Below are 60,948 nucleotides of genomic sequence, written 5' to 3'. Positions count from 1 at the left end.
CAGTGGAGGCTGAGGGCCTCCAGTGCACTGTAGAAGCCTGTGGTGAACAAGCCGGGTGCAGGACTGGAGCAGGGCTCTGGCCACTGCCTCCCAGGCCTGGAGCTGTGAGGCCTCCACTGGGCAAGCTCAGCTCCCCGAGTCCTGGGAGCTCCAGGGCTGGATGTGTGGGCCCCTGGCAGTTGGATGGCTCTCATCAAGGTGCCTCTTCAGAGCGAGGGCCCTTCCAGACGCAGTGAAGGGCGCCGGGCAGATGAACAGAGTGTGTGAGTGGGTGGTGCTGTGTGCCGGGGGCCCAGTGTTGCCTCCAGCCTGTCCCTCCGCCCGCCTTCCTTCTGGGAGTGTCTCCAGGCCTGGTCGAGGTTTCACTGCCGCCTTCCCAGACCCCAGCGTCTCGGGAGGCGAGAGCCCGGCTGTGTGCACAGGTGTGGCGCACAGGGATGAGGAGGGGAGGCCCGGCCCCAGGGCACCTCCTTCCGCTGCTCCTTCTGACGTCAGTCATGCAGGAAGCAAGGATCCTCCAACCCGCCGTGGCCCAGGCACTGGTGTGGGCGTATGTCCACTGCTGTCCTCTGCCTGTCTTCTCTGCCTCCTGTGGAGGACGTGGGATTGTACGGAGGGCGCCTGGGTGGCGTGGGGGCTCCAGCCACATTTGCTTTTATTTTGGAATTTCCTTTTCCATATCCTCGGCCAACTTGTGGCCAACCCAGCACCACCCTGGCCCGGGTCATCCCAGGATGGGTCGGGTGGGCGTGACTTCAGCTCCTCCCAGAGCGGTGTGCCCGTAGACGCTCTCAAAGTGCACAGCGGCAGGAGGATCAGGTGGCAGAAATGTGCTCTGGGCCTGAGTCTCCCCTCTGCCACCCGCTGCCTGGCGAGGACAGCGTCCAGCCTGCCTCGGGGAGCACGGATCTCAGCCCCCCTCTCCTACTGCGGACAGGATGACAACGTGGGCCTGGCCCTGGTCTGCGGCCTCCCCCATCCACTCATGCCCACATGTCTCTCTGAGCCACACTCTCTCGCCAGCCCGAGCGCTTCCCCTGAGGTCTCGGAGCTGAGTGGCCTCAGGAAAGCAGGAAACCAGGGGAGGCTGCCAGCTCCACGGCCACACCCTGGCCTCTGCCCCGGTTAGCAGGGCAGCCTCCCTTCTCTGACCGCTGCTCTGACCTCAGGGAGCAGGGGCTTTCCAAGGAAGCCGCTTTCCTATCCTGCCCCATTGCCAGCCCTGAGCAATGACCTGGGTCTGCAGGTCACGGGGGCACCTGTTGGGCCCCACACAGCCTTGCCCGCCCTTGGCAACTCCCTCCACCTGCGAATTTGTGTTTTGGAGACGTGGGGCCATCTGTCCTTAAATGCACGACTTCACTCATTGTTTCAGGAAATGCCCACCCAGCGTCCACCCCTGCACAGTGCTGCTGGGCTGGGAGGAAGAGCCCAGCTGTGTCCTGTGAAAGCCGCCAGCCTGGGGGAGGTGGTCCTGGACCACAGGCGTCTGGCAGGTGGAGGGTGTTGGAGCCAGTGTGGGCGGCCCTGGAGGGGTGTTCTGCCCTTGGCCAGCTCTGGTCCTCAGCGGGGGTCAGGAGATGCTCTTTTGACCAGAAGGAAGAGGGGACAGTGTCCTAGGAGCAGAGTTGTCTGCACACACGAAGATGCAGGAAACAGTGGCAGGATAGAAACAGAGGGTGGGGATCGAGGGAACAGAGTGGAGGGCACGCACGGGAGACGGACACTAGGAGAAGCTGGAGCTGCAGGCTCAGGCCTGCAACGGTGGGCAGCTCCCCTTGGGCACAGCCCACTGGATGGCCCAGGACGTGTTTGCAGCTGCTTCTTGACCGGGCGCTGGTTTTCAGGGTCCCTGCCTCTTGGATCTCTTTGCCCAGCTTAGGGACTGTGGCCGTGGGCTCAGCTGAGCCACGTTATAGCTGGGCAGTCCGGAGCCTCTTTGGCTGAGCCCCGGCTGGTGCGGATGCCGTTGAGACCCCTGTGATCTCCCTGTGGGCGCTCTCAGTCCTGGGGAAACAGTGCTGACGGGACAGGTGGGCCTCGGGGATCCATGGGGACAGCGGACGGAAAAGCAGACCCGAAAAGGGCACGACCCGGATTTGTAGCAGGAGGTTGGGCCTGGAGCCCCCCACAGTCCCCGCAGAGCCCAGAGCTCCACAGAGCCACGGGGCCTGGTCTGGCCCTGCCCTGCCCGTGGCATGGGCCCGGTGTCCGGGCCTGTCCTCTGCTGGTGCTCAGGACAGCTCCAGAGAAAGACTTTCATTCAGACGCTTCTCGTATTAAACGCTGTCTGAGATATTGGTGGTGCCGAGGGGAAGGCAGCCCGGGCCAAGGGGCACCGTTTGGTCTGTCCCTGAATCCTGGAGTTCGGGGCCTTGGTGGCAAACTTGGCCTTAGCTGGAAATACCGCCTGTCCAGTCGCTGCTGCTGGGAGGGCGCTGCCACGACACCCCGCATGGCCCGTCCACAGGGAGCATCTGCCAAGGGTGCATTTTCCAGGTTCTTTATCTGATTTGTTTTTCCAAAGGAAAAAAAAGCAAAAAAGGCCAGGGAGGCGGGGTTAGGAGGAAATGGGAGGTAGGTGTAGGCCACCAGGCGTGACCCCGCAGCCCGGCTCCAGTAAGGTGATCGGTTGTCAGGGAAGAAAGCAGGCGAGTCTGCAAATCACAGGTGGTGCCGACACGACAGCCCGGGAAGTGGCACCCTGAGCTCTGCCCGGAATGGGCGGAGGTGGCCGGGCAGGTGATTTACAGCCTGGAGGGCTCCCCAGCACCGCTTCCCCCAGCATGGCACCAAGATGGCACGGGGAGGGACGCTCTGGGGGCGGCGCGGGGAGGACGCTGCGGGCTGTGGGCTGGCGGCTGGCTGGTGAGATGGAGGCCGGGCAGAGGAAGGTGAGCGGTGCCGCCACCTGCGCCTGTTCTCCGGGTAGAAGGGCCCAGGTTGGAGGCAAGATGTCAAAACGGCACTTGAAGGACTTGTGACCCCGATTCTGTGAGAGTCGCTTCCTTTGGAGATGTGGAGCCAGAACAGCAGCAAGAAAGGCAGAGTGAGGTCCTCCAGAGGCACAGAGAGAGGGGGTGACATGGGGGCAGGGCAGCCGGTAGGCTTCCGGCAGCTGAAGGGAGCGGGGTGCCTGCTGCCTCGACTGCGCCGCCTTTCAGAGAGGGGACAACTTGTTTCTGGAAGCCACCTGCCTTCCCCGGGGCCTCCGCTTAGCAGACGCACGCCTGGCCCAGCACAGCCCATCTGCATGCACCTCTGTGGGGGCCACACTGTCACACCCAGCAGGTGTGGGACTGCACAGTCGTGGGAGCCGTGCCCATGGTTCCAAACGAAGACTGGCTGAGGGAACGATTCTGGAAACAGACCCCGACAGCTGGCGTGAGGAGCCAGGCGCGCCCGAGCTAACTCACGGCGGGCCGAAACCAGAGGGTCTCGGCTGTCCCGGTGGCTGGTTGAGGAGACCGATGTCCTCGGGTGTCTGGGGTCTGGAACAGCTCCTGGGGGCGTATTGCAGCTGTGGCTCACAGCTGTGGCCTCTAGACAATGCCTCTGATTGCTGGTTCACAAAGCGTGTTCCCGGAACTCTTGTGTTTGGAGATGTCCCTGCCATCCTGAGAGAAGGGTGTCCCAGAGAAGCGGGAGGCACTGGGCATCACCAGCCTCTCTCGGAGACTCACGGCGCCAGCAGCTTACATCCGAAGGAGCTCAGGTGCTTCGCCTTCTGGTGACCTGACTGCTTTAGTCCAGCATTTATGTCGCTATTTGGACCATAGAATCACTCCTCCCTCCACTTTTCTCAAAAGACTTACCACGAGCATCTCATGAACTAGTTCAGGATCACCTGCTCTAGGGCTAATGTACTCTGCTACTGCTTAAAATGAGAAATTTCTACTTAGTTTTTTAAACATTTTTTTCCAATTTGAAAGTCAAAATTGAAAAATAATTTAATTTACATTTTGGGGATAGAATTTACATATTATATTAGTTTCTGGTGTACAACATAATTTAATTCTCATTTCAAATTAAATTTTTAAATAAAATTTAAAATTAACTCAATATTAATTTAATCTTTAAGCAAGTTAAAAAGCACAGAATGGTGTATAATGCAAAGTCCTTCTTCCTAGCTGGTATCAAGGTTCTCCAGAGAAGCCAATAGGAGGGACTGTGTGTGTGTATCTACAGGTAGATGGGGGTGCAGACAGAAACAGAGAGACAGAGAGAGAGAGACACACAGGAACTATTTAAGAAATAATGGCTTCAAAAAAAAAAAAAGGAAAAAGAAAGAAAGAATGGTACAAATTTTCCAAATATGATGAAGCCACTCGACAAACCCACAATAAACTAAATGAAAAGAAAAGTATGTCATAATCACGTTACTGAGAACCAGTGATGAAGTGACAGCCTTACCAGCCTCTGTCTAGAGAAGACACAACACGTACAGGAAACGGGCAGGGAGGACAGCATGCTTGCCATAAAGACAGCAGAAGCCGGAAAACAGTGAAGACGCACCTTCAGGAATAAGGCAGGGGTGAGCGAGACACTAGTGAGCTAGGATTCTTTATCCAGAAAAAATACTTCCTGGAAAATAAAGTGAAATTTATTTTAGTTGAGAGAACTCCCAGACCTGCACTGAAAGCTCTTCAAGGTATTGTTCCGTTACAGGAGTGTGCTCAGGTGAGCATTTGGGTCTATGCAAACGAAGAATGCCAGATGTGGCACACCTGTGGGTGAGCAGGGACACTATTTCTCTTAGTTTAAGCCTCTTAAGAAGTTAACTGGTGTTAATATGGTTGTGGTAGTTCTCTTGCAGTGTCAACAGTAAACATAAAGTTAAAAATAAGATTTAAAAGATAATTACGTGAAGCAATAATGCTAACAGTGTATCATGGGATTTACAGGATTTACGGAGGTAAAATGTCCAACAGCAAGGACTGAAAGGGCAGGCAGTGTGAATGGGAAGCGTGCTTTTATGAGTTTATTGCCCCGGATGAAGAGTTTTATTATTACTGGAAAGGAGACTTGGATACATTAAAATGAACATTGTCAACCTTGGGGCCACCCTAAAAAGCAAAACAAGACATGTAGCTAATAAGCAAATTGTGGATAGAAATGAGTATTTTTTTGAAGCTCGAAGACAAGACAGGGAAGGGAGAATTAACCGAGAACAGATGGAACAATTAGGAAGCAAATAGCAAGGGGGTAGATTTAACCAACCATGGCTGGCACTCCCGTTAACTGGGACGCCTCTGACACACCAAATCAAAGTCAGACATCTTCACGTTTCACAGGAAAACAGGCTCCTACAATTTGCATGGAGCTGAAAATAACCTAGAACAGCCAAAACAACTCTGAGACAGCACAAAGCTGGCGGCCTTACGCCGCCCGATTTCAAACCTTTCTGTAAAGCTGCCGGGATCAAGACAGCACTGGTGTGAGGGCAAGCATGGAGGCCCCCCGGGCGGAACTGCACGTCCTGAATTAGCCCACACGTTTATGGTCGGCTGGCTCTAGACAATGACACGAACGCCGTCCAACGGGGGCGGGCGGGCTTCTCGGCTAACGGTGCTGGATGGTTGGACAGCCACGTGCAGGAGGCTGAACACAGGCCTCTACGCCGTGCGCAGCAGGCAGCTCGAAACGTCTGAGACCTGAGGTGTGAGAGCTAAGGCTGCAAAACCCTCTAGGAGAGAACAAGAGAAAATCTTTGTGACCTTGGTTTAGGCAAAGATTTCTGGTATGCCACAAAAGCATGATCCATGAAAAAGAAAAAAAAAATTAATTTGGCTTCATTATAATTAAAAACCACTGTTCTTTGAAACACACTGTTAAGAAAATACAATTTAAAAAAAGTTGTAAGTTGGTAGAGAACATTTGAAAAACACACATTTATAAAAACAAGAGTTGTATCCACAATCTATAAAGACCCTCGCTGGACGGGAGGGTCCAGCTCGAGGGCAGAGCACCTAAAGCAAGTAGACAAAGAAGGAAGTAAACAGACGTAATTACCTCCCCCCAATTTTTTTAAAAGCAAGGAATAAAGAACCTTTTTACTTACTAATAAGATAAACAACCTAGTTCTTAAAAAGTGAGCAAAATATTTTAGCAGACACCACTGAAAGGGCTAAACCGATGGAAATAAACATTTAAGACGCTTAACATCATTAAGGATCAGGAAAATTCGAATTAAAGCCACAGGCGACTACCCCATGCTCACTAGGAACGGGCAAACTAAACCCTGAAAATCTGACAATGCCAAGCGTTGTTGAGGACGTGGAGTCACTGGAATTTTCACATATTGTGGATAGAGATGCAAAATGGCACAGACGCTTTGGGAAGCGGTTGGTGTTTTTTATAAAGTTAAACATACACTCACCGCGCAACTCAGCAATCTCATCCCCAAATATTTCTGTAAGGGAATGAACACTTACGCTCAAACAGGTCTTGGCCTCCGACGTTGGCAGCAGCTCTGTCCGTCCTGCCCAGAGCCTGGCCGTCGTGCCGCTGGCCGTCGACTGCCGAGAGGCCTGCGCACATAGTGCATCCATAAGACGGAACACTGCTCTGCCAAACGCAAAGGAAGCAGGAAATGAGCTGCTAACCCTCGCAACAATGCTAACACAACTTAAAACATTCCTCTAAGTAGCATAAGCTGGACACAAACGACTGTGCGGAGCGATTCCATTTTCAGAGGATTTTGGACGAGGGAGCAGAAGTGACCAAAGGATAGTCGTGGGGGCCAGGGCCGGGGGGGGACCCGCAGTCGGGGCGGGAGGGGACATGAAGTGAGAAGAGTGCCCCGCAGACCGGCTGCAGTGCTGATTTCACGACGACAGCGAAGCTGCATTTTCTGAAACTCTTTGAGTGTGGCAGTGAAGACAGCTGAGCTTCCTCACATGCAAACTACCCCTGACAAAGCTGAGTTTTAAAGCAGGAAACCCCGCAGGAATATGGCTTAGTCACAGGTTCACCATTAATTTACACCACTCTCTCCTTCTGGGAACTGCGATTCTTTCTGAATGAACCCAGGGACAGCCTTCCAGCCTGAGTTCAAGCTGAACCCTTCACTCCCTTCACTCCTTCCACACGTGACCCGGCTAACGAACTTAGAGGTGATGGTTGAAACACTTAACAACCACTGTGATCAAACAAACTCTCTGCAGTTCTGTCTCACAGAGCCTCTCTGTCTGGCCTCCACCAATAGAATCTGTGGAACAAATGTTACACGTTGTAGCACAAATTATTCATCCAATCACTCCAAAATTTTTCAATCCTTCTGATTTTCAGAATTCACTGGTGGCAAGTGTGATGTTGCTTGTTTGTTTGACAAGGTCCCCATCAGAGGCTGACTTTATCCCAGGAGCTGCATCAAACTCTCCCCGGCAGCTTGTGAGGCAAACGGCCGTGGGGGCTGCGGCCCAGCGTGCCACCAGCACTGCCCCTGCGTTGCCGCCTCACGGTGGCCACGCCAGCCCGGCCTGGCCCCCTCCACAGCGGCTGCCAGGTGGCCCCACTGGTGACTTGTCTTCAGGAGCAGTTTTCCCCCTTACCGTCTGGTGTGGAAACATCTTAACTTTTCGACAACCAGAGCGCCCAGGCTGGTGAAGAGCCGCCTTGGGCGCCCTCCCGCGGAGCCCTCAGCTGGGTGAGCTGCAGGGACGCTGACTCTCCATGTCTTCCTTCCACCTTCTCTCCGCGCGTGGCCTGGGGGTGCCGCATCACCATCGTCCGAATCCAGTTGGTCAGGTGTCTTCTTGGTCTGCACGGGGGACTGTCGCTATGCCTTGTGTCAGAAAACACAAGATGCATGAGAACTACCCCGGGAACAGGATAAAAGCAACAAGGAAAAGGAAGACACAGATTGCTGAGTCTGTCATGGGGCAGACCTAGACAGAGGCGTCCTGGTTACCAAAGATTTATAGACCAAGGATAGACAAAACAATCTTGAGAAAGAAGAACAAAGTTGGAAGGCTCCCAGTTCCTGATGTCAACTTACCACAAAGCTGCAGCTCCAGGTACTTGTACTCAGTGCAAGCACGAGGCACAGGTACAGACACAGAGACCAGCAGAGCAGAGCGGAGCCCAGAAACCCGCCCACACAGCCGTGGTCCACTGCTGTGTGACAAGGGCACCAAGATAAGGTAAGGGGAAAAAGACGATCTTTCCAAAAAATGGTGCTGTGACAACTGGACATCCACATGCAAAAAGATGGAACTAGACCTGTACCTTGTATCATAGACAAAAATTAACTAAAAAGTGAATTGACAATCCAAAGTAAGGTCTAAAACTGTAAAAACCCTTAGAAGAAAACATAGGAGTAAATTTTCATAACCTTACATTAAGAAATGAAATCTTAGATACACAAAAGAATGGAAAACAAAAGAAAAATAGATAAATTGTACTTCACAAAAGTAAAAAACTTCTTTGTTTGAAAGGACACTCTCAAAGTGAAAAGACAACCCACAGAATGAGAGAAACTATTTGCAAATCATACATCTTATAAAGAACAGAATTTATAGAATATACGTGGCTTACCTCACTTAGAATGACAATCTCCAGGTCCATCCATGTTACTGTAAATGGCATTATTTCATTCTTTTTTATGGCTGAGTAGTATTCCATTGTATAAATATACCACAACTTCTTTATCCAGTCATCTGTCGATGGACATCTAGGTTGCTTCCATGTCTTGGCTATTGTAAATAATGCTGCTATGAACACTGGGGTGCAGGTGTCTTTTCAAATTAGAGTTCCCTCTGGATATATGCCCAGGAGTGGGATTGCTGGACCATATGGTAAGTTTATTTTTAGGTTTTTGAGGAATCTCCATCCTGTCCTCCATAGTGGCTGCACCAAAATGACTTTTCACCAGCAGTGTAGGAGGGTTCCCTTTCTCCACACCGTCTCCAGCATTTATTGTTCATGGACTTATGAATGATGGCCATTCTGACTGGTGTGAGGTGATACCTCGTTGTGGTTTTGATTTGCATTTCTCTGATAATCAGTGATGTTGAACATTTTTTTTTTCATTTGTCTATTGGCCATTTTTATGTGTTCATTGGAGAAATGTTTATGTTGTCTGTGCATTTTTGGATTGTTTTTGTTGTTGATATTGTTGTTAATTTGTATGAGTTGTTTATATATTCTGGCAATTAAGCCCTTGTCAGTCTCATCTTTTGCAGATATTTTCTCCCATCCCATAGGCTGTCTTTTTTGTTCTGTTTATGGTTTCCTTTGCTGTGCAAAGCTTATAAGTTTAATTAGATCTCATTTATTTATTTTTCCTTTTATTTCAATTGCCAGGGTAGACTACTCTAGGAGAACATTGCTGAGATGTATGTCAGATAATGTTTTGCCCATGTTTTCTTTTAGGAGGTTTACAGTGTCTTGTCTTATGTTCAAGTTTTAAAGCCATTTTGAGTTTATTTTTGTGTAGGGAGTAAGGCAGTGTTCTAACTTCACTAATTTACATGTGACTGTCCAGTTTTCCCAGCACCACTTGCTGAAGAGGCTGTCTTTACTCCATTGTATATTCTTTCCTCCTTTGTTGAAGATTAGTTGACCATAGGTGTGTGGATTTATTTCTGGGCTCTCTGTTCTGTTCCATTGGTCCATATGTCTGTTTTTGTGCCATTACCATGCTGTTTTGATTACTTTAGCTCTGTAGTATTGCCTGAAGTCTGGAAGAGTTATTCCCCCAGCTTCATTTTTTTTCTTCAGTATTGCTTTGGCAATTCTGGGTTTTTTTTGTGATTCCACATAAATTTGAGGATTATTTGTTCTAGTTCTTTGAAAAATGTCCTGGGTAATTTGATAGAGATTGCATTAAATCTGTGGATTGTCTTTGGCAGTATGGCCATTTTAATGATATTGATTCTTCCAATCCAAGAGCATGGGATATCTTTCCGTTTCTTTAAGTCATCTTTAATTTACTTAATCAATGTCTTGTAGTTCTCTGCATATAAGTCTTTCACCTCCTTGGTCAGATTTATCCCCAAGTATTTAATTTTTTTGGATGTGATTTTAAAAGGGATTATTTCTTTACTTTCCTTTTCTGATATTTAATTATTAGTGTAAAGAAATGCAACTGATTTCTGTATGTTAATTTAATATACTGCCACCTTGTTGAATTTTTTATCTGCTCAAGTAGTTTTTGTGTGGAGTTCTTAGAATTTTCTATTTATAGTATCATGTCATCCACATATAGTGACAATTTTACCTCTTCTCTTCCAGTTTGGACCCCTTTTACTTCTTTTTCTTGTCTAATTGCTATGGCTAGAACTTCCAATACTATGTTGAATAGAAGTGGTGAGAGTGGGCATCCCTGTCTTTTTCCAGATTTTAGAGGGAAGGTTTTCAACTTTTCACTGTTGAGTATTTTGTTAGCTGTGGATTTCTGAATTGTACACTTTAAATGGGTGAATTATATGGCGAGTAAATCAGATCTCAAGAAAGTTGTTTAAAAAAAAACTGTCGAATAACACTTGTTAAATTAAAACATATTTATAGACAGGAATTTTTACAATTGTTTTTAAAAGAATACAAGTGTTCCACCAAATGTTAATGTGTCTTTTGCAAAAAAGGAAAAGAACTCCATGCAAGTAAGATGAGGAAGTGCTGGTTAAAAATGCTAAAAAGATGTTTGGCGAGTTGTAAGTGAGTGTTTGCTGTGCTGGTGTGGGGTTCCCCAGGGAAAGCCAGGTTTTTCTACAGAACGTGGTTTGGGTGATTTTGCATAAAGACTTGTAAGGTCCTGGGACCTGGAAGATGGAAGGGCTGCTTTGGTCCTCACTCTCTGTGAAGTTGGTTCTTGAAGCCAGGTGGGTTCCAGCCAGGTCAGAAATGGGTAGAGGGGCTGAGGACACTGTCGGTGCAGGATGGAGCCGGGCCTCCACTGTCCTGAGGGTCTTGAGGTCTGGACCCTGTTCTGCAGTGGCCCTGGGGCCTCTGAGAAGCTCCAAGATCAGCGTTCTATGGGTGGAACTTGTGAGGTGTCCGTTTTGGGGAAACGTACTCCTGAAACCCAAGGGAAACTAACCAATGTCCCATCCCCCACTGAGCCCCCCTTGCTTGGCTGAGGCCACCTCACCTGGTCCAGGGCTTCAGGTGGGAGGTGACACTAGGGCCCACATCTGTTGGTCGTGCTGTGGAATTCAAACTTGATCAGTGTGTCTTCTCTTGGTTTGAAGCCAGGGTGGTGAGTTCCTCAATGTGCATTCCCTCTTTGAGAAAAGTCGAAGCAAGTACACAGAACCCGGACATCCCAAGCAGAAGGCCTGGGGGGTGATGATTCATCGGATTACAAATCCCTTTTCTTTTTTTCATTTTGTCAAAGGTTCCTCTGAAATTCTGTTAAATGGAATTTCTAGGGCATGCTAAATGCTGTGGGGCCCCCAAGGGCAGCGTAATGGGAAGGTGTCTGGAGTGGGCTCGGGGAGCCCTTGGGCAGATTCTGAACCAGCGGCTGCTGAACCACACCCTTCCTCTGCAGACATCACCACAGCTAGTCCCATGTCTGCTCTCCACCTGCGGTTGGAGGAACCCAGGCAGCTTGAGCTCCTTTAGGTCAGGTCTGGGGGGACAGATGCCCCTTTCTGGACACAAGCCCTCTAGAGGGGGAGGCATGCACAGTGGGATCATCTTGCTGCCCTTGGAGTGCCACATCCGTGTGGTTACTCTTTCCGCCTCCCTGCCCTGTTCCTGAGCCCCCATGATGTACGAGCCTCCCCTCACCGCCCTCCTGCCCTTCAGAGCCTGTCTCGCTGCACTCGAAGTGCTTACGGGGCCGCATGACCCTCCCCAAGGGTCTCACCAGGAGGGTGAGTGGGGAGCTGTGTAGACAGGCATGCGGCAAAAAGGGGCAGAGTGAGTCTGGTCTCCGTTGCAGCCATGAAGATGGGTGGACTAGGCCTGCCAGGGCCAGGCCCCCGTGTCCCCGAGTCCAAGCAAGCCTCCGGGCTCGGGGGTGTCCATGCCAGCTCCACCCAACAAAGGTGGTTCCATCTCCAGTGGGTCAGCCAGTCTCCGAATCCATTGCTGACTGACCTCTCTGCTCTGGAGGGAAAACCCAAGACCCGAGGCTGGTGGGATCATTGGTCCAGGGGAGGGAGATCCATCTCGGATTCCAGGTGGACCACCAATAAAAGCAGGGAGTGCAGACCCAGAAACAGACACTCGGAACACAAGCCTCACCCACGTCCGCCGTGCGAGCTGGCTGCAAACTGTGGGGGCCCTGGTGGCCTCCGAGGACGTCTGCTAAATGGAGGTGTTTCAGAGTTTAACAGGATACGTCTCGAGTGTGTCCTAAACCACTATTAATGGAGTTCAGTTAAAGGGAATTCAATTTAAATCAATTTGGCAAAATTTTACTGAGTCCCCACTCCAAATAAAGTTCTGGAAAGCCCAGGACCAACAGCTCTTGGAGAAACGTGTGTGTGTTTGAATTTCAAATGGTTGGTTTGGTATTAGGAGCAATGGAAATCCTGTTACCACTCATCCAAATAATCAGAATTAATTTAGGATTTGATGGCAAACAGAGTCAACGGGCAAGCAGGAAACATGGAGAAATCATTAACTATCACGAGAAAAGCAGTTGCAGTTAATGCATGCTAAATTAAAAAAAAATGAAGAAAGGAACAGCTTTGTCTAGGAGGCTCAGTAATTCTGAAATGTCAGTTAAAAGGTGTTTCCCGTGGTTCTGAAGACCCTTCACGCCCCTCCCCCGCCGTCGTTCTTCTGCGGGGCCTGGTGTCCGAGGGAGGAGAGCAGGGGCTGCCGTGACCGTGACCATGACCACGGAGGGAGGGATGGGGGTGCTGAGACCTCGTCAGGAGGCAGGAGGACCTCACCACTCACTTTCTGAAATTCATTTTTAAAAATAAGCTTGCATAAAAAATCTCATTGTCCATTTTAGATCCTGAACCCGAGGTGTTCTCCCCACGGAAGGTCAAGGTGGAGAGCCCTCAAGGTCCATCTGCTCCGTCTGACAGACGACGGCGGGCCCAGCCTCCATCACCACCTTCCCGGCCTCCATCAGCACCTTCCCGGCGGCACCCGGACTCCCTTCGAGAGCTGCCTGGCCCGCCGTGGATGGTCAAGCAGGGCACCCGGCACCCTCCCAGCCTACTGTCAGTGGGCCAGCCCTCCAGGACTTGCTCTCCCGGGACACAGCAGCACCGTCAGGGTCTCATCGAGGCAAGACCGCCAGCAGCTGTGCGGGCGGGACGCTGAGACGCCCTCCTCCTGTCCTCCGAGCCCGTCCTTCCCAGACACCGGGCCCGCCTGGAAGCAGATTTTCCACCCATTTGGGCCTTGAGGGGCAGAAAGACCCCCTTGGGATGTTGGAAACCCTTCTGTGCTGACTGATGGTTTCCCAGGTGCGTGTGCACCTCACGCTGGTCAAGCTGCCCTCTCACTGGTCTTACTGTGTCATTTAAATGGGTTCATTTTCCGGCACTTGTGCCTTGAGCCCGTGAATGCTGGGGCCGTGGAGTTAGCAGGGATGAGAGGCTGGTTCAGCAAATCAGAGGTTCGGGTCTGGGGCCTCGGGCACTGTGCGGGTGAAGTGACCGTGAGGCAGACCCTGCAGGGACCGAGCCTCTCCCTTTCCCTCCAGGCTGGGACGGGCGGCAGACCGCAGACTGTGCTCGTTTCAGATCCGCTCCTGTGTCCCTGGTCTCCACGCCAGGCTCTTGACAGCAGCCCTAATCCTTTTGCTTCTTTTTTCCAGCCTTTGGGAAATTCTCTCCATAAACCACATCCCTGCCAACCGTCAGTTGAAAGGAGAGGCGGTAGCCGGCCTCACTCCTGTGAACTGACTCCCTGACGAGTCGCCTCATCTGAGCTGGCCAGAGCCTGGTGTGGTCCCCACAGGCCACCCGCCCGTGGACAGCATGCCGGCCCCCTCGGGTTGCCCCCCATCTGGCCCCTTGTCTGCCTCCTTCTGCACCACCTGTCTGGCGCATCCTGAACTCAGGTGTGGGGGGAGGGGAACTGGCAGGGAGGGCAGGGCCCCAGGAGCAAAGGAGAACAACCCGCACACAGGCTCCACTGGCTCGCCAGCCTCACGGTCTCGGGGAGTGTCTGCGAGGGAGCTTGGTGAGGCCGGGGTGGAGGGCCGGGTGGGCACTCCCTGTCCCCCGTTTTCTCCATGGAGGACGTGAGCAGAGCTGGTGGGTAAATCTTTGTTTACATACCCCCCAGGCCCCCCAGGAGCCGCTGTAGTTTCTCATAAATCAGGACACAGTGCGGCGTAAATTAGAATAAGGCCAGCTTTGCATGTGGACGGTGGCCAGCGCTGCTTGGTGGGCAGGGTGATTAATCACGTGCTGGTGGGAACAGGGGTCTCACTGAGACCTGGGCCCTCCCCCTGGCTCAGCTGGTGTCTTTGAAGGTTTCTGTCAGGCTGAGGGGGACGGCTCGTCTGCAAACACTGCAGATCTGCTGCCTGACTGTCCAGCACCCATGTGGGACCCAGGCCCCGCACAGCCCGGCGGGGACCCCACTGTCTAGTGGCCTTGGCAGGTGCTGCCGTGTGGGCCCCGGGGGCTCGGAGACACGGAGAGGCTCCGTCCCCTCCTTCGCTGCATGGAGCACAGGGGGCCAGGTCCACGGACCCCACTGCCGCCCTCAGTCCTGCGGCCACACACGCTCACTTCACTGCGCTGCTCTGACGCGCTGTCCTGTGTCCGGTTATGAGAATGGTCCTGGGACTTGGGAGAACTGCATCTTGAACCTGTCTTTCTCTGGCGCTCCACTGTGCCTGCCTCTAAGTGAGGTGGCTTCTGGATGGAAGCCTCTTGGCCTCCCTCAGGGACAGGCCCTCCCGGGGGGCAAGGAGTCTCTCTCATTCATGGGGTTTTGCTGTTGAATGCCATCTGCCTGCTACCTGGGTGGCTGTGGTCTGTGACTGACGGCTGCCCACGGCCTGGGCCCCACACCCTGTGCTGTACCTGGAGGCTCAGGGGGCTCCCGTGGCCCTCGGCCTGGGGCTCCCGCCCCCTCCCTCTTTGCAGCCTCCTGGGCCCTGCTTTTCCGTCCTTGTCCTGGTGCTCTCAGGTGCCTGTTGAGTGTGCCCCAGCACAAGGCCGGCCAGCCCCACCCCATCTCCAACAGAGGGTAAGGGCTTGCTGTCCCGCTCTGATGGGGACCGTGGGCCAGGCAGTCTAGCCGGGCGTGGCCAGCTCCTCTGCGCTGGGTCTGGGTGGGAAGGCTCGGCTGCCCGACTGGCCAGGACTTGACCAGGTTGTTCTGAGCTGGCCCTTCCTTCAGTGACACTTCCTGCTGCCCCGCCCCCCCATCCGCCACCCTCCCCAGCCACCGGGACAGGGCTCCGGGGAGAAGGGCTCTCTCACGGGGGATGCAGGGAGCACCAAGAACAGAGGAGGCAGGGCTGAGTGGAGGGGAAGCTCGTCTTCAAAGGCACGGCTGGGCTTTACAGGACCTGCGGGTGAACATGACTGGACACACACATGACGGCCACAGAGGATGGAAGGTGGGTCCCAAGAGACTGGAGAGTAGGACCCTCCTGCAAAGTGTGAGGCCAAGCGGAGCAGGCAGTGGCTCTGGGGCTCGTGTGTGTGGGAGGGGCAGCCACATGGGAGCAGGGAGAGGGTGCGGCAGACACGCCTCGCTGGCGACGTCCTTCCTCTGGGCTCTGTCGGTGGGCACATGGGTGCCCCTATGCCACTAACACACGCGCAGTGTCGGGAAGCAAGGGCCGCCGGGGAGCGGCGGTGCCCTCACCTGCTGGTCAGGGTCCTGCCCAGGCTTCCTGTCCCAAGGAGACCTGTTCACTGCTAGGAACGAATCTGAGATCTACCCCCAGGTGGGTGGCCGTGGCAGGAAGCTAGTGAAAAGTTGCAGCTGGAACCCGCAAACCCCTCAGCCCACGAATCACCTGCTTAGCTCCTGGGTGGGCGGGTGGCAGCAGGTGTGATGGGGCTGGAAGGATCTCGCTGGATGCTGGACGAGGTGGGAGGGCTCGGCTGCTGGCCCTGTGCAGTGTCCAGCCAGCGAGCCCACAGGGAGTCCCAGGTGTCTGTGGGGGGCAGTGGGACACAGCCCAAGGTGTGGCCCCAAACCCGAGCCCGGGTGGGCAGCGCCTTCCAGGACATGCTGGAGCGTGTGTCTGGGACAGACCGTGAGAGGAGCTCCGTGTCTGCGGAGCCGAGGGCGGAGCGGGCTGTGTGTGGTGGGCCTGGGGCTGGGGCCTGGGGCTGGGACCTGGGATCTCCCATGCGAGGCCCCATCTCCACTGGGACCTGAATCAGGGCCTGTGGGACCCAGCCACCAAGCGTGCAGGTACTGGGCATTCCCATGACGCAGGGCCCCGAGGAGGTGACAGAGGAATCGTGGGGGCAGGGAAACCGCTCATTTCAGAGTGAGCCCCACACTGCTCACTTTCCAGTGTCGTGTTCCTTCTCCAGGAGCCGAGGCCGTGGGCACGGAGGTCGGGGTCCCTCAGGCCTGGCCTCTGGAAGGGGCTGCCCAGGGGACAGGTGGCTACGCTCAGCCCACACGCAGGCCACACCGCAACGGCTTCAGGATGGGGGAGGAGCAGAAATACAGTCAGGGCCTGGGCGTGGGGGCCTCAGACCCTCTGCCAAGTCTGCGGCTCACCCGCCCAGTCCTCCCAGAGGGTGCCGCCGCCCGGCCACCCCTTGGGCCCCAAGGGAGTGCGAAGCCACTGCCGTGTGCCCCCTCCACCTTCACCCAGTCCCTCCAGGCCGGGGTCCAGGCCGGGGGACCCAGTCACCTTGGGGGGCTTCCTGAGCTGCACTGGCCTCTGCAGCCTGTTTTCTGTTCGTATCATCTGTTAGTGACTCACCAGTCTGCTGGCCACCACCTGCCTGCGGGAGGCAGGTGGGGAACCAGTGCCCGTCTGGGGCAGACGCTGCCAGTGGTCAAGACCTCACAGCCAGCGGAGCCAAGAGGCCGTGCTGGAGGAGACCAGCAGGGGGAAGGCCAGCTGCGCTCGTGGAGCGGGGGACGCTGGGCCAACGGCAGCCGACAGCATCCCGTGGGTGGTTGGGGGGCTCCCGTGAGCTCCGTGCTGGGTAGGGCACCCCTAGTCCCTGGATCTGGGAGCAGTCGGCTGACCCCACATCTGACGTGACTGCCTGGGCTTGTCATTTGCCGTAGATTTGGCTCCTTGACGGGTCACGGTTTCCTTTAATCTGTTTTACCTTTTCATCCTCTGGGACGAGGATGACGCAGCAGCCGCACGGGGATGTCAGGTAACAGACAATAGTAAATTAACGACGACAGGGGCAGGGTCTGCCAGAGGCCAGGCATCGCGCCGGGTGCCTGCAGGTCAGCTCGCCCCGTCCCAGAGCAGCCCTGGGAGGCCACGACCCCATGGCTCACCGGTCGCTGTGTGAGGCGGCCTGGGGTCCCCGTGTGCAAAGTGCCTCCCACGTGCTCCACCCTCAGACCTGGGGTGCTCTCCCCGGTCAGTCAGGTCCCTGAATCGCAGGGACCACTGGGCCATGTCTGCTCAGCAACCACACCCACTCCCTCTTTCCTCACACCCCTCCCTGCAGCAAGGCCTGGGCTGACTGTAGTCTGGCCCACAAGCACCCGGGCTGGGCAAGGGGGCCGGTGTCCTGTCCAGGCGGGGCCAGGTGGTGGGGCATTGGTGCCCAGCCAGCCCTCCCTGCCCCCCTCCCAGAGCCTGTGACCTAAGATAGCATGCCTTGGCCACTCCACTCACTGTCTTTGTCACATAACTTGCTTCATGCTGAAGGCAGAGCTGGACCACGTGGGCCCCGGGCCACCCTGCAGGAGGTCATCCAGCTGCCCAGCGGAGAGGCCACCAGGACGGCCGACTCCCCACCTGCCTCCATGGCCTCTGTCTTCAAAGAAAAGGATATTTTAAGAAGAAAAAGAGATGAATCTGGGTGTCTGCTGGAAAGAAGTAGATGTTTTTAATTATGAGACAATAGTAGGAAGATTATCTTTGGAGAAGAAGTGGACTTGAAGCAGCCTTCTGAGGGGGAGTGGGGATTCGGTCACTTCGCTAGGCCCTGGCCCCAGGGCTTGGAGCCGCCCTCAGGCTCAGCGGCGCCCACCCTGCCAGTGGGTGTCCAGGTGGCACGCTGGACGAGGGGGTCTGGACGCAGCCTGTGTGGGAGACAGAGGCGGGGCCCTTGTTCCTGAAGGCAGAGCAATCCCAGGAAGCCAGCAGCCAACAGGGGCGGGGGGCCAGGAGGACACCAGACCCACGCGTCCCCTAACTACAAGCCCAACGTAGGACTCACGAGCTCGAATCAGCGGCAAGCAGCTGGCGGGACCCAGCCCGGGAGCCCCAGGCGCTGCCGGCCATGAGAGCACAGGCCATCCCTCGTCTACCTGGACTGCTCCACCAGCAAAGACCGCACGACAGCTTCTGGGGGAGGCAGGAGGGTTGGCCCCAGGTGACCGTGTAGACGGGGTTTCTCCCACGTGACCATGTAGACGGGGGGCATCTGACACGTGTGACCGTGTAGATGGGTTTTCTCCCACGTGACCGTGTAGACGGGGCGTCTGTCCCGTGTGACTGTGTAGACAGGTGTGGGTGTCGTCTATGTGACTGCGCAGTTGTGCTGTGAACTCACGCTATCTTCATGCTTCACCTGTAGTTTGCCATCTCCATCGGGTGCCCAGTCCTTCCAGCACAAGGACAACCACGCCACTGGGCACACTTGGAGCAGGGCAGGAGAAGTGGGACCTGGAGACTAAGCGGGTTGAGTGAGGGTGTGATGCCTGCACAAAGCTGCACGCTGTTGGTCCCGGGGCGTCCTTCCTCCTGGCTGTGTTCATGATCAGCTTCTCACTGTGAGGACACTGCTCCCCATGGTGCTTGAGACACTTCGAGCTGGTCCCTGACCCGGTGGCCCAGACCGTCCTCCCAAGTTCAGCATGGCCACCGAGAGGTAAGTCACAGGGACTCAGATATGAGCACGGCCTACAGCCCCTGGATTTACACCTGTGCACGTGCGTGTGTGCAGACACACACTCAGAGGAGGGGAGGGGATAACACGTCTATACGCACACATATGCAGACACACGCACAGACACATGCACACAGACACACACACGGACACAAGGACACCAGCCTGCAGGGGAATCCGGGCTTCCTGCTGTGTCTGGGCACCTTTACGTCAGGTCCTTTCCTGGGTGGGCCAGTCTGATGACCTGCAGGGCGAAGGGATCCCCTTTCTCAGGGTCCCAGGGTCTTTCTGTAGCATCTGCCCAACAAGCCTCCTGTCCCCATGCATGTCCCTCTCGTAGCATGTCCAGGGTCAGCGGAGGAAATCGTCGTGAGCGTGTGAGTAACGGGACCCAGTGAGGAACTGCCCCGGGGACTCTGGGACTGGGCACCCTGGACGGCAGGTGGGAGGGTCAGCGGGCACAGGGAGTCTGTTTGCAGGGCTGCTCGCCACCCTCACCCCTCCTGACTCTGCGCACAGGCTGCAGAGGAGCCAGGCTCGCAGATGAAATGCGCGGTCCCGGGGTAGGGGCGGGGGCGGTTCCCGCCAGTCGTGCTGCACACCCTGCAGCAGGTGGATCGGAAACGCGGGATTTGTGCGCGGTCTGACCTCCTCCCTCTTCCTGTCACTCAGGGGACACTTTAAAACCTCCCACTGTGTAAGCGGCACTGATCCTGGGCTCAGCATACAGAGGAGATGAGCAGGAGTGGTCTCAGAGCAGCGGGAACTGCCCGGTCGCTGCGCAAAAGGCTGCAGGGAGGAGACGCAGAAGGAACAGAGCGAGCAGCGTGTTCCATGGGGCAGGGCGGCAGGTGAGCAGACGGCCAGGACCTGCTGCGTCTGGATGGGACCCTGGGCTGCAGGAGGCCCTGGGCTGGTTCCCACAGAGAAATCTGCTCTTCGGTGAGTTGAGTGTCAGGACGGGGCCAGTGGGACAGCAGATGGGGGAGAACATGGTCCCAGCTGCCGGCCAGAGGCCACCGCTCGGTCCTGGGTCTCCTGCGTTGGTGGGGGCAGTGCCCAGGGTCCCCAGCAGGGACCCACCTTCAGAGAAGCTTCAGCCCCACCCTGAGGACTGGGCTCTTCCCTGCAGCCCCCAAAGGCTCTGATGCCCAATTTCTGTCAAAAAAGTGCCTTTTAAAAAAGTGGGAAGTCGGCAAATATTGAGTGAATGAATGGGATGCCTGACACCCTTGTTTCTAGTGTCCTTTAGGTCAAGGACAGCATCGAAAAGACGTCTCAAAAATTTAGCAGGAAGTAAGTACAGGTGAAGGTACAAAGTCTTGCCTTGTTTGTCCTCCTGCTATTAAAGGATTAACGAATTCCTACGTATTTAAAACGCTTTTTGAGAGATAGCAGTTACCTGACTTCGTGCAAATTTAAACTTGCGAAGAATCAGTGGGGTCTCGCTGAGCTGCGCTCCCACCTCACGGCCGCAGGCCGTTTAACTAAAACATCACGGAGCCTTTCCCGCAAGGCAGCACTTGCGCCCGCCCGGAGCAGGCGGAGCGCGCAGGGCGGGGCCCGGAGGCTCACCTGTGGCCCCGGGACGGGACGGGGAGGAGGCCCGCCGGCTGACGGCACACCTCACGGAAGGGGCGGTGCGTGAGGCGTGGGGCCTGCCGTGCGGCTCCCCGGAGCCCCTGCAGGTCCTGCTAGCCATCGGCTCTAAACGTGGTTCCAGTTTCTCTTACCCACAAAGACGTGATGGACACATTTTCCGGTTGCAAATAACCTGTGTTGCCAGTGGCTTCATCTGCAGCCTGAGGGGAGGAGAGCTCTGGGGCTGGCCTGGTTTGCTGGAGCCACATCTCCAGACCCTCCCCCGGTGCTTGCTCAGTGGCGCTGGTCCCCTGCTGGCCCCACAGCTGCCCCGTCCGAGTCTGAGCTAGGAGACGCTACCCGGACGCCGCCCCTCCTGGGCCCCTCTCCCTGCACAGGCCTCTTCCGTTTCCCACCAAGCGAGATGGCTGGGGGACGGATCCCTCCTCACACCAAACACAAAGCAAGATTCCAGACGCCCCAGGAGCAAAACACCAAATGACAAACTCTCACTGCGGAAAAGAGGAGCCCAAGGAAACGGCCAGTTCCAGGTCAGATGGTCAGGGGGCTGCCAGGCTCCTGCCTCTCACCCGTGGGAAGGCGAGGCGATGGTGACCGCGGTGGATGGGACACCCTGAACGCTCGGGTCCCTGAGTTCACGGCAACACTGGAAACACAAAGTTGTCATCTGATGTTCTGAACGAATCAGCGCTCACAAAGCACCACTAGTAATACACGGTATGATCAATGCAAGTAAACGACTATAAGACTTGTAAATATATTAGAAGGGCCTTTCTTTGTAAGCAATATCAAAGGAATTACTAAACTTTTTTAAGGAAAAAATGCGTAATTGGTTATTCTTGGAAGATGTCACTACAGCAAATTTTTTGAAATGGTAACGGATGAAGGTAAAGAAGGCAGCTTGAGTCTTGTCTTTCTCAGATGGAAGGCACTGCAGGGTGGATGGGCCTGGGCGGGCTCTGCTGCCCCTGAGCTCGGCCCACCTTGCCGGTGGGCGCTGGGTCTCTGGGTCAGGGCCTGTGTCCCGCTTTCCAGTGCCTCCCCTGAGACCTCCGGGTGCCGAGTGTGGGGACGGCTCTGGTCTGTCCATGCTCCTCCTGCCAGCATCAGACCTTTCTGGATGCTGCCCCATGGCCTCCAGCTGCACCCGGGTCTTCAGACGCCTCTGCGGGTCCTTTCCGTGTGTGGCCCAGCTGGTCCCGCAAGTCCCTCAGTGTCATGCACAGCCTTGGAGGGACTTCCAGAACGTCCCAGAGAATGCAGAGCAAAGACACAGGCTTTCCTGGGGAAACAGAGCTAGGGTCAGCGCAGAGAGAAGGCTGGCAGACGGGCCCAGGTCTCACAGGCCCCAGGGCAGGCACGTGGGGCCAGGTGACCTGGGCGATGCAGGGCCCTCCGTCCAGGGGCAGTTGAGAGTAGACGCAGCCCTCAGTCCCGGCTGAGCCCCCTGCCCCCTCCCGCCCGCTCTCATCTCTCTCCACGATTCCTAGGTGAGAGTTTCCCTTTCAGCGTTGCTCTTACAAAAGAATGAAAACAACTCAAAAATCCATGAATGGAGAAACAAACTGTGGTGCAAATTATGGCCTATTCTACAGCCTTCGCGACTAAACATCACAGAGTCGTCATGCTGGACCTCGTCTAGGGCACTCTGAGGTCGCCTTCTCACACGCGGGCTTCTGTGTGGTCCGCGTCTCGATACGGTGCTGTGTGGGACCTCCGTGTGAAACCCGCCTCGGAGAACCCACGTGGCCTGGTGGGGTTTTCTTGGTTCCTGAGAACAGCACGCAGGCCACGGCTAGACCGAAGCCCCTGCCACTCTGGCCTGGACACAGTCAGTCTAGCATGAGGTGTATTTTCTGATTTGAGTCACTGGTCACTGCAGATGGAGGCCTGGAGTTCTTGCTGGAAAACTCCTGTGACCTTGGGTCCAGGCTCCTGCCTGAGGAAGGTCTCGCTGAGGGGAGTCTCGCTGAGGGGGGTCGCCCTTGGTGGGGGTTCTCGACCTCCGCACACGCCCACCCCCAGCACACTCTCCTGGCCCTGTGCTGGCCACAGGCCCGCCCAGGTGGCGTCCCCCTGGCTAGAGGCTGAGGCCTAGGCAGGTCTCTGTGGACACAGAGGAGGAGGCAGGTGTGAGGCCCTCCTCTGGCCTCTGGCCTGGGCCACAACCTGGTCTGTGTCCCTAGCACCGGGCGATGGACATGCGGTAGGGGCAACCACCCTTTCCCGGGTGGCCCTCAAGGCTTGTCTTCACTTAAAATGCCTGCAGTTTCCCAGGCAACCAGCGTTGACCAGGGGCTGAGCAGGCCCCGGGAGGCCGGAGGGGGGCACGGGTGGACCCCGCCCCGGGCACTCACTGCTTTCCCACCCCCGGCTGTGGGGCTGGGACAGCCGGGCCTGCTCTGCCCCAGGAGACCGGGAGGACATGCAGGCCTTTGAAAGTGAGTGGCCGGTGGGGGGCCGGGCGGGGACGACAGCTGGTGAACTGTGGCCACCTCAGTGGAAGCACCAGTGGGAGGGGGAGGGAGGGATCCCCTGAGGTCAGACACTGGAAGGCCAGCAAAGGCCCACGTGTTGTCATCACTCAAGGGCCCCCGGCGCCCTGGAGGGAGTGGAGGACACAGGACTGACCGCCTGGGAACACGAAACCGGCAGGAAGCTGTTGCAAGTGGTGGCTGCGTCCAGGGGGGATTTAGATCAAAGGCGTGCAGCTGCGAGGCCATGGGGCGGGAGAGGCCTTGCAGCCAGTGGGCCGGGCAGGGCTGCAGCAGCTGAGCGGGGGACGTGCCTCAGGGGCTGCCTGAGAGCCTCATCCCTGGAGTGCGTCCTGCTGCCCGGGGGTCCCTGGTGCACGCAAGCAGCTTCGTTCCCCCAGCAGCCGCTCAGGCCGGACGCCCCAGGCCCCCCACCCCCTGGCCTGGGGGCGATGAGTTTGGGTCCCAGGGTGGTGGTCTCCTTCCAGGAGGACTGAAGTTCCCTTTAGAAGCAGCCTCAGGCTCAAGGAGGCAGAGTCCTGGGCGGGCGAGGGGTCGTCGGGGCAGGAAGGACCTAGTCACCCCCTCAGGGCTTGGTTCTGGCCTCTGTGAAACCGGCTAATCGGGAGGCATCAAGTGACCGCCTCAGGCCTCCCTGGAGCAGAGAGCCGGGGGTGAGGCGTGAGAGGAGGCTCAGGGCCGGGCCACCGGGCCAACCCAGCTCTCTGCTGAGGCCACAACAGCAGGAGGGTTAGTGGGAGACGGGGCCCTTGCCATCTCTGCCGCAGCAGACGAGGCCCGAGGCTCGGCAAGTGCCTGTGTCTGTAAGGAGGAGCTCGCAGGACCGTTGCAAGTCACATAAGGTGGCGAATCCAGCCTCAGGGCCCTGGGGAAGCGGCAGGGCTGATGGCCTGGTAGGGCCACACCTGGGCCACAGTTTCCACCAGGCAGGGTGTCTGGGGAACTTTGTGACAAATGGATACCTGCCCCAGGGCAAAAGGGGCAGCCAGAGCCCAGGCTGGAGTTGGGATGTGAAAGGTGGGGGAATGTGACGGGGGAGCACGTGGGGAGGGGCTCCGGGCTGGGGCTCCCTCTGGGTCTGCACTCAGGGGCCTGGGGTCCAGGGAGGGGATGGAAGGCCAGACGAGGGGTGGACACACGGCGTGGAGGCTCCCACTGGCTCTTGCAGAGGCCACGGGGAGACCCCTGCCCGGTGGTCCCGGGATAAGCCCTGGGGTCTGGGAGACTCGAGGCAGCTGCAGAGAGATGTCAAGACCCCATCGCAGACCAGACATGAAACCGAGGCCCGGTGCCATCCGTCTCGCTGGGCAGGGTCCACCCCACCCTCCCAGACGTGGACTGCGGTGAGAGCGGTGACCCTCGTGCCGTTCCAGGCCGCGACAGAGCACAGCGGGGAACTGTGGCCTCAGCTTGGTTTGGACGTTGAAGTCACAAAACAGAGAGTAGCTGCGACAGAGCCAGGCCGGCCGAGGTCCCCCGCGGGCGGGTGCTGAGCGAGGCTGGGCCTCGGAGCCGACCAGAGAGGGCTCGCCCCGCATCGCTCGCGCCACGTGAGACTTAAGTTTCTGCAGCTCGACATCTTTGACATGGAGTAAGGAGCTCCTCTCCTCCCAGCGCCTCGGTGTGTCAGGCCGGTTTTCAGACTCGGGCCCATTTCCTTTGGGAAGAACCACTGAGCTGATCTGACCTCAGGGAGGTCCCCAAAACAGCGCCCCCAGCTCCTCCAAAGCAGGGAATGTGGATACAGCGACAAAGACAGACCAAACAGTAGAAAATTCCAAAGGAGCGGATGGGGACAGAGGGGTCCCAACAGCCAGTCACAGGCCCCTTCCCGGCTGGGCGCCTTCCTGGGGGCTGGTCCGTGCTGTGTCCACCTGACTGGTCTGAGCCTCAGGGCGAGGCCCTGGGAGGGGTCCCGGCTTCTGGAGGGCGGGGCCGTGCGTCCATGCAGGGGATCTCGGTGCTACTCAACTTTGAAATCCACCTTTGTCGGGGTCCCGCGGGTAAGGGGTGGGCTCAGAACCCCACCAGGTGGCAGAGATGGAGTCCTGAGACCTCGTGTCCTCGTTCTCCTCGTCCTGGGTCCTGGGGTTTTCAGGAAGTGAGGCCACCCAGGGGCTCAGGCCCCCCGGGCCCTCAGTGGCCTTCACAGCTGCCCAGTGCTTTCCCAAGCCGGGGAGCAGCTGGCATGAGAGCCAGAGGAGGGCCGGCCCCGCTGCCCCCAACCTACAGTCGTTCAGGACACGCCGGTTCCTCCCATCCTGCTCTATCCGAAACCCACGCCCCAGAAAGCCGTGCAGGCAGCCCCACCCTAGCGTGTCCCATCCCCAGAGAGGCGTGTGGCCGCGGGCACGCGACTCAGGCCAGCCCTCTGCCACATGGCTCCTCCTCACCTGGCCCCTTCCTCACGCGCAGCGGGGCCGCACCCCCCCTCAGGCCTGGGCAGGGCTGGGCCTTGGGCCAGCAACCCATAGGCGGGGGTGCTGTGTGTGCTTTTCAGAAGCATTTTCTGACTCTGTCCCATCCAAACCCAGGAAAGAAAAGCAGCCTCACGTTCATCTTTTTCCGGGGAAACTCCCGCAGCCTCGGGCCCCACCTGCCCTCTGGCTGTGCTCTTCGTGGGGAGAGGGCTGGGGCTGGGCCTCCCTGCCCAAGTTCCTCCGACCGTGAAACAGAGCTGCTGCCGAGCCTGCGGCCCACATGGTGGCCCTGGGCCCCCACCAAGTCTCCGAATGCAAGGGACCCAGCCCGACTGCCTCCCCGAGGTGAGGAGGTGGCAGGACCCAGACACACTGAACAGGCTGTGTCCGTGGGCGTCCTCTGCTCTGGCCCGCTGTCCTCTCAGCCTGACGGTCGAGCCCAGCCAGAGAGCCGCCTTGCCTGCAGACGCGCCTCCCCCCCTGTGCCCCAGGCTGTGTCCACCTGGGCGTCACCCACGCACTCTGACCACAGGGCCCTCACCAGAGCGCTGTCCTCTCCCTCCCACCTCCCTCCTCCTGCTGAGCCCACAGTCGTCCTGGCTCTGTCCTCCCCTCCTCTCACCCCTGGCCTGGTAGCACCCTCAGCCAGGCGTTTCTGGGGGAATTGCGTCTTTAAGGCCAAGCATGGTGTCTTGACAGGGCTGTTAAATGGGGAAAAAGTCCTTGTCAACAGCGGTGCAAGAACTTTGTGGGTGGTGAGGTCAGTCTCTTGTCCACCGAGAGCAGTGACCCAGCCTCTTCCAGGCCCCGCCTGGAGCCGTGCTGGTTTTGCCACTCGGCTTACACCTCCAAAACACCTCCCACCACCCTGGCCACTCTGACCGCTCCCCTGAGAGAAGAGAGGGCCGGTGGGGCTCCGCCAGCGTGTGGAGCGGGTGAAGCCGCCCCAACAGGCAAGCTAAAGCCTCCAAGATGGCAGCCTCTGTCTGTCCAAGCCAAGTGGGAAACAAAGAACAAAAAGCCAGTGTCACCGGCCCCTGGGCAGAAGCTCGTGCAGGCCTGTGTGAGGCCAACGCTGGAGCAGAGGGCCTCTGGGTGCGGCGCCGGGTCTGCAGCTGAGTTAAAGCCAGCAGTTCCCAAAGGAAGCAGCGACTTCTTCAAGGGCCACTCGTCCGGCGGCCCATATCTCCTGATGCCCTTCCTTGACCAGTGGAGCAGAGCCTCCCCCAGGCTCTCGTGGCCCAGACGGGCCACCGAGCCTCAGCCCAGTGTGCCTTCTGCTGGGTGGAGCGCTGCTCCCGTGGGTTTCCATAGCCTGTAAGTAATTTTCCTTTGAGTCAGGCTTGTGTGGGTGCTAAAGTATATTCGCTTTTATTTACGCTGCTGTATTAAGAACAGATGGGGCATCAGTTGGTCCTTTGGTTCTTTGAGGTTACAGACAAAGCCATTGAAAGGCCTTTTTAATGTTTTTTAATTAAAGCTCCTATGGTGGTTAAAGATGTGCTGAAGAGGGTTGTGTAAATCAAAAGGAATAACAACAAAAACAAAACAACAACAACAAAAGGAAACCCATGAATGGGTGTCACGACTCACTTACTCTGTGAACCAGCGCAGAGGACGGGGGCTCCAAGCAGAAACTGTCGGCTGAACGTCCCATGTCTGGCACCTACACACCCCTTAACGTGGGGACCTCAGTTTCTCCTCTGTAAAATGGAGAAAATGATCTTTCACAGGGCTATTTGGGCGTTTAAGAGATGATGTCCATCTAAAAGGAAAGAAAGCTTTTAGATACAAAATGAGGCTAGAAATGACGCAGAGGGGCTTGGCACATTGTTAGTGTTCAATGAATGTTACTTACAGTTACTCCCAGTAAGACCAATGCAAGTATTATGTTTGCTTAAAAATTGTTGAATGTCCGACCCACAAAAATTACCATCAGAACTAATTAACGTATTCAGCAAAGTTTCAGGATATGAAATCAACACACAAAAAATCAGTTGCATTTCTATACTAACAGCAAACAATCCAAAGAGGAAATAAAGAAACACCCACTTACAATGTCATCAAAAAGGAATAAAATACCTAGGAATACGCTTCGACAAGGAGGGAAAAGGCTTGTACCCTTAAGACTAAAAAACGTTGCGAGAAGAAAGTGAAGACGACCTCCATAAGTGGAAAGGCATTTGTGTTCATGGGTCAGAGAAACTGACGTTGTGAAAACGCCAGTGCTGCCCACGTCACCCGCAGGTTAGACACAGCCTCTGTCGGAATCCCTGCGGTATTTTTGTGAAAATAGAAAAATCCATCCTAAAATTCAGACAGAGCTTCAAGGAACCCAAATAGCTGGAACAATTTTGAAAAAGAACCAAGCTGGAGGTCTCACACTTCCTGATTTCAACACTTACTACAAACATACAGCAACCAAAGCAGAGTGGCGCTGGCGCAAAGGCGGACGTAGACCCGCGGAGCGGAGCAGAGACCACAGGGCTGAATCCTGAGCGTGTGGTCACATGACCTTGATGGGGTGTGGGGCGCCAACATGACTCAGAGGGAAAGGAAGGTCTCTTCAGCAAATGGTCTGGGGAAACAAGACATCCACGTGCAAAGGAAAAGTCTGGTTCTAACCTTACACCATATGCAAAAGGTAACTCAAATTAATCAAAAACACAAATATAAGAGCCCAAATTGTAAGCTCCTAGAAGGAAACATGGAGTAAAGGACATTGGATTTGACAAGAATTTCCTGGATGTCACACCAAAAGCACAGGCAACAGAAGTGAAAACAGAGCTGCTGGATTTCATCAAAAGTAAAAAATTTTCCGTCAAACGTTAGAGTCAACACAGTGAAGGGCAGGCTGCACAGTGAGAGGAAGTGCCTGCGAATTCCACACCTAGTGGAGAGTCCAGGTCCAGAACGCACAAAGAGCACCTGTGGCTCAGTGACAACCGCAAAGTGGACAAGGGACCTGAATTGACTTTTCTCCAGAGAAGACACACAACTGGCCAACAGACGCACGACAAGATGCTCAGCACCACGTGTCACCAGGGAAGCGCAGACCAGGTCCTCAGGGAGACACCACCGCGGCTGTCAGGGCGCTTACTGTAAAGGCAGACGGACAAGCCGACCAGAGAATGACGAGTGTTGGTGAGAATGTGGAGGAACTGGAATCGTGCAGTGTTGGTGCAATTGAAAATGGTGCAGATTCTATGGAAAACTCTACTGTGGTTTCTTGGAAAATAAAACATAGAATTACCATATGATCCAGCAATTCCACTGCTGGGCATATACCCAAAAGAAATGAGAGCAGGGTCTCAAAAAGACACCGGTACACCCGTGTGCAGAGCAGCATTGTTCACAGTTGCTAGAACACGGAAGCAGCCCACGCGCCATCTGACAGGTGAGAGGAGCAGCGCTTGTGGTCTGCGCACACAATGGAACACCACCCAGGGATGTTGAAGGGGAAGGACTTCAAAAACAAAGAAACTCATGGGAGAGAGATCAGGTTGTGGTTACCAGCGGGGGGGGGGGGGGGGGGGGGGTTGGATGAAGGTGGTCAGAAGGCACGATTTCAGCTACGAGACAAATAAACACACACGCTAAACACGAGGAGCACTGCTGGCTGCTGCACATGAACGTCGCTGAGAGCGCGAAGCCTAGTTCTCATCACAAGCAGAAGGCAGTTCTTCTTTCGCACCCCTACGAGGCGATGAATTTCTCTAAGCCTTCCGGTCCTCACCCCGTGATGTGTGCGAGTCAGACCACGCAGCTGTCCACCCTGAACCTCGTGTGTGTGTCAGTTACAGCTCCACCAACCCAGAAGGGAAAAGTAAAGACATAATGGAAAAATGCAAAGGAAGGAGATTCTGCGATAACGCTGCAACAAGGACAGACCCGAGGACACTGCGCCCAGTGAAACTAGCCATTCACAAGCAAACAGACACTGCACACCTGCACCCGTGTAGCTGCCTCGGTCAGTCAGTTCCACAGTCAGAAGGTGGACCGACGTTTGCAGGGGCTGAGGGGGTCAGGGAGCTGCGTTTCATGCAGTTTCAGGTCTGCAAGAGGAAGGTTGGGGATCAGCCACACAGCAACGTGAGTGTGCTCAGCATCCCTGACCTGTGCACGTAGAAATGGATGGGATGGTTTATGTTAAGCTTTTTTTTGTTTGTTTTTTAACCACAATAAATGACTCGGTGCCTGTGATAGGCACAGGGTGCACATGATGGAAAATCGCTCCTGTCTTCAGGGACTCCCCCTGAGTTCTGGGCGAGGCGACTCTCGCTGCTTTCAGGCACCTCATGTCCCGCGGAGGCCAGGCCTGTTGGAGGACGTGGGCCCCCCGGTGACAAAGCCACTCAGGTCAGGACAGTGCTGGGCTGGGGCACCCACACCGCAGGCTGGCGTTCCCTCCACTAAGTCTGAGAGTCTGCACGGAGAGGGGAGCAGGTGCGCCGCCGTGCGTGTGACTTGCTGCTTTCCGGGCACTACGTTCGATTCAGGGCCAACCTCAGGGGCGGGTGACCGTGACCAGCAGGACCCACGCCTCATCTAACAGTTGGTGTCATGTAGTTTTTGAACTAGAAGCCCTGCATTTTTTTTTTCTTTTTTGCACTTGGCTCTGCAAATTATACAGCTGCTCCTGATTAGATTTCTGCTCTGTCTGGAAGGAGCAACACCGTGAAGAGGAGGAATCCTCTCGTGGTCCTGGGCGTCCTAACAGGCTTTTGTCCCTGCGGGGCATTGGCCAGCGTCTGGAGATGTTTTCGGCTGTCCCAGTGCTGCCCACACCCTGCCGCGCCCAGGCTAGCCCTGACCAGTGACCCGGTCCCCAGGGTCACAGTGTGCAGGTCCAGACCCTGGACTCCAGCAAGTGGGTTATGCAGGTGGCCTTGGAACCACCTTGTGAACTGGAAAGATCCCTCAGCCTTGTCCCAGAAAGCTCTCCCAGCCTCAGGGGAGGCTGAGATCTTACCCGAGCCTGGCAGGAAGAAGTCCCGCTGGACACAGACCCCGAAGCCCGCCCTTCACAGGCCTCTGTGTGCGGAGAGAACGGCCCCCTGGCCTGGGCTGGTGGCAAGGCCGGCCCGTCCTGTGTCTCAGGCCTGTTTTCACAAGAGAGCATCCAGGCCCTCCTTTTGGAGGGAAGGGCTGGCCGGGCGAGTGGGGCTGCCTCCGCCCCGATGCTGCGTCCCCGGGGGACGGGGATCCCGGAGTAGAATCACCAGCACTGTAGGCTCTGTGCTACGATCGACTTTAGAATCAGAACTTCGCACGTGTGACCAGCAGATGGTCCCAACCAGGCAATGGGCCAGGTGCCTCAATGAGCCTCAGCCCCACGTCAGGCCCCCGGGGGTGCCTGGGGCAGCCCAGGAGGGCGTCTCTGCAGAGCGGCAGCCCCAGGCAAGGCGGTGCCTCAGGCGAGAAGCGAGGGGGGGTGCTGCGTGGATGTTGGCATGACAAGGCCACCACCTGGGCGGTCCCGGCTCCCTCCCTCCACTCTGGAGGGACCTGCCGCTGTCTTCTGTTTTGCTCTTAGAGGGGCATCGGGGAGGCTCCTGCTGCGGCTTGCAGCTCAGCAGCAAGTTTGTGCTCAGAACAGACGTCGTCTCTATCGTCGCCTCAGCCACTCCAGGACTTTCTCAGATGACTTCTTTACACAAGCTGACGCCTCCCCTGGTCCTACCACCGAGGCCCCGCTCCTCAGGGGACGAAGAGCCCGAGCCCTTCTCCCGGATACTGCTTATCAGGTGTCAGCATGGTGTTTGCTCTCAGCCTTGTTCTCACGTGCGTGTGCCGTGCACGGTGACAGGGAGACGCCGACCTGACTGCCCGGCGCTGCACAGCCCTGCCGGAGGGGCAGGGGCCCCAGGAGAGGCCGATAGCGTCGGGGCCTGCGGTCTCGGGAGGGGTACCTGAACCCAGCGGGGTGGATCCTCCCAGAACTGAGGCTGGTGCGCCCGAAACACCGGAGACGCAGCCCCACGGCTTGGCGGCTCCAGGCCTAACACGTCGTTCTGTTCTCCGCAGGGTTTTCGGCAGCAGGGCTCCGCCCAACCCCGTGGACACACCGGACAAGTCATTTCCTCAGAATATTTGTCTGCAAACGTCCTGCTCCCATGCCTGCCAGCTTGCTCCTCGGAGGAGCGTGGCTGGAAAGAGGGAAGGGAATCCGCCTTCTCAGTGTCGCCTTCTGGGGCCCCTTGAAGGGACTCAGGGGTGTTCAGACCAGAGATCTGGGGACCCTCGTGTGGCATCCATGGCAACTCCTTCCTCGGACCACTGCCCGCGTCCATCATGATGTGTGACCAAGGTGGCTTTTCCCGCTTTTAGCTCCGTGGAGTGTTGGGATTTCCTTTGCTGAGTCAGGAAGACCTTGATGAGGAAAAGCCACAGCTGGTGAGAGTCCACAGGGAGACAGCATGGCCCTGCGTGCAGACGTTGCAGAGGAAGGGACGCAAGGCTGGTGCCAGGGCCTCACTCTCTGCATTTACCAAGTGTCAGGAAAGGAAAGAAACTGCCGGAATCCGGGGAGTCTGTGGGTGGTGGAGACCGCGTGCATCGCCGCCGGGACGCCAGCGCCTGCAGGGAGCTCTCTGCCCCAGCCCGTTCCCTGGTGGATGGTAGATTGTCGTTAAAACTGACCTCCACAGCTGGGCAGCCTCCCCTCGGGTATTGCTCAGATCTCTGAACATGTAATAAACACATAATTACGGCTTTTAAAATTAAATCTGTTCATGCATTGAATTAAAGACCATAATAAAAAGTTATTTTAAACAAGATTAATGTTCCACTTTCTTTTAGATTTGAATAGAGAATTTTGGGAAATTTTTGAATGAATCCTTAAAAAGAGTTAAATCAGAGTGTAGCATCTTAACAGCTACAAACGTTCAGTTGCAATAGAAGGTACCAATTTTTTCATTGATATTTCACAAGTTATCTGTGAACAAAAATATTCTGGCATCAAGTATATTTCTCCTCCTTGTAATCTATGTCCTGTGCCCCAAAATGGCCAAATTCAGACCTTCCAGAATATGAACTTCGTGAGAACAAGAATCTTGTTATTCAGACATGTCATCTCAGAGCCTAAAACAGTGCTTAATACCTAACAGTTACTCAGGAGGTGTTATTACACGAGTAAGTACACCCCCCACACCCCCCACACCCCCCACGCGGCTCGTCTCTTGGCACCTGGGAGGAGCAGAGAGTGCGCACAGCCTGCCCCGCCCACGGTGTGCAGACCTCTGTGGCCCACAGGTGGTTCTTTGCCTTCACTCTGCAATGTGTCCTAAGAGAAATGCAACTACAGAGTCGTTCCTGATGTGCTACCGAGTGAAAACCTGCCTCGCTCCGCAGGTTAGGAGGTTCGCTCCCTGTTGGTTCAAACACACCCCCAGGAAGACTCTGAGGAGCCCGCGGCGGTGCTGGGGGCGTGGCGCAGGGTTTTCCTCCCCCAGTGCTGCGTACTTGTATTTTCTCACCTTCATCACTGCGTACACACGGCCTTGTGTTAAGGCGCTGACCTATTTGATGAAGAAGCTGTTGGCGCGTCTCTCTGGGGGCCAGGCCCTCTCAGAGGTCAGCAGCCCCGTCTGACCCCAAGCCGTGAGCACCAGCTCCCCAGTTTCCTGGAAGGGCTCAGAGTCCCCTGGCTTGGTCATCGGACTCACAGAGTCTGAGACTCAGCAAGTGCCCAGAGGAGGACAGCTGCCCACTGCCGGCCACACGGCCCCCCTCAGGGACTCACAGGCACACCGGGAGGGCAGCTAGGGGCACAGACGTCACAGGCCACAGGCGAGGGGCTCTGGCTGCCCTGAGGCATCCCTGACGAGGAAGCTGCTCCCTTCCCCCGAGGCCTCCCAGAGGACATTCCGAATCCGCTGCTGGCAGACAAACAACACTCTGGTCCTGCCAACAGGGCAGAGAAGAGGCCGGATGCAAGTGAGCAGGCAACACCTTGGGGTGGAGAAGGGAGAGCCCTCTGGTTCACTCCTTCTTCACGGACGACACGGCGTGGAGTTCCCACAGGCCCACACCCAGAGAGAGGAGGAGGACCGGACACGGTCCATGCACACCTAGTGACCGGAGCCACGACCACGTGGCCGATGCGGGGCCACAGGGGCCTGCGTCGTCCCTAGTGAGGACGTCCCCACGTCCGGGGACAGCCAGGACGACGTGGCTCCCAGGACACAGGCACACACCCAGAGCGGCACCAGCAGAGGCTGCAGCTGGCACTGAGGGCCTGTTTACCTGGGCGGTCAGTGAGCCCCATTGGACCACAAGGACAGGTGCTCCACCACCAGAAACTAGGAAAGTTTGGAGTCTCTCCCCTCAGGACCAGATCCAGGTCGGCGGTCACTCTTCGGAGCCTTCCAAGCAGCCACTGCTGCCACCTCTTCCTTCTCACCCCCGAGAGGAAGACTGCAGGATCCGAGAGCTGCAGCGAGACTCTAAGCCCAGGTGAAATCACCGTGATGGGCCCGTGAACAGACCGCCCCCTGAGGAAGCGCGGCGTCTAGTCTTGCCAGGAGGCGCCATGTGGATAACTTTTTAAATATAGGGTCTTGGTTGAAAATCACGTGTGACAGAGACTTGGAGAAAACACAACACCACGAGCCGTGAGTAACCGCCGGTAAGACCGCCGGGGTTTGCACTCTGGCCCTGGCCCCTCCCGACTGTGACGCGGGCTTGCCGGTTACCGTCTCCGTGGGCTCAGCTTCCTAGCCGTGAAATTCTAGGGGTCGATGTGCTTGCACCACAGGCCAGCTGGGAGAGCGAACTTGGCCGCGGGGGCGCGCATGTCGCAGACGCGCAGCCAGGATTTGTTATAAAACAGTCTCACCCCTAGAGGAGTCGGTTAGATCACGATGAACGTAGACACCGAGGCCTCTTCCTTAGGAGGTGCTGTCGGAGGCCGGGCCTTGCCTCGCAGCACACCAGGCGGGAAGGGCGCTCAGCGTGAGCTCGCGCTGCTGCTCGACAGCAAGGCCTGAGTGTGGACGTTTGAGAGAGCAACGTTGCCAAAAAGAATCTCACCATTCCTCGAAATGGCAGCCAGTTTCTACTTACTAACTTGGGGTTTTAGGGAATTCCCTCAGAGACCCAGTGCCCTGTTTTCCTCAAATTACCTCCATTCAGCGATTCGTGCTGTGAACCATGTAAACTGGCCACTGGGTCAAAGCATTGTGACTCATACAACTTCTCTTGACTTCCCTAGAGAACCAGAGAGGGACAGAAAGTCACCTTTTCATCCAAAACTCCCTTTTCCCCTGTCCTTGCTGTAGCTCAGGTGTCGTGTGGGGTTCAGGACACCCAGGCACGGACGCAGGTCTTTGCCCTGCGGTCCTCACGGGCCGGTTTGAGGGCAGGCGAGTGAGCCTGGCAGCGAGTCAGGTCCCTCTAGGGCCGCCCTCCCTGAGGAGTTCACGGCCGCTGGAGAGAGAGGAGGCCCGGCCCCGGGCCAGGGGGAGGCGGGTCCTGAGGGTGGGGGAGGGGGAAAGCGTGTGCCCAGGTCAAGGGTGAGGGAGTGTCTCGAATTCGGGCCCGTGAGAGGTTCCGTGAGGCTGAAGGAAGCTTCATGCGGACGGTGGGGAAGCTGGGGGGGGGTGTGGAACTGGGTGCAGGCAGGTCACGGACCTCACTCTCGACCTGAGGGCCTCCGGGAGCCACTGGAGGATACTGGGTTGAAAAGAGGCAGGACTGGGTTTCGGGCCCAAGCGCCCCTCCAACAGCAGCGTGAATTACGTTGTGAGGCGACAGGACAGGCGGGCGACGTGAGGCTGAAGCAAACGGGCTAAGACGGGAGCCAGGGAGAGGTGCTGGGGCGGCGGGTGGCCCTGAGGCACCAACGCCCGGGGCATGGGTGGCCCCCCCACGCCCACCCCCAGTGAAGACCCTCCCTCCCGCCAGTGGCTCTGGGATGTAGTCACCAAGGCTGCCAGTCCAGCCAACCAAGAGGTAAGAGGCCCCGCTGGGCACACCTCCAACCAAGGGCTGCTTTGGGGCCCAGCTGTCAGCCCCCAGTCCTCCAGGGGCGCCCAGCACCCCAGGCCCCTGTGAGCACCGCTCTGCGCAGCCTGGCCACCCCCACCTAAGCTAAGTCCTCCTGTTTAACAGCCTCTGTGTCACCTTCACGACACGCAGGGCGTCGTGCGATGCTGCATTTGGACATGTGGTTGCTTTACATTTAGTTTCCTACAGACTGAGACTGCCGGGCAGGACTGCGGAGCCCCAGGCCCAGTGCCGGCTCCCAGCAGTAGCCCAGGAAGCGTTTGTGGGACGTCAAAGTCAGGACGGTGGCGAGAGGGAGACTAGGGGCTTCCGGGTCTCTGGGGCCGGGGTGCCGTGTCCCTCAGCCTGTGTGGGACGGTGGGGGGCTTCCGGGAGGCTTGGTGCAGCCCTGCAGCCACGTGCACAAGGACCTGGCCCCAGTCCACCCCTTGCCGCTGCCACCAAGCAGAGAGTCCCTGGGACTCACGGCCCCACTCACGGCCCTCAGGGGCCATTGGTCCCTCCGAGGTGGGGACGTGGCACTCAGCACTAAGAAAGGAAAACCAGGGCCTGTGGGCCCACAAGTCCACGGAAACGTGTGCCCACGTTTCCACATCAGTGCTCTTTGGTGACAGTGGCTGCAGTTGAGCCGCAGGACGGAGCTGGGCTGACCACTTCCTGTCCCACGTCCTGCGAGCTTGGGCTGATTCTCAACTTACAGATGAAGACGTGGAGGCTTGGGTGAGGGCAGAATTCAGACGGTTGGTTAATTCAGCTCTGTCGGACCCCGAGCCTGAGCCGTAAACGCCCTGCAGGCTCCAGAGGTTGAGGACGTGCCCACCCCCGGCCGGAGACGAGGAAACCAGACCAAGGGCAGCTGAGAGCCTGATCAAAGTTCCACGAGGAAGGTGGGTCAGGATCCGAGAGCCTCCCTCCCTCCTCCTTCCTTCCTTCCCTCATTAATGAAACAAACATAAAAACCAGCGAGTGCGAAACATCGTGCTGCGAGGGGACCAGGAAAGCCCTCCAGAAGCCAGGAGTGACGGGGCCATTTCCCCTTCGGGGGCAAGAGTTCGGGTGCGGCACTCCTAGCAGAGGAAGAGAGGAAGCGGTCAACGGGACTGTCAGAAGTGACTTTATGTTCTAAATGTCTGCACTTAGCAAATTAATGCCTTTACATGTGATTACGATGTTCACGAGGAAATTGCAAGATTTAGAACTGCATCAGTTCACACTGTTCTTCTGGCAGCGCGGCCTGACCAGGAGACGCACGTTCACCAAAGCACCTACCTTTATGGAACGGCAGAGGCGGCATCTCTCTGCTTGTTACCGCGTTCTGTGATAGATGGGAAAACCAAGTTTGGAATAAACATCGCAGATCAGAATCTGAGTGTCTTCTTAAGTGTCAGGCCCAGGCTACAGGGCACTGCTGCACCCAGCCCCCTCCCCCCACGAGCGGGGTCCCAGGGCTGGTGATGTCGCCGGGGGGCAGAGTCCAGCAGGGCCAAATGCTTCCCCCCGACGGCGCCTCCGCTCCGACGCTGCTGTCCAGCCTAGTGGCCAGCGGGGCAGTCAGAGCCCCAGGCGCTGCTGCTGCCTGGCCTGTGCATGTCGGGTCCAAGGGGGTTGTGTGTTTGGAGAGGGGGCCTGAGACCGTGGAGGGGGCAGCACCAAGGCACTGAACCACCACCACAGGGGCCAGGGCAGAGCCCGCGGGAAGGCTTGTGGGGGAGGGACACCGTCCCCCAAACACCGCCTGGCCTTCCCTCTCGACTGCTTGGAAACACCCCTGTTTGGGAAAGAGACTGTCTCTGGAGCCCAGGCAGCGAAGTAGGGACGAGGCACAGGGCTTGTGGGAGGGCACACGGAGATGACCCATCTCCAGTGAACCTGGGATGGTGCAGACAGTGCAGAACCTGAGACCGGTTCCGCACACTCCCGGTGCCGTCTGCGGGGCAGAGGGTGGGCACTGACAGGCTGTGTAGACATTGAGATGACTCACTTCGGTCTGCTTGCAGGGGTTTCCAGCACAGCTCTCCCGCTGCATCGTCTCCAAGCCAACAGTCAGATTCTGCCCCGTCCTGTCTTTCTCACCACCACCCCTCCCAACGTCCACCCACTCGTCCACCCATCCGTCCCCGCAGCCAGGGGTGCTTCTGTACGTCCACCTGCCTGTCCCCGTGTCCATCAGCCCATCCAACACAGATTTACGGACCACTTACCATGAGCAGGCCAGGCTGCTGAGGACACAGCAGGGGCCTCCCCCAGCCTTGGGCTCAGTTCCTGGGAGCGCTGATGCGGGCCGGCTTCTCCGACGCTGGGTGCACGGGGCACCCTGAGGAGGGAGACTGGGGAGGCCCTTCCGGGTCAGGCGGCTGCTGGGATGTGGCCAGAGTCGACAGTCAGCCTCTGCAGGTGATGGGAAGGCTCAGAAGAACGAGAAGCAGCCTGAGGCCTGGCTGTGGGAGCTGCCCTCTGCCCGCCCGCCCTCCCCGCTCTGCCGGGCCCCCATCCTCCCCCACCTTCTCCTGGGTGGGGGCTCCCAGCACTGGTTGTGGCTGCAGGAGGAACGCAATGTGGAGCACAGGGAGTTACTGCAGGCGCTTGTCTGGAAGCTGCACATCGTTTCCCCAGAATCCGCCGTGTGCAAACAGCCCTCCACGGCCCAGAGACGGCCTCTGCACACAGCGAGGGCGGGCCCAGGAGGCCCCGTGCCGGGGGTGCAGACAGACCCCCTGACCACGCACGATGAAGCCACCGGGTCGACCTCGCCCGGGGACGCCACCAGGGCCGAGCAGGCATCACGGAACATGGCAGGGGTGGTGGGGCTCCGTGGGCACCTGCAGGAGGAGACGCTGTGGACCTCTGGTGCCTCCTGCCCCACAAAATGTGCTCCACAAAGTGACATCAACAGAGGTCCCCCTACTCACCGTCACCTTGTGGCTCAAAGCTGTTGATAATGGCTCTCGAGTCCCAGCCGAGCGTGAATGTCCAGAGCTGAGCAGGAGCTCCCTGGTAACAGTCTCTTTGCTTCTGAGACTTGGACGAACCACGTGTCTGGTCAGGTGGGCACTTTTCTCCCCACCTGCTGGGCAAGGGAAGGGAGGCTCAGAGCCACGTGGCCCACGAGTGGTGAGAGGGACCAAGGTCTTCGGACACCAAACGTGGGGCACCTGCTCTTCATGCGGGTGGATTTGTGGTCTGCGGCTCCGCTCTCTCTTGTGCTCCAGGCTCCAAGCAGCCCTGGGCTCTCCGGCTTCCCAGCCACAGGCAGGGACAGCTGGGGGCCTGGGTCAGCTCGCTGCTCCGTGGGGTCAGGTCACCCTGCTGAGGCTCTAACCTGACCACCGGAACCGGGCCTCCCGCTGGCCTCGTGCTCACAGCTGGGCTCCCCCTGCAACAGGTCTTTGTTCTGCATTTTTGGGAGCACAACTTCACTCCTGAGCTCGGGGTGCACTGCCCTACAGGTGGGCTCTGGGGTCATCTGGCTTTGGGCCTTTCCCGCTGGGAGCTGCTGGGCCTGTCCCCTTGAGGTGGAGGTGGGCCCCTCACCAGGACCACCCTCCTGGGTGCCCCCTGAGCTATGGCGGGCTAGGGGGTGGCAGGCTCAAGAACGTGGCACTTCCTGCCACTCCTCTGCCCCCAAACCCTCCCTCCTCTCCCACAGGCTCTGTGGCAGCTGTGGGGCGCGGCCACTGCTGAATTCCCATGGGTTGACACGTACACTTAGTGTGGGCATCAGTCTAACCAGTCCTAACTTGAGTCCTTGGTCATTGGCCGGGAGGACAGGTCTGCATTACTGTGAGGGGCCAGAGGCTGGCAACCCTGGTCTGGAGGCCTCCAGGTGCAGGGAGGAGCTTTCCCAGGGCAGCCCCTCCTGGGGGTGCGGCGGCTGCCCACATGGTCTGCGGCTCACAGCACCAGGGGCCGGGCATCTCTGCAGGACTGATCCCACAGCAGCAACTCCAGCAGTGGGCTCAGGCCGCCGTCACAGGTGAGGGGTCCAGGCATGCACGCAGCTGGCTGGTTGGTTAGTACACACCCCGCAGACTCCTGGATGCCGTAACCCAATGCTGGCGGTGCCTCGAGTGTGTGGAACACTCCACCCTTCAAAATGCCTTCACGTTCCCCGACCTCCTGCACGCGCTCCTCCCTGCATCTCATATCAGCCGCCGTCCTCCCGGCAAACCCGCGCAGCAGTGAGATCAGTGTCTCTTATCTTTGAATTGAGACTGAGGCTCAGCGAGTGTGTGGCACACCCAGGCCACACGCCGGCAGCTGTGGTGCGCAGACCGACGTAGTGGCCCCAGCTCTCCTTCCACCTCTGGGCCTGGTGACCGGACATGTCCTTCTGTGGTGGCGTGGAACCCAAGCACCCGCGGCACCCCGGTCTCACCACTGCCACCTGCAGTGGTCTCAGCTGCTTGGCCGTGTCTGGGAGGAGGTGGGGACACCCGCCCTGAGCGGCGGTGCGTGGCATCCACCCACATGCAGGCTTGGGGAGGAGTGGTCTCTGCTTCCACGGACGGGCCTCACAGAGGAGGGGATGCTGGAGTTAGGACGTTCCACAGGTTACCGAGGGCATCCACGTCCGCCTCGGGAAGATGGTTTAAGATGTCTCTCCTGGGGAAAAAAACTGTTATAAACACATAGCTTACACTCTGCTTACATTCCCAGCAGATCACTGCCAGTATCCGGCTGTCAGTGTCATTAGTCTAGGCCTGTAATGGAGCTAAACAAGTGAAAAGGGCTGAATTTCACAAAATGTGTATTTTGCACAGAGCTGTGCTTCAGTTGACACTTTCTGTTGAACACCTGGATTCAGACAGAAAGTTGATCTTGTACAAACTAAGATTAATAAGTTTTTGCCGTGTTTTTTTCAGCTGGGACATTAGCTAGTTGTTACATGCAGTCATACATCCATAAACTGTGGACTTGCTCGATAAGAGACAGACAGACAGACAGATGAGTGAGAAGAGGGATCACCATGAAGGCAGTAAAAGCCCACACCTCCTGCTGCAGCCTCCAGACAGAACTTAGCAGATTCACAGAGGGAGAAGCACCACACAGCTGAACGGTGGGGGCCGCCCAGTGGGGACGGCGGGAGACGGGGATGGAGAGAGACAGGGAGGTGGAGATGGGGCAGAGGGAGAGCCTGTCCACCCCAGCCTGGAGCAAGGGACCGAGTCCCTCGGCCCCTCTCTGCTTCCTCCAGGCCCACAGGCTCTCCTCACGGCTCAGGGACTGGGAATAAGCCCCCCACGCCCGCAGCCATGGCCACGGGAGGACACGTAGTGGCCATATGACATGGGGACCCGGGGGCATGTCTTGGTTACCCCAGTCCTTGTGTAGGGCCAACCAGTGGCCTCCTCTTGAGGGGGCTGGAGGACAAAGCCGCAGCTAGACCTCACGGGGACACACTTCCCTGGCAGGGGTCCGTCGGCTTCGCCTGCTCTGGAAGCTTCTAGGTGCTGTGGGGAGCGGCAGGTCAGGCCCAGCCCTCTCCACGCTGAGAGCCAGGCTCTCTGGCGGCGCGGTCCTCAGCAGCTCCTGGAGCGAGCCCAGGAGTTGTGCGGTGTTTCACGAGAACAACCCCTGCGCACAAGGGAACTGCGTCCAAGCTCAGAAGAGACAGGCCCGGCCCCACCCCTGAGAAGTGACAGGAGAAGTCGGGAGAGTTGGAGCATTAATGGCCCCGCAGACGTTTCCAGAGACAAGACAGGCAGGCGGCCGGCTGTGCGGCTCCGTCTAAAGACCCGGCTGGGAGCACACGCCCCATCCAGCTCTGCCGGCTCCTGCACCTGTGCCCCTGGCCCCGAATGCAGTGCTGCCGAGCCCTCAGCTGGACACTGGAATCACTGTGAGGCTTTAAAAATGCCCCTGGGCCTTCCCCCGGTGTGGACCTGCAGACGGGCTGGAGTCTAGGCCCAGCTCAGAGCCCCCGGGTCTGAGGCCAGGGCCAGAGCCAAGTCCTTCCTCTCTGAGCCCTGGGTGGCCCCCTGAGTCTCCCACCCACCACCCTGCAAACACCACCATCACCAGTTGTAACAGCAAAGCACCCGCACAGCTGCCCGCCTGCCGTGCTGGGTCACACGCGACCCTGGAAGCCCTCTGTCGTCCATGTGAAAAACGCTTCAGACTGCTTCCCTGTGGCCTGGGCAGGATGCTCCCCCGGAAACTTCCAGCCTGGCAGCTCCTGCAAAGACTGTGACTCAGGGTCTGCGGTCGCCACCCCCCAGGGCCCCGCACACAGCAGGCGAGGGTCGGACACGCCCCACTCCCCACGATCCAAAATCAGGCGTCTGCAGGAGGCACATGGATGTCACCGTGCACGCGTGGGCGCACAAACGCACGCTCACACACACATGCACACACGGGCACGTGAGCACACGAGCACACGCCCATGCGTGCTCACACACGAACTGTGTCTCCTTGCGCCACCTGGCGGGCGGGGCCTCCCTGCAGCCCCTCCCTGTGCCCCTCACATCCCACCCCAGGCTCCTGGGCAGGGGGTGGGGGGTCTCCGGGTTTTCGCCCCATGTTGGTGGATGGCCGGCTCCCCACGTCTCCTTCTCTGAAGAGGACCTGCAGGGGCGCTTCCAATGAGGCTGGCGGTTCAGGAACACGAGCCCGTGGCAGCCCTCCACCCTCCAGGCCAGGGCAGCCCTGCCCCTCCCTCCCTGCCGCTGGAGGCAGGGCCAGAACAGGGCCTCGGCCACCAGAGCCCTGCCCTCCTCCAATGCTTAATTTTCGGGAACCAGCTTGTTTTGTGATGTGGTAACAGCCTCCGATCACACAGCCTGGACGCCCAGTAAATATTTACAGGCTGGCTGACAGGCGCTTGCCTGGGTGCAGCTGGCCTGCTGGGGGTGGGCGCGGGGCCAGCCCAGCCCACGACGCGCCTCCGAGGGGCCTGGGCACCCTGGCTTGTTCTCTCCAAACAAAGCATCGCAGCCAAACAAAAACAACCGCTTCCCTGAGCCCTCCACTGCCGGGAGGGTGAAGGGCGCCGGATCCCCTGCGGCGCCCGCCAGCTTAGACCGGCTCCTCCTCGTGGCTCACGGGCCCCGTTTCTGAACATGTTCTGCTTTCACAATGTTACATCTCCCACCTCCCGCGTGTCCAGCGAGCAAACCTCACCTGTGAGCTGTGGAGATGGAGCGGCTCCACTCTGTGAGGCTGGGGCAGCCCCGAGGGGTGGGGGCTCCCTGCAGGAGGACACTGGGCCCCCGAGCTGCCAGCCGGCCTGGTTTGCAGCAGCCTTGCGCCAGGACAGCTGCACCACCTGTGTGCTCAGATGGGGTGAGAAGCATTGGCCACGGCGATGCCACGTGGGCCAGGATTCCACGCCACGGTTCTCTGACAGTGGGTCCTTCAAGGTCAGTGGTCATGGGCCAAATCCAGCCCCTGGATTTGCACATCCTGGGAGCAAAAAATGACTCTCACATTTTCTATCAGTAGAGGAAAAAAAAAAAAGAAGAAATGTATTTTGTGACACATGAGAATAATGTGAAATTCAAATTTAGAATTCATAAGTGAAGTTGTGTTGGAACTCAGCCCTCTCCTCACAGACGGGTGTGGGCTTCTCGCCACAGCAGCAGGCCCCACAGAGCTGCCACCCTGCCGTCCTGCCTCCCGGCCCCCAGCTCGAGTCCCAGGCCAGCCTGTGTGGATGACCCTGGAGCTGGGGCATGAGCAGCCCCAGAGCCGTCCCCCCGACCACAGGCACACCTCACAGACACCGTTTCCTACGGAGTGAAGGCTCGTGACGACTTCGCGTCCAGCAAGTCTACCGGCACCGTTTTTCCAGCTGCATCTGCTTTCTTTGTGTCTCTGTGTCACATGCTGGTAAGTCTCATGACATTAAACATTTTCATTGTTATCACATTTGCTAGGACGATCTATGATGCTTGGTGTCCCCACTACGGCTCCCTGAAGGCTCAGACGACGGGTGGCATGTTTCACAACAAGGCATTTTAGTAAAGGTGTGCGCGCTGTGTTTAGACGTGACGCCCTTGCACACCTCAGAGACGTAGTACAGTGCAGACATCACTTTTGTGTCACTGGGAAACCAAGGGTCTCCTGTGACTTGCTTTAAAGCAGTATTCGCTGTACCGTGGTGGTCTCCACACAAAATCAGGGAAGTTCTCTCATCTGCCTGCGCCAGGATGCCCGCACTCCCTTGCCCATGACGTCAGCGCCTGGTCCTCAGGCCCTCGCCAGGGGCCGGGACTCACAGCAGTGAAGGGACCTGGGGCCCTCTGGCCACAGCTGTGGGAGCCAGCCCTCAACACAGTCACTTTCCGTGCACCTGGGTTCTGTTCCTCTGGGGAACCTAGACTCACACAGGAGATGAAAAAGGTGAAGTGAGGCCGCAGGAGCCCTAGTCTGACAGGATGGTGCCTGGTAAGGAGGGGCAGCATCTCCTCACATGTGTGCACACCAGGAAACGTTATTAGAAATACAGAGAAAAAATATGTCTGCCTTAGCGGCTGCCCCTCCACAATGGGTGGGCAAAAGATGGAGCCTCTAAGTCCATCGGCCGATTTCTCCTCCCCCAGAAGCAAGGCGTCCGGCTCCTGCTGCCGCGGGGGTCCCACATCCAGGCTGGGGCCAGACCAGGAGTCAGGGAGCGGCTAGCTGCAGCCAGGCCCCACGAGAGGCCCCCGGGGTCGAGGAGGGCTGCCAACCCGGGACCCCGCGGTCCGCAGGGCCTTCTTTGAGCTGGTGAAGGTGAGTCCTGCTGTGCCCCGGGGCCCCCGAAGCCCGTCTTAGAGGCCCCCGGCCCGGGGTGACAGGCAGCTCTTGTTGGCGCAAATTTCTTCCAAGCTGAGCTCCTCCGCGTTCAGCCTGGTTGGTCAAGGCGTCACCGACGTGCGGCTTAGCTGAGAACAGGCCCGTGTCCTGTGTCCTGAGTCAAGAGCCCTCCCCGGCCTTGAGCTCAGGGTCTGGAAGCAGCTGGTCTCCCTCCTCCGGGCCGAGCGCAGCCTGGGTTCTGCAGTGTCAGAGAAGGAGGATGTGGGTGCCGCCCCCCAGCAGGGCGTGACGTGGACGCAGCGAGCCAGGACCCAGGCACGCTGCCCCTGCCGCCAACTCCCGGGCCCAGCGCTTCTATCGTGTGAGCCCTGCCTGTGGTGACCAGAGCAAAATAAGACAGATGTGGTGCCGAGAAGCCGGGTACGGCTGTAACCAACCCTCGCGGAGGGGAAGCAGCCTGGGACCCGGGCGATGGGCAAAGGCCGGAGTTGTTCTGAGGCGCATGTTAGAAATACAGACGTGAAAGGAGACTTTGGTGAGACTCAGAAAGAAAAGAGGAAAGCTGGAGAAAGCCTCCATCTTCTGGGAGAACACAGAGACGGAACGACAGAACGGGTGGTGGTGGGAGCGCGGACTGAGCCAGCACAGCAGACGCATGAAGTAAAGGAGAGCAGCTTCACAGGCTGCCGTCAGTGTGGCCTCCCTGGGCAGGCGGGGAGCCTCCCCCCGTGAAGCCTCGCCCCGCGAGTGACAAAGGGCACGGCAGCAAACGCACCTCGGCAGAGCCCGTACGAGACCCAGGGCCCCAGGAGCACGCCCGGCGCCGTCCTGTGTGCTGATGGGCTGAGTGGCGGGTGAGCTGGTCTGGCCCCCATCTCACAGCCAGGCCCACCCTCTAGGCCCAGACGAAGACCACACTCGTGGCGGACGTGGCCTGGAAGCAGATCCTGCTGCTCTGCCCAGAACCTTCTGCACGGCAGCTGCTCCGCCTTCGGGCTGGCCCACCTCCCCTTCCCACTCTGGCCCTCTTGGCACGAACGTGGCCTAGAACCCTTCGCACCCCAGGCATGTGACCCCCGGGAATCAAAGTGGAGATTGGAGGAGACATGCGTTTGTAAGTTTTTGGTGGGTGGGACCACGCCGCCAAACGTGTAACCACACCCAATGGCACGTCACTGTCAGGGGCTCAGTCATCTCAGTCTGTTGGGCAGAGCTCAAGTCCAACAGGCGCCTTGACCGCCAGCGCCTTCCCGGATCGGAGGGTTTCCATGCGCTGCCTCGGTCAAAGGCATCTGCCGTTTCGGTTCTTGTGTACAGGCTTGACCCGGCCCTCCTTTCTCACTTGTGGGCTCTTTACGGTCGTAAATGCTCTCCCAGGATTTGTTACAAAATTCCGCCAATTTTGAGTGGTTAAAACAGGTCTTAAGCACTAAACAATTTCTTTAAATTTACCCACTGTTAAAGATTATTATAAAGCTTATTTAAATATGACCTTTAATAATATTCACGTAAGTTTCTCATTTAGCAAGTGATATATAGTTTTATTTGCGTTCAACTAACAATATAAGAAAAATCCACGCTTCATCGGTAAGTTTACACTACGGCGCGGTACCGAGGGGCTGGACGTACCTTGAAGTGGGAGTCTCTCGTGCGATGTGCCCTCAAGCTAGGAGACAACGGTTCAGAGCTTTAAAAAGCCCAGCAGACCTGCTTCTCCGTGGGCCACGTCTTGGCCCTGCATGACGTGAAGGACTGGGGACACCACGGGGAGCTCTTCTGTGCAAACGCACGTTGATGGCGTGAGGCCCGTGGTATCCGGAAATGAAACGTGGAATCGATGACAACCGTCCTTGAGCTCTCCTTTTCTTGAGACTGGCAGGGAGTCCCGCTGCCTCCATCCTGACATGTTTGCTGTACAGGGATTTTGGTAAATGGAGGCCACGCCGTGGTCATCCTGAAGTTCACCTGCAGACTTGCTCCAGTCTTCTAAACGCCTGTCAGCTTTTCTTATGCATCCTGAGCAACCACTATCAAGTTAAATGAAACAACACACGACTGCCAGAGAAACTCTAAAACTGAGTAAAGTGAAGATGACCCTGTGGCAGTGGTGGCCCCCTGCCCTGCGTGAAGATCTCTGAAATGACTGGCCCGCACACACTCATCTGATCCCCAAGAACCTCTGCACTTTGAGGCTTTCAAACTGGCCCCTTAAAGGGGCCAGTTTCCTTTTTAAAAAGGGAAATATATATATAAAAAAATATTAAAATGGTTATTTCTTGATTTTTAAGAGGAGATTGAGAAAGCCGTCTTTTCTCCTTTAGCACCTTGGCCCCTTAGCGCTCAGGATGCATCACCCTGACTCATTCATTCATCATCATCATCCAGATCCTGCTCTCCTGGGGGTTTACGGGCACCTCCGGGGCACAGGCCTTTCTCACGCCTGATTAGAGCACAGCTGTAACGCTGAGCGCGGGCGTCGTGCTAGTGAGGAGAGGCCACGCCCCGGGAACCGTGCCGCCTGCCCTGACACCACAGTCCAGCAGCCCCAGCAGAAACCCACCCACCCACGCCCTCTGTTCCTCCTTCCAGCACCTTCCGTCCCATTGGCTTTAACGTGGGTCACCTTTCAGCTCCTCGGGGTCATGTTCTTTTGACCTTCACCACCTGCCATGGGAGCCCATGAGGAGGACACTGAGGCTCCCAGGATGTCCCTCCCCTCCACGCGGGACCCTTCCCGAGGGGAAGTAGGTCTGGGCCAGCTGCTTCTCCGTCACACCCTCTCCATGCTACTCCTATCTGAGGTTCCGTTTCAGTTCTGTGACTTCTCTCGTGGCTAATCCTCCAAAGCTTTCCAATCTTCTAATTTTTCAGCAAATGAGACATTATGAAAGTCTTGTTTATCTTAGCCAAATATCTAAATTAAAACATTCCAATCCAGGAACAAGGATTTTGGCACCTTCGTGGTTGCATGAAACAGCTGGTTCTCCTCAATGGCGCCAAGAAGCTGCTTCCTGCCACTTTGTCACTGTTAGGAGGGGACAAATGAGCCCAGGCTGTCCCTGTGTGAACTAAGGAGCCTCTCATCAGGGGAGGGGCAGCCCACAGGGTGCTCTGCTCACTGGCCACCAAGGGCCGACCCTTAGGTCACTGCACACCCAGCCTCTGAGAGCTGGCACTGGCTGGAACCGTCCTGGGGACAAGGCACGTGCCAGTCCTGGAGCTGGGATGGGTCAGCTCAAAACGTGGAAGCAAAAGGTCCGCTCTTCTGCATGGAAGCTTGTGCTGAAGGGCTTGGAGGTCAGTGTCAGAGGAACAAGGGCAGCATCTCTGCTGCCCCCAGAGGCGTCCATGGGCGTGACAGGCCTGCCGAACCAGCGTCCTTGGAGGACGCCCACACTCAGGGGTGGCTGGCAGTGTGGCCTGTGCTGTGGCCGAGGCGAGAGAAGCCAGGGCGCGGAGAGGGACTCGGGGCTCTGTCTTACTCTCAGCCGTCACTCTGGCTGCAGCCTGGAGGTTGTTGGAGACGCGGGGAGAGGAAGGGGAGCTTGGCGCCACATGTGGCAGAGGGCGCATGGCAGGGCTCCATGTGGGAGCTCTCTGAGGAGAGGCTGGCGGAGCTGGGGTCCTGTGCTGATGTGAGGCTGTGGCGAGAAAAGCCCCCCCCACCTTTGGTCCTGATCGTGTGGGCCGGAGTGATGGCCTGTGTGTCAGGGATGTCATCTGGGCTTCATTGAACGTGGCACTGGTAAGTAAACACGTAAGTCAAAGTAGCAACAAATCTGCCTTTGACAGGGTGCGCGCTGGGACTGTGGGCAAGCTTTGTGCAGGAGGAAGGGAGACCGCGTGGGGAAGCGTCAGCTCCAGGAAGAGGCGCCGGGAGCAGAGCTTCTAGGGACGGATCCATCCACCGTGCCAGGTCCCATCCCACCTCCAGTGGCAGGACATCGTCTGGATGGATGGGCCTGGCAAGGACAAGGACCCCTCTAACCCGCAGACGGGCCCGTGGTGACACCTGTGGAGGTGGCAGGATGCCCTCGAGAACTCTGGCTGCCAAGAGCTCCCGGGCCCATCCCCAGGCTGACTTTCCACCAAGAATGCTCCCCATTAGGGTTTTGAGGGATGAGCTTGCCAAGTGCTGAGTGGAGGGGAGGAGCCCACACTTCCCGGGGCCTCAATCCAGGCCCTGCACCCACATCACTGCTCCTGCACCCCTGGGAGAAGGCATTCTCTGCGGCCCTGTTTGAGGGTTGAAGACACTGAGTCTCCGAGGGCTGGACCTGCTTCTGTGTGCGGTCTGCACGTTCCCTCCTCTGCCTGCTTCCCGGAGGACAGGCAAGTGTGACGTGACAAAACCAGTTAATGGAGATCTGTCGTGGTTGTCAAAGTGCCAAAGCATCCAAACAAGAAGTCTCTGTTCTTCTGTGTCCACGAGCCACCCCCCAAACACGGCGTCCCTGTGTCCGTCTGCTCCAGCCTCCAAACAAATACCGCAGATCAGGAGCGTGAACAAAACAAACGGCCCCTTCACGGTCCTGGAGGCTGGAACAAGACCAGGTCGTCAGCCGGGTGGTCCCTCGGAGGCCTTTCCGCTTGGCGTGTGGACGGCCGTCCTCGCCCAGGTCCTCAGAGGAAGTCCCTCCGTGAGCACGTGTGTCCTGGTCTCCTCTCCTCACCAGGGCTCCTGTCACACTGGATCGGGTCCCCCAGTGACCACTTATCTTCTTAAAGACTGTCTCAGGACACCGCTACATGGCAAGGTCCCGGGGAAGAGGGCGCCTGCTTAGGGGCCAGCAGACACAGTGCAGCTCCCTGCGGCTAGAGCCCGGAGACTCCGCCTGCTGCCCAGACCTTCTCCAGCCCCAGAGCTGCGCTGGCTCCACGTGGACAGACCCCAAGGCACCCCCTCCTCAGGAACGTCAGGATGCCATGGCAGCGGTGCAGGAGGAGCCCCAAGCCCCACACACAAGGGCTTTGAGCCAGTCAAAACAAGAGAGACGAGGGTCTGGCATCTTCAGGAAAGATGAGCATTAATTTCTGCCCTGTTTCCTGGCAAGAGTCTACATTTCTGGAAACAGAAAGGAGTGAGAATGAGGAAGACTGGCCATAAAAGGACTTGTGAGGGAGAAAGGCAGGTTTCATGTGTGAGCTTGGGGTGAGGATGAGGTGAGGATGAGGTGAGGTGAGATGAGGATGAGGTGAGGTGAGGATGAGGTGAGGTGAGGATGAGGTGAGATGAGGTGAGGATGAGGTGAGATGAAGTGAGGTGAGGATGAAGTGAGGTGAGGATGAGGTGAGGTGAGGGTGAGGTGAGGCTGAGGTGAGATGAGGTGAGGATGACGTGAGGTGAGGATGAGGTGCGGTGAGATAAGGTGAGGTGAGAATGAGTTGAGATGAGGTGAGGCTGAGGTGAGATGAGGTGAGGATGAGGTGAGGCGAGGATGAGGTGAGATGAAGTGAGGTGAGGATGAGGTGAGGTGAGGATGAGGTGAGGTGAGGCTGAGGTGAGATGAGGTGAGATGAGATGAGGATGAGGTGAGATGAGGTGAGGATGAGGTGAGGCGAGGCTGAGGTGAGATGAAGTGAGGTGAGGATGAGGTGAGGTGAGGATGAGGTGAGGTGAGGTGAGGATGACGTGAGGTGAGGATGAGGTGAGATGAGGTGAGGATGAGGTGAGGTGAGGGTGAGGTGAGATGAGGTGAGGATGAGGTGAGGCGAGGATGAGGTGAGATGAAGTGAGGTGAGGATGAGGTGAGGTGAGATGAGGTGAGATGAGGTGAGGTGAGAATGAGTTGAGATGAGGTGAGGCTGAGGTGAGATGAGGTGAGGATGAGGTGAGGTGAGGGTGAGGTGAGATGAGGTGAGGATGAGGTGAGGCAAGGATGAGGTGAGATGAAGTGAGGTGAGGATGATGTGAGGTGAGATGAGGTGACGTGAGGATGAGGTGAGGTGAGGATGAGGTGAGATGAGGTGAGGCTGAGGTGAGATGAGGTGAGGTGAGATGAGATGAGGATGAGGTGAGGATGAGGATGAAGTGAGGTGAGGATGAGGTGAGATGAGGTGAGGATGAGGAGATGAGGTGAGGATGAGGTGAGGTGAGGATGAGGTGAGGTGAGGATGAGGTGAGATGAGGTGAGGATGAGGTGAGGTGAGGGTGAGGTGAGATGAGGTGAGGATGAGGTGAGGCGAGGATGAGGTGAGATGAAGTGAGGTGAGGATGAGGTGAGGTGAGGATGAGGTGAGGTGAGATGAGGTGAGGTGAGGATGAGGTGAGGTGAGGATGAGGTGAGGTGAGGATGAGGTGAGGTGAGGTGAGGCTGAGGTGAGATGAGGTGAGATGAGATGAGGATGAGGTGAGATGAGGTGAGGATGAGGTGAGGTGAGGATGAGGTGAGATGAGGTGAGATGAGATGAGGATGAAGTGAGGTGAGGATGAGGATGAAGTGAGGTGAGGATGAGGTGAGATGAGGTGAGGATGAGGTGACATGAGGTGAGGATGAGGTGAGGTGAGGATGAGGTGAGGTGAGGATGAGGTGAGATGAGGTGAGGATGAGGTGAGATGAGGTGAGGATGAGGTGAGGTGAGGATGAGGTGAGATGAGGTGAGGATGAGGTGAGGTGAGGGTGAGGTGAGATGAGGTGAGGATGAGGTGAGGCGAGGATGAGGTGAGATGAAGTGAGGTGAGGATGAGGTGAGGTGAGGATGAGGTGAGGTGAGGATGAGGTGAGGTGAGATGAGGTGAGGCTGAGGTGAGATGAGGTGAGGATGAGGTGAGATGAAGTGAGGTGAGGATGAGGTGAGGTGAGATGAGGTAGGTGAGATGAGGTAGGTGAAGGTGAGGACGAGGTGAGGATGAGGTAATGTTAGGTGAGACGAGGTTAAGTGAGGTGAGGTGAGGATGAGATGAGGTGACATGAGGTAAGAATGAGGCAAGGTGAGGTGATATGAAGTGAGGCAAGGTGAAGTTGCAGTTAGACAGCGGTGGGTTGCATCAGTGAACTGGGGTTGATGTGAGCATCGTGGACACAGGAACAAATGCACAAACAGGGCCTCTTCCCGTGGAGCGTGGTGGCCTCTCACCCGGGCGGGAGCTGGAGAGATGCAGACTCCTGGGCCACTCTGGTGGTTGAAGCTCAGCCAGAACCATCCAGCCTCAACCTTAGGGCAGAATGCGCAGGTTAAACAAGCCCTTCGGGGAACAGTTAGCGTCCAGCCAGCTCATTTCCCTCCAGACCCTGGGGAGGGGGTGCGGGGCGGCTCTTGCTGAGGATGGGACTCTGGGTCCCCAGGGGACTGGAGTCCAGAATGTGAGGAGGGAAATAAGGGCGACTGGTGGCGAGCGCAGCTGGTCGAGCAGAGGGAACCCTGTGAGGACAGGTGAGAATGTGGAAGACAGATCCAGAGCCCGGACGCGGGGCCGGAGGAAAACACTGTCACCAGTTCCGAGGGGTGAGCGCAGGGCTGCCCTACTGGCCATGGGGGACCCAGCCGGGGTCCCGCCTTGATGCCAGGTTCCCACAGAAAGAAGGCCGGCTACTCACGGGTTCCCCAGACAGAGACTTAAGTCATTTTAGGAAAGTTCCGGGGCGCTAGGGGCCAGCCGTTGCCCAGTGCAGGGGCCCGAGGGCAAGTCGGCGCTCCATCTGGCCGCGGTCTGCACCGTGGCTGGAAGTGAGGGAATTCCGAGAGCGGGAAGCCCAATTACACGGTTCCACAGATGACCGGGAAACAAGAAGCAAGTCCTGGACATTCCCAATCTGAGATCTTGCAAAAGTTGCTGTTACAAATACATGATTCACCAGTTCCGTCCTGAAATCATGGCCATGTGTTTACTTATCATCCCCCCACCCGCTGCAAGATCAGAGGGAAAAAATGCCTTGTGTATCCCTTTCCCATCACAATTTTATGATTAAAAGAAATGGCACATAGTTGAAGGGAGGGAAAGAAAGAATCGATTCGGAACAAAAAGAAAAAGAAGGGAAAAAACCACCTTTCTGAGTTTGCTTAAAACTATTAAAGTGACTGAGGGGGGAACCCTGACCTGAAGATGCTGACAAACACCAGGCACGTCAGGGTTCAGGCTGAAGGAAGAGGACGCTCTGAGACCCACACCAGTGACGTTCCGGAACCCTGAGAGGAGTTTCCTGGAGGGAGTGTCTGGTCCTAGCATACACGTCAGCCTGGACACGGTCTGCATTTCTCACGGCAACCTTGGTTGACTTTTTAATATTGTAAAAGCACTACATGTTGCTTGCAGAAAAACAAAACAAGACGCAGATCAATAATGAAGAGAATTAAGAACAGTCCTGTAAGCTTCGTGCCCAGAAGGGATGACTGCAAGGCTCTTTCTAGACCTTTCTGTATGTCTGGCTATCCATCCATCTCTCCATCCATCTGTCCATCCATCTGCCTGTCGTCTCCCATCATCTGTGGACACGACCACATGTGTGTATATGCAGTGAGCGCGGGACCTTTAGCAACGGAGAGCTGCACGTGTAACATGTGAGCTGAGTCTTCTCTCCGAGACGCAGCGGCAGCAGTGGCCACTGTGCACCCGGCCCTGCCCCATGGCTCTGTCTGCCGAACACTCACGGCCCCCAGGTGCTGTCACCACCCGCCTTGCGGTGGCCCAGAGAGGCTGTGCCGTAGCCAGGGTCACACGGGATTCGTGGTGGGGCTGGAGCTGGCCCGCAGGCAGCCGCCCCGGGCTCTGGGGTCTAGCCGTCTTCAGGCCTCGTTATGACACTGGATGACTCGACAGTATCTCATCAGACCCATTTGCCATGATTTTTTTAAATGTTTATTTTTCTTGTTTCAAAATTTTCCCTATTACAAAGCTTACTGCAATGGACATCTTATAGCCAAATGTTTGTCTACAAACTAAGATTTCCTCCCCAGTACTGGCAGTTCATCCCCAGGATGGACGGTCTGGACACCTTGGAGTGTCTGGAGTAAGCTGCCCAGCTGCTGCCCAGAGGGGAGGGCATCCCTCCCCTCCCCGCCCCGTCCTCAATCTGGAAACGTGGTTCTTTCGGGGGAAAAGCTGCAGAGGGCCAGGCAAACACGGTCGTTCCTGCTCTAAACCTCCGTGGAGAGGCCCTCTGCGTGGCCTGTCTGAAGACAGATCTAATTTTAAGAGTCTCTCAGAGTATCTGCTAGGATGTTGTCCGACTCGGGGACTTTGTGTCGCTGACCCCCGACGCGACTCCCTCTCCAGCAGTCTGGGTGCAGCTAATACTGCAGAGACTCCAGGCAGGGCGGGAGGCTTCTCTTCCCTTGGGGGTGTGGCTGTCAAGGATGGAGCCTCCGTTGGGGCTCCGGGGGACGGAGAGGAAAGCTGACCTCAGCTTGCTTGGACTCCAGAGGAGTTTGGGAAGTGGACGTGCACTGTGGTCGGGGCACAGACTCCGGCCGGAGCCAGCTCCACTGGCCTCAGGGCCCAGCACACGTGTCCCCACCTGCAAAGACCAGGACACTCGAGCGGCGCTCATCTCAGATGCGCACGGGGGCCAGCCACCACCGCACCAGCACTTGGCGCTGAGACTCCCACAGTCAGCGCCTCTCCCGGCCTCAGTCCCTGAGCTCACAGGGCCTCGCGGGCGGTGACACAGGAGCTTATGAGGTGGCATGAGGCCCTGCCCCTCAGGGGACAGTGCGAATCCTCGCCCCCCAGAGCTCTGGGGGTGCGCAGGCCTGCTCACGGGGCGTCCTGGAGGGAGGACGTGGGCCGGGGGTCCTGGGGGAGAGAGGCTTTCTGCTCTGACACCCGCCGGGCCCAAGCAGGGAGCAGGAGGCACAATGAGACCCCACCACAGCCCCTCATGTGCAGAAGGTGAAAAGACCAGAGGGGACGGTGTACCTTCAGGGGGAAACGGCTTCTCACTCCAGATCCTTCATGGGCCTGAGTGCTTTCCTGTCGAATTTCCTTGGACTCAGAGCACAGAATGTCCCAGGAGGGGCTTAGGTCCCTGGGTGGGGACCGAGCTCCTAGCTGGGAGGCACCGGATGCTCTGCGTGTCTGCAGAGCTCCAGGGTCCCAGGGGCCTTGGCCAGGTTTTCCGTGTGCACTCCTCCTTGGTGGTCAGCACAACTAGGGGTTGTCCCCTCTAGCCTGGCTCAACTGAGTCAAGGTGTCCTTGTGGAAATGAGAGTCTGTGGGAAACGCAGGCTTCCCAGCCCGCCCTGGAGGTACTGGCCAGCGGTCCACTGAGCCCAGGCAGGTGAACTGTGGTCTGAGGCACACAGAGCCTCCTTCTGTCTGCTGACTTTGTTCACGAAGTCTTGTCTCTCGAGACAGGACATGCCGAGGGTGTCCTGGGCTGGCTCTGAGCAAGTCAAGGGGCAGAGGGTCTGGCGCCCCACACCTTCCCTGAATGGGAGCCCCACAGTCAGCCACACCCTGGTCACAGCTGGATGCCTGGTGGCAGGTGTGGAGGGTCTGGCCGAGCTCGCTCCTGGCCACACAGACAGGAGACTGGACCCAGGACCTGATACCCTCACCGGATGTGAGCCGGTTGCGGGAGCCTGACATGGGGCCCAGGGCAGGCAGCCTTCCACTGTCATTTCCAGACCACGTGTGGCCAGTTCTCTTTCTGTTCCGGCTCTGATGCCTGCATTGGAGGAACAGGATATGCCCTGCGGGGCTGTGGGAACGAGGGAGCGGAGGACAGACCTGTGTCCGGGTTTGGTTTACTACCTGGGACTGAAGCCACTGCCCACTCTCGGCTGGTCCTGGGGGCACCTGGGCTTAGATCAGGTAGCGAGAAGCATCCCCACCCCCAGTTCTCGGCTGCAGCTGCTGCCGGGTAACCTCCAGTCTGAGGGCCGACAGCAGAAGAGATGGAGTCGGGGGGCAGATAACCCCTTACAAATAATCAAGATTTGTGCAGACCTCTGCCATGTGCTTCTTAGAGCTGGTGTGAAAACACTAATTAATCTTCACTTTGGATTAAGGTACATTCAGTCTCTGGCAGGTTAAATGCACAGCATGAGCAGTCCATACAGTCCACACTTGTCTCTGTGACGCCAGATTCAGAGCACACGAAGCAAAGTAGAAGATAGTTTTGAAACCTGACAAAAGCACCTCATTTCTATCTCCCTCCATCCGAAGATTTCGGCACCTTGGAAGATAATAAGCTACAAGGCACCGAGCATGTGTGTGCTGCTCCAGGCGGGAGTCCATTTGTTGTGTCACCCAAGACGGCCCAGTTGTTGCCGTCTTACGACTGAGGCTCAGAGCTGTGAACCGTTTGCTGATTTCCTTTAGCGGATGGCGGGTGTTACCTGGGTGACTGGAAAACATGCGGTGACAGCGGCAACACTCGAGGGCAGCCGTGCGCTGACGTGGTGCGTGCCCACCTTTACTCCCCAAAGCTCCCGGGGGCGCAGGACCACACACGACTTCACGGTTACCGTCTGGCGTCCAGAGGAGGCCACCGAGGAGACATGGGGTGTATCCACAGCCACGGAGCAAGCTAGTGATGAAGTCAGGACTGCACAGAGCACTAGGCAAGGGGACGGGGTCTCATCCCAGGTTGGTGGCGGCCTTGACCTGGGACCACAAGCTCTGAGGAAGGACGTCCAGACTTGACATGGAGGGCAGGTAGGTGTGACCTGCCCCATCTTTGGGCAGAACTGGAGATTTGAGGAGATTTGTCTACACATCATCGTACTCTCTACACCCCGCCCTCCTGCCTCCCCTGGCCCACAGCATCCTCCCGCCACTGCACGTGAGGTCAGAACCTCCCGGGAGTTCTGCTCGAAGCACAAGTAGACTGTCCTGTCTGATGGCCGCAGAGAGAGGAAGTCGGACAACCCTGCGCCGGAGGCTGATGCCCTTAGACCCACATGCTGGTTCCTAACCCAGAACCTTGCAGCAGCCACGGAAGAGGACGCAGAGCCGTGTGGGAGCGTGGGGAACTAGCTGGAAGCACCCTGAGGCACCTCCGGGGGGAGGGGCACAGAGCGTCCCGGCTGGGCCGCAGTGGGGAGCACACAGGGGGGCCGCCCTTGTCCCAGCAGGGCCACACTCACCACGACCCCACGCCCTAGGCTGGGGCGGCGTGCCTGGTGGGGAGCACCCACTTCCCGTTTTAAACCTTTTGGGATTTCTTTCTTTTTTTATGCCAGTTTATTTGCTTGTATAATATAAAAAATGAAGCATAAGTTACTTGAAATAAGACAAGTGTTTAAGTTGCCAAAACTGCACTAATGTTCCCAACCTGCTCTTGGCAGAATGGTCTCTGCCCGTGCGGCCAGCCTGAGGCGCAGCGGGACCCCTCGGCTGCACACAACCCACCGTCGCCTGAGGCCGCTAAGTCTTCTTCCTCTGTCGTCAGGCGGGGGAGGGGTGGGGGAGGAGGCCCTGAGGGTGGCCAGGAGCCTGTGGGTCAGGCCAGGAGCGGCCGGCGAGGTAGCCGAGGTCCCCTTGTCAGCAGTGGAGCAACTGTCACTGCGCCTTCAATTCTGAATGCACCCTGCAGAGTGGGTGCTGCTGGCCCCACTTCACTGCAGAAACTTCTGCTGGTGATGCCGACAGCCCCCCGTCCTCAGACTCAGGCTCGTCCGCAGGTCGAGCTTGTGGGCAGAGCTGCCACAGTACGGCCCGACAGGAGTGTCTGGGCACCGGAACCGCTGTGCCCTCCAGGCTTCAGGACCAGACGGCCAACCCAATGTTCTTTCGACTTCACCGGCCCCAGCCTCTGGCGCAGAGCCGTGCGGGGAGCACTTCAGTATGGGCTGCTGGTGGGCAGGGGAGGGGACGCTGGGTCCCCTGAAAGCCAAGGCTGCTCTCACTTGAGAAGGGGGATGAGCCAGCCAGAGGCGACCATGAGATGGAAACCAGGGCAGTGGAGACGGGGACGGTCACTCAGCCAAAGACTCGTAGAGCTGTCCCGGCCGGATGGGGCAGAAACAGCACAGCCTTCCTGGACGGCTGGCCAGCGGCTGCGGGACGGCAGGAGAGGCTCCCCAGGGCGGCCCTGCTGACCCTGGCCAGGGGTGAGGGGCTGACGGGGCCCCAGGACAAAGACCCAGAAAGAAAATTGGGCTAGGTGAAGAGGATGGACGAGGGCAGCCCCCGGCTGCTGGCCCTGCCCCTCCTGGATGAGCGGTCAGCCGGGCCCTCTCCGGCAGGGAGGCTCCCCCTCGCTACAGCCATCCTCGTAAATCTGCCAGCTGACGACAGCGGGCTGAGGACTGGGGCCTGGGGACTTGAGTGATCTTCCTTCTGCTCAAGCCCCTCCCCAGTGGGGGGCTGAGCAGGGCAGCCCTCGACCCCCAACCCGCTGCAGGGCAGACAGCTCGTCCATCCTCTCCTGCCAGGCCCCAGAGAGCCACTGTGAGGCCCAGGGAAGAACCTGGGAAAGGGGAGGTGCCCTGCCATGTTTTATGGTCTGTCCTCGGCCTCTGGGGGCCTGTAATCCCAGCGTCCCACCCTTACTGTCCACCACAGCTGAGCAAACACCCGGGGGCCCGGGCTGGGGGCATGGAGCTCGCAGAGTGCAGCCACCCTGGGACCAAACCCCTCAGGCCCCTGGGCCTCTCGATGCCACAGACCTGGACCCCACCCGTGGCCCCTCTCTCTGCTGGGCAGTTTGGGGACAGTGGTGGGTTCCCCACTGAGGCCAGGCTGTGGGGTCACCAGTGAGCCCCAGCCTCAGCCCTCCTGGTGCACATGGGCCCCACGACCCTTCTCTGCCCGCGACAGGCCATGTTCCGCAGCGACACTGCTGCATGTGGACCTCCTGGCCAGCCTCCATCCCCGGGGATGCACCCCTGCAGGGCTGGAGGACACGCAGGAGCACGTGGCGGCTTCTCAAGCACGCAGCCCAGCAGGCGTCCGAGAACTCAGGCTCAGAACCACACGCTCACCTGTGAAAATCCAGGGTTTGCTCGGAGTGAAGTCATGGGAGACGGGGCCCGAGCAGGTCCAGGCCGAGATGGCCCTCTGGCCACACCCCCAACCTCTCCTGGCTCTTGAGGCTCAAAAGGACCACGTGGTGCCCCCCAGAGCAAGCAGCACTGGGGACATCTGACGTCCGCCCGTCCCGGGCATTTGTCTTCCAGCGTCTACTCTGTTCTCTGCAGCTTCCTCACGGCTCCTTCTTGCTGGTCAACAGGCCTGGCGAGAACCTACAGGGGCCCCTCCCCTCTGGGAACACAGGGCACTGCCCATCTGGCCACAGAGCGGCGGCATTAGGAGGGCAGCCGCCCCCAGAGCTCACCCCCCAGACACTCTGAGTGTCTCCTGCCCTCTGGGCCCAGGCTGGTCCCTGAAGGTCTGCAGCTGTGAGCAGGTCAGAGGCCTGGCCCTGGTGGGGGCAGGGGGTCACAGGCCTGAGGAGCAGAAGGAGCAAGCCAGTGAGTTTGCCGGATTGCCCAGGGGAGAGGCATCCACCCGTCAGCACAACTGGGTTTAGACCGCAAGGTCCCCACCACGTGCGGCGGTCTCGGGATGAGACCAGGATGGGGCTGGGGGGCGGCACCCGGATCCGGCCTAGACCTGCAGGCGGACCTGCGGCCCCAGTGCTCGGGCTCAGCTCCCGACACAGCAAGGCCTTCAAGGGGCCTCAGATGCTCCAAGCCCTGAAATCTGCTCCAGGTGTTGGCCTTCCTGGAGGCGAGGACTGCAGAGGCCCCCACGCACCCGCTCCCCAGAACGGTGGCCACGTGTGCGTGCGCTGTGCCTGGGACGCCTGGTCCGTTTGCTTCCTTTTCTAGTTCTCTGTGTGTGTGTGTGAGTGTCTGTGTGTGTGAGTGCGTCTATGTGTCTGAGGGTGGGTGTGTATGAGTGTGTGAGTGTGTGTGTCTGTGTGTGTCTGTGTCTGAGAGTGCGTGTGTGTCTGAGTGTCTGTGTACGTGTCTGGGGGTGGGTGTGCCTGCGTGTGTGTGAGCATATGCGTGAGTGTATTTGTAGCTGAGACACTTTCTGTCTCTGCTGTGTTTCCAGGGTCCTTACGGGGTGATGCTGTGACATTCTAACACGTGAGCATTTGCAATCGGCAGCAGAGCCACCTCCAGCCAGGACCACCCATGAACAAACCACATGAAGCCTCCGCCCTTCCAGAGAGACCCCTTTTTCCTGTGACTGTTGGGGGTTTAAACAGAAGAGCAGGTGGACAGGCCCTGACCTGGGCAGGTGAATCCAGAGCTGGGCTGAGAGCCTGGCTGGAATTGGGCCAACATCAGTGCCCACAAGGACCCTCCTGCACTGTGAGACAGGGCACCATGCCTACCCCCAGAACCTGGGCTAAGGAGTTCTGTCCGTGAGGCCCACGTGGAGTGCCGGCCGACGTGGCATCTCTAGGTGTCACGACAGGGTGAGGACCCTGCATGCACTCAGCTGCGCTTCTGTCTGAGCCACTACCTGCGTGTCGTCACCTCTGGCTGATGGGAGAGCTCCCTCCTCCAGCAGCTGCTAATGTGCCTGTTGGCCCCGTCATACCCTCGCCGGCCTCTGTGCTGTCTCTGTTTGTCCAAGTCATGGCCCGTTAACCCCTGCGGCCTCGCGGCCCCGGCTGCCAGGCTGAGGCCTGCCGTGGGGCTGGGTGCTGTCCCTCCCAGAAGTGGTTTTGCTGGGAACACCGGAGGCATCGGGAAGGGGCTACTGGGGCCCAAGCTCGAACGAGGGGAGGAGGGGCTCCGGTAAGCCTGCTGCCCGGTGCGGGGCGAGGGCCGCACTGTGAGTGCTCAGGAGGATGGATGGCCTGGGCATGGCCAGAACGCTGAGGGCACTGCAGCCAGTTCTCCCTGTGCTGCCTCCTCATCCCACGAAGGCCTCATCACTTGGTTCCTTCCACCAAACCGTCATCAGCCTTCCGGTCCCACCAAACCCGAGTACACAGGGCAGGCCAGGCAGGGCCCCCCACCCTGTCCTGCATGGTCCCTTCTGGCCCGCAGGGCCCCACCCAGGAACTTGCGGATGCACGGGAAGGTCAGGGTGGCACTCCTTCCCTGGACGCACTTGGACAGCGCTCTCTGGAGGCCTCCCACCAGAGAAGAGGGCGGCTCAGGGGCCCTGCTGAGAAGACTGGGCCCCCATCTTCCTCACGCCCCTGCTGCCCTCACCCTCGCTTACTCAGGGGGACATCACGGTTTGTCAGACTCTTTCCTTTGATCTGAAACCCTCTGTGGTGAATCCCAAGGAGATTCTGTCACAGCTGGTCCTCCCAGATCTGCTGTCCTGCGAGCTGCCTCTCCCATCGGGAGAGGGTCTTGCCATTGACTGCGGAGGAGGGCTGCGGGGCACCCCCCGCAGCTGACCCAGCCCCTAAACTGTGGCCTCCCTGGGGGCTGGTGCCACCACGGGCCACACGGAGGACCAGGCCCGGTGTCCCCATCCATGCGTGTGGAACCACACCTGGGAAGGTGCCTTTCCTGTGTCTGCGGACGCCCCAGCTTGCAGGAGCCACAGTTGGTCCCGGCCGACAGTGCCCTCTGCCGCTGGGATCTGTGTCCAGGCAGAGGACCCCTGTAAACGGAGGGCCTTGCTCAGATACCGCTCCCATAGACGGCGCTGCAGAGGCGTGTGGCATGAGGCAGCACTGGGAGCGGTGGTGCCACCAGTCTGCTTTCTTGTGGCTCCTGAGCTCTTCACCAGTGCTGAAGTGCTCACTTACCCCAAGGACACGTCTCGGGCACCATCACCTGCCCCAGCGCACACAGAGGCGCCCCATCGGGAACTTGGCTCTGGGAACAGGGCCCCGGGGGGGGGGAACGGCCCCCACACACTTGCACCCTGTGCCCTTGGGGTGG

General features: G+C 57.9%; 2 long non-coding RNA genes across 4 annotated transcripts; both read right to left on the bottom strand.

The window, feature by feature from the left end:
* Positions 1 to 19,629: 19,629 nt before the first annotated feature.
* Positions 19,630 to 32,589, bottom strand: LOC141578300 (uncharacterized). Its single transcript, XR_012508426.1, has 3 exons — positions 29,401 to 32,589; positions 27,050 to 27,155; positions 19,630 to 21,819 (listed from the first exon to the last, which is right to left on the bottom strand). It is a non-coding gene; the product is annotated as an uncharacterized LOC141578300 (long non-coding RNA).
* A 52-nt stretch (positions 32,590 to 32,641) lies between these two features.
* Positions 32,642 to 46,727, bottom strand: LOC123619987 (uncharacterized). 3 transcript variants are annotated; one of them, XR_012508425.1, is made up of 7 exons: positions 38,613 to 46,727; positions 38,370 to 38,524; positions 37,962 to 38,279; positions 37,662 to 37,848; positions 36,730 to 36,775; positions 35,086 to 36,527; positions 32,642 to 34,662 (listed from the first exon to the last, which is right to left on the bottom strand). It is a non-coding gene; the product is annotated as an uncharacterized LOC123619987 (long non-coding RNA). The 3 variants fall into 3 exon arrangements; XR_012508424.1 differs by having other exon boundaries at positions 38,370 to 46,727; XR_006728674.2 differs by lacking the exon at positions 37,962 to 38,279 and having other exon boundaries at positions 38,370 to 46,727.
* Between the last annotated feature and the right edge of the window lie 14,221 nt (positions 46,728 to 60,948).

The sequence above is a fragment of the Camelus bactrianus genome, chromosome 8 (genome assembly GCF_048773025.1).
Source record: "Camelus bactrianus isolate YW-2024 breed Bactrian camel chromosome 8, ASM4877302v1, whole genome shotgun sequence".
NCBI classification, from domain to species: Eukaryota; Metazoa; Chordata; class Mammalia; order Artiodactyla; family Camelidae; genus Camelus; species Camelus bactrianus.
Note: the sequence above shows the minus strand (reverse complement) of the source record. Positions and strands in the feature narration are given on the sequence as shown.